The 54,238-nt window shown below is 33.1% G+C and overlaps 3 protein-coding genes across 3 annotated transcripts; 1 reads left to right on the top strand and 2 right to left on the bottom strand.

The window, feature by feature from the left end:
- Positions 1 to 32,369: 32,369 nt before the first annotated feature.
- On the top strand, positions 32,370 to 37,000 carry LOC115970744 (carotenoid cleavage dioxygenase 8 homolog B, chloroplastic). Its single transcript, XM_031090351.1, has 6 exons — positions 32,370 to 32,681; positions 34,137 to 34,880; positions 35,279 to 35,472; positions 36,059 to 36,248; positions 36,376 to 36,478; positions 36,855 to 37,000. The coding sequence occupies exons 1-6, from the start codon at positions 32,370 to 32,372 to the stop codon at positions 36,998 to 37,000; spliced, it is 1,689 nt and encodes a 562-aa protein (XP_030946211.1).
- A 616-nt stretch (positions 37,001 to 37,616) lies between these two features.
- On the bottom strand, positions 37,617 to 42,511 carry LOC115972472 (probable transcriptional regulatory protein At2g25830). The gene is made up of 7 exons (XM_031092774.1): positions 42,244 to 42,511; positions 41,958 to 42,133; positions 41,559 to 41,620; positions 41,125 to 41,281; positions 40,697 to 40,974; positions 38,812 to 38,932; positions 37,617 to 38,115 (listed from the first exon to the last, which is right to left on the bottom strand). Exons 1-7 carry the CDS (start codon positions 42,350 to 42,352, stop codon positions 38,023 to 38,025), a joined length of 996 nt encoding a protein of 331 aa, XP_030948634.1. The 5' UTR covers positions 42,353 to 42,511; the 3' UTR covers positions 37,617 to 38,022.
- Positions 42,512 to 52,877: 10,366 nt separating this feature from the next.
- LOC115970659 (RING-H2 finger protein ATL47-like) lies at positions 52,878 to 53,312 on the bottom strand. The gene has a single exon (XM_031090252.1). The coding sequence runs from the start codon at positions 53,310 to 53,312 to the stop codon at positions 52,878 to 52,880; it is 435 nt and encodes a 144-aa protein (XP_030946112.1).
- Between the last annotated feature and the right edge of the window lie 926 nt (positions 53,313 to 54,238).

The raw sequence follows: 54,238 nt of genomic DNA, 5'->3' as shown, positions 1-54,238 counted from the left end.
TAGCAATTGGTTTTTGGAGTAGAAGAGGTTTCAAATCCAAATCTCTTAAGAAAGGAAAAGAAATTTTACCGGTTTAGCTAATTGTAACTCATTATCCTTGCCTACTTTAAACATGTTATGATGTGAACAAACAAAATGTTATTAGGAGTAATTTTCTGTATTATATGGGATAAGGCACATGTGAAGTGGATCCATTGATATCCATAAAGATTCTTTCAGAAGCCCACCAAACCGGCCCAATAAGTTTGCCTTTGTTTGATATTTATGAACGTTTTGATTCTTTTTAAGGATAGAAATCCTCTTTTTAAGTAATAAAAGAGGTAAAATCTCAATTTGATGAATAAAAAAAAAAAAAACTTGAAATCTCAATTTATATATTAGCAAAATCCTAATTTAATGGAAAAAAACAATGAAGTCATGTGAATTTGTTTTCTTCATCTTTAAATAGTAACCACTGAAAATTTAAAATGGGAATAGATGAAATGAATAAATCCTTCTTTTAATTATACCTCTCATAATAATATTAGACAATTAGCTAGATTGGTGGTAAAATCTAAATTATTTTAGAGAAGTGCTACATCTACAATATTTTTACAACAAATCACAGGTGGTTAGTTGTTATTGATTCAAATTTAAACCTACCACTGAGATTACTTTTTTGCCCCAACAATAACAACCAGTAACAATTTTAACATTTTATTACATTAATGAGTTATATTTAAAGGATCCAAAATTTATTAATAAGATGAAATGAAATATTAGAAAGATTCGTGACACGTAGATGATCTTGTATTTAAGATGCATGATTGGTTGTTCATTATTACCATTGACCCCAATATCCTGTGTCATTATTATGATTATATGATTTTTATGACAAAATAAAGGATCTAAACGTCATTTAATTCAAAAATATAATGTGATTCTATAATTGTTATAACTAGTTTGAGAAAAAAAAAATCCTAAAATCTTATTATGTAACTCCACATCAAAATGATGGAAAGAACATCAAAATATGGCAGCATCATTGGCTACCCATAAAGCATCCTCCATTAGTTTCATCCCCAATCATAGAGTCTATGGAAGATGCCATGGTGGACTGCCTCATTGACAACAACACAAGTAAATGGGATGCTGAAATGCTTAAGGGTGTACTCATTCCAGCTGAAGCGGAACTTGCTCAAAGGATACCATTGCCTCGATGCCAAACTGAGGATGCTTTGTATTGGCCATTCACTGCTGATGGGCAGTACAATTGCAAGACTGGGTATAGTTTCTCAAGGATTTGGAGGAAAATTCAGAGGATGGCACTCACTCAGAGGTGGACAAGAATTTTTGGAAAAGCATTTGGTCCCTAGAAGTTCCAAACAAATATAAGAACTTCTTGTGGCGTGCTTGTAGAAACTCTCTTCCAACAAAGCAAAACCTGGTCCGGAGAACGATTTTACAAAATCCTAGCTGTGACCGTTGCTCCTTACAAGCAGAGGATACTTTGCATGCTTTGTGGAGTTGCACGGGCTTGAATGAAGTGTGGGACGGTGACAGATGGAATTTCCATTCAAGGATTCATTTTGTAGATTTTAAAGAGTTGTGCAGATGGATTTATGAAAATGGGAAGCGTATGGACCTTTTTGCTATTCAGGTGTGGAGCATTTGGAACCAAAGAAACAAGCTCAAGCTGAATCACACTTGTTGCCTTACCAAAGATTTGCAAAAGATGGCAGAAGAGAGCTGGAACGAGATCCGTAGAAGCAACCTCAGGCTTAGCCGAATCAACTCAAGCTCAACGCCTTAGACAACGTGGACAGCACCCTACACCAGACAGTTATAAGATCAACTACGATGGAGCACTTTCAAATGCAGACAACAAATCTAGAATTGGTGTTGTTGTACAGGACTGTCATGGGGAGGTTATTGCTTCACTTGTACAGCAGCTGGACTAGGCTTACCAACCTGTGGAAGTTGAGGCAATGGCAACGTGTAGGGCTATGGAATTTGGCAGTGAGTTAGGACTTCATAGAGCCATTGTTGAGGGTGACTCAGAAGTGGTTGTAAAGGCCCTAAGATGCAAGGAATATGGGTTGGCTCCTTACGCCCATTTGATAAACGACGTGTCGTTATTTTCCGGTTTATATTCAGAATTGTCATACTCTCATGTAAAGAGAGATGGTAATAAAGTTGCTCACAGTTTAGTTAGGCTAACTTTGACATCACAAAGTTGTACTGTATGGGAGGATGTTCCATCTCGCACTTTACCTTTTGTTCAGACTAATTTGGCTGCTCTTTAATTATTTTCAATAAAAGTCTTCCTTCTCAAAAAAAAAAAAAAAAATGATGTTTCCTTTGTCAATAAATATTTGAGGAATACTTAAAATTTAAGTTAGATCATCTTCAAAGCAATCTTATACATTATTTAAATGAATCATTTCATGTTTTAATTAATATAAGTGATTATCAACTTTAATAAATAAATAAATAAATAAGTAATTGTCAAGAGTGGACGCAATAAATTGAAATTATCTATAAAAAAACAAATAGTATAAGTGATTCAATTTGAAAATATTTAAGCAAAGAAACTCTAATACTATGTTGTTGGAAGTGGATTTGCTAATTACGGATGCAATCAAATGTGTTTAAAGAGAAGAAACATTATTTTACCAATGCAAATTGCCAAAATCAAATCAATATGTACATAACTAAACACCATCTATTTTTGCATTAAAAATGTCTTCTTTTTTCAACAATAAACAAGCCATCCACAAAGAAGTACATGACAAGGCAATTTAAATGATAAGGCTGCGAAATCTTCTTTAGAAACCTTCTATTTTAGCTAAACTGCATTGAATGATTATGTTGGGATAGATTTTTTTAATTTAATTAGTATGAAAATTTATGGGCTGATACATGTATGTTTCCTTCAAAATTTGATAAATATGTGAGGGATGAGAGGGACTATATATATCTGAGAGAATAGTTAGATATTTAAAAAGGTCTAAATACCCTCGTCTTTCAAAAAATAAAATTTTTGATAGAAATTGCATACATTTATGTAGAGATAAAAATCAAAACAAAATTGTGATAAAAGTTCCCTCCTTCCATCTATCCCTACAAAAGCAGTCATATTACAAGTGTTGCACATTATTTGTGTCCACTTTTTGATTCCATTAGCTCCTTCTACCATAAATATATCTCCCTCTTCTCCCCATTTTTTTCATAGTATATTGACCATGGCCATGGTGGGTGAGAGAGTTAGAGTAGACCAATCTTTCAAAAACAAAACCTCCATTGTAGATATCCATATTTTGGTGGTAGATGATGATGCTACATCTCTTGCCATTGTCTTTGCAATGCTTAGAACATGTAAATATGAAGGTACTTTGTTAGGTTCTAAAAAATTAGGATTAAATGTTTAGAATTTCAATTTGTATGTATTGGCAAATTGAGAACAAAAACATGTCTAGGATAGGTGTTAAACATTGCTCAAAGTAGTTTAGGTCAAGACTCAAGAATATACAAGCTGCAGGGAAAAAGGGATAACTTTTTGTTAAGCTTAATCGATCGATCGAAAATTGCAGAAAAAGAATTTCTGCAAATTTTTAAACAAGCCCAAGCCCACGAAAACGTTTAGGATTTCAGTCTAACACTCCTATGTATAAAAGAAAAACCCTAACTATGTTTTAATGACTCTTAGAAGACTTTGGAGGTGCTCTTGTGAGATCTAAAAGGTGTTGTGTCTTCCTCTTTTAAAGTCACTATCAGAAATCATTTTCATATAATTAGAATTGGTAGATCTAAAATTGCTGCTACAAGATTAACAACTACTGATGATCTAAACTTTTGAGTGGGATCTCAAAGTCACAAACATTGGTATTTGTGCACAGCAAATCCAAGATAGAAAAGTCCATGGAGTCAGAGCTGCATGTGGTCGTGTTAGTAAGTTCTACAAGTGGTAGCTTTAGATTTAGTGTTTAAATCTTTTGTAATCTTCCATTCTATCATAGTGGATTTGTTTGCCTTGAGGATAGGTCAAGTTAAATCCTCCTTAAGTTTTTTACCTTGAAACTATTGGTTTCATTGGTTTTCCTAGGTAATCATATCGTTGTCTTCTTTTTTTATCATTGTCTTCTTTCTTTTTCCTCATTGCATGATATGATTTATTACTATTTAACCTAAATCTAAATAATAAACCTAAATGTCAATTTAGTTAATTAATTAGGTTAAACAATCTGAATGTTCAGGGGTCTAAACAAACAAACAGACTTTTATTTATATATTTATATATATATATATATATATATGTATATTTGGTTTAAAGAGATTTCAATCCCTTTTGTATTTAGCTTCTTGTTTTACACATAATTGCGTGGGTAGGGTTTTCACAAGCCTTTATATACATGTTTTATAATATTCATTCTATTAGAGCACTTTCATTCCAACCATTTTTATTTCATTTATGTGTTTGGGGGCCAATTAGCTTTCGAATTACATACATAGACAGATTAATATTCTTCTGCCTATAAACTTGTGAATTTCATTAATTTTCAAAAAATATGATTTTTTTTTTCGTTCAATATTTTCCTCTAATATTCTCACACTTGTTTTCTAGTATTCTATTTATGGATCTCATATTGCACTAATTTGGAAAGGCCTTGTGTGCATGTTTCTTTACTTAATCTAAAAGATTTCTTCATTTTCGTAGTGAGCAAGAAATTCTTGGGAGAATTTGAGTTTCCATACTTGGCTTTCTACTAAAACAGGAAAACTTATTTTGATAAATTTCCCTATACAACTAAAGATTGTCGTTTTAATGTTCTTTATTGACACGATTGCTTTCAATCTCTTTTCTTATATTGTTAGTATTATGTTTCATGAATTTTCTTATATTCATTAATTTGATATGTGTTAACGTGTATAATGTTGTGGGCTTTAAGCTCAACTAGATTATTTGTATAGCACACATTCTTGTATTACACTCTTACTTGTACTGCACTCATATGCCTCATATATATAAAGGCACTCGTGTATATTCTTTCACTGAGAAATACAATATACAATCATTCAGTATTTCTAACATGGTATCAGAGCTAGGTTCTAACTTTCTTGTGTCTTGCAGTTTTGTCTTTGTTGGTATTTTTCGCTGCCTCGACTTCTTCGGTCAGTAAACCTTTTTCGTGCCCTCTCCTAACTGCCCCACCACCGTCAGAGGTGCCCAAGGTTGAATCTTCACTGCCAGAAGCTTGAACACTGCCACCAAGATCACTGCCTTCGTCGGATCTTCCACATCGGACCTCCGATTAACACATAAGACATATCACCGTGTAGATTTTCAACCGATCTACACAACTCCGCCGGAATCATCATCATCTAACCCTACACGCGCTGCCATGTGTCGGTCAAAGATTCAACAGTTTTTCCACGCGCTGCCACGCGCCATCAATATTGCTCCGATCATCTCACCGCCACCGTCATCGGAATATTCTTTCTCCGATCTACATCGTCGGAAAAGAATCGGTCTCATCGGACTCTCCACACATCGTCCAAAGATTCGGCGAAGATTGAACCACACGCTCCACGCACCGCTAAGTCACCTGCTGACGTCATCACCGCCACGTCAGCATCCACGTAAGCCCTCGCTTACATCATCAGCTTACATCATCTTGCTAACGTCATCACTGGGAGTTGACCATTGACCCTACCTTTTGGCTTATGGATTCTGCTTGTTGCAATCACATGACACCTCACTCGTTCTTATTTTCTGACCTTAAACCTGCACCGCACCCTCTTAATATTCGCACAGCAAATGGTTCCACAATGTCTGGTCATAATATAGATTCCGTTGCAACCTCCAATCTCTCGGTTCCTAGAGTCTTTAATGTTCCTGACCTTTCTTATAATTTATTTTTTGTTGGACCATTAGCTGAGTTGGGTTATCGCATTATCTTTGATTATTATGGGTGTATTATGCAAGATTCGAGGATGGGATGGGAGCTTGGAACCAGTCCTAGAGTTGGGTGTATGTTTCCCGTGGACAACCTTCGTCTTCCACTTATTGCTCCTGTTTCTATTGCTGCAGCTGCTGCAGTTCCTTCTATTCCTTCTCTTGCACTTTGGCATACTCGACTTAGTCATGCATCTTCTTCTAGTGTACAACAATTGGCTTCTAGAGGTTTGTTAGGTTCAATGTCTACAGAAAATTTTGATTGTATTTCATGTCAGTTAGAAAAACAACCAACTTTGCCTTTCAATACTAGTGAATCAATATCCACTAATATCTTTGACCTTATTCATTCTGATGTTTGGGGGTCTTCCTCTGTCTCTAGTATTGGTGAATCTCGATATTTTGTTGTCTTTGTTGATGATTACTCTTGCTATAGCTGGATTTTTAATATGAAACATCATCCTGAATTGTTGCAAATATATTCTAATTTTGCAAAAATGGTTGAAACTCAATTTTCCAAACGTATCAAAAATTTTCGATCTGATAATACTCTTGAGTACACTCAATATGCTTTCCAAGCTGTTTTGCATTCCTATGGCACTATTCATCGACTAACTTGTCCAGGTACCTCTCAATAAAATGGTAGAACCGAACGAAAACTTCGTCATATTCTTGACACTATTCGTGCTCTCCTTCTCTCTGCTAAAGTTCCTGCTCCTTTTTGGGGCAAAGTTGCTCTTCATGCTGTTCATACTATTAATTGCATTCCAAGTCCTGTCATCCAAAATCAAACTCCATATGAGTGCCTTTTTGGGTCACCTCTAGACTTTCACCACCTTCACTCCTTCGGTTCTGCTTGTTTTGTTCTTTTTTAGCCACATGAGCATAACAAACTTAAGCCTCAGTTAAGGCTTTATTGTTTTCTTGGCTATGGCGAAACTCAAAAGGGGTATCGGTGTTATGATCCTATCTCTCATCATCTTCGTATCTCCCGCAATGTTGTCTTTTGGAAACATCGCCTCTTTATCGAGCTCTCTCATTTCTGTGCCTCCCTATCTTCCTCCTCTGTCTTAAATCTCTTTCCAAATGAGACACATATTCCTTCTATAGCTGCTCTTGATCCTCCTATAGTTGCTCTGATTCTCCTGTAGACTTCTCTGTCCAACCACCAGATATCACTGATTCCTTTCCTAGTTCACCCTTTAATGAATAGGTGGAAGATGAACAGGTCGAAGACGAGCTACCCAACCCTAACCTTGAGCTTGGGTCCCTTGCTCCTGCTCTGCCTGGAGATCTTGCACAAGACATTCCACCTCGTCACTCAACTCAAGTAAGATCTATTCCTGCACATTTACTTGACTATCATTGTTACACTGCCCTTGCTACAATACACGAGCCTCACACCTATCGTGAGGCTTCCACTGACCCTTTATGGTAGATTGCAATGAAATAGGAACTTGATGCATTATCTAAAAACCATACTTGGGATTTGGTGACACTCCCCCCCAAGAAATCTGTGGTTGGTTGTAAGTGAATCTACAAGATTAAGACTCGCTCTAATGGGTCCATTGAGCGCTACAAAGCTTGTCTTGTTGCAAAAGGGTTTACACAGGAGTATGGGATTGCTTATGAAGAGACCTTTACTCCGGTTGCTTGTATCTCATCTGTTCGTACCCTCTTAACTGTTGCTGCTGCCAGTAAATGAGACCTTTTTCAGATAGATGTCAAAAATGCATTCCTTAATAGGGATTTAAGTAAAGAAGTTTATATGCAACCTCCTTCTGGTCTCTCTGTTGATTCAAACAAGGTGTGTCACCTTCGACGTGCACTTTAAGGCCTTAAACAAGCTCCACAAGCTTGATTTGCCAAATTCAGCTGTACCATCTCTCACTTGGGTTACATGGCCAGTCATTATGATTCTACCTTATTTCTTCATCGCACTGACAAAGGCACTATTTTACTTCTCCTGTATGTGGATGATATAATCATAACTGGTGATGACCTTAGTGGCATTCAAGAACTCAATGATTTTCTCAGTCAGTAGTTTGAGATGAAAGATCTTAGACATCTCAGCTACTTCTTGGGTCTTGAAATCACTCATTCTACAGATGGACTTTATATTACTCAAGCCAAGTATGTTCTGAACTCTTGTCTCGAGCTGGACTCACTGATAGCAAGACTGTTGACACTCCAGTTGAGCTTAATGCGCATTTGACTCCCTCAGGAGGGAAACCATTGTCTAATCCCTCTCTTTACAGACGCTTGGTTAGCAGCCTAGTTTATCTCATTGTCACTCGTCCAGACATTTCCTATGCTGTTCACCAGGTGAGCCAATATCTGTTTACTCCACAATCGACTCACTATGCTGTTGTTCTGCGCATTCTTCGATACCTAAAGGGTACTCTATTTCATAGTCTTTTCTACTCTACTTAGTCTCCCCTTATTCTCTGTGCATTTTCTGATGCTAATTGGGCAAGAGATCCCACTGATCGCAGGTCCACCACTAGTTATTGATTTTTTCTTGGTTCTTCTTTGATTTCTTAGCGAAGCAAGAAACAAACTCATGTGGCCCGTTCCAGTACTGAAACAGAATATCGTGCCCTTGTTGATACCACATCTGAACTCCTTTGGCTACGATGACTTCTCAAAGACTTAGGTGTGTCTACATCCTCTGCTACTCCTCTTTATTGTGACAACCAGAGTGCCATTCATATTGCTCACAATGATGTCTTCCATGAACGGAAACACATCGAGATCGATTGTCATTTTATCCGTTATCATCTTGTCCATGGTGCTCTCAAGCTAATCTCAGTCTCCTCTAAAGATCAACTTGCAGATATCTTCACCAAGTCACATCCTAAGGGACGCCTTCGTACTTTGGTTGACAACCTCAAGTTGGTCTCACATCCACCTTGAGTTTGAGGGGGGTTGTTAACGTGTATAATGTTGTGGGCTTTAGGCTCAACTAGATTACTTGTATAGCACACATTCTTGTATTACATTCCTACTTGTACTGCATTCATATGCCTCATATATATAAAGGCACTCGTGTATATTCTTTCACTAAGAAATACAATATACAATCATTCAGTATTTCTAACAATATGCATGCATGTTTTTCACTTGTTTTTAGATATTCCACCCATTTATCTCCATTCTAATATGAGAAAAAGTTTAGTGAAAAAGTTTCATAATTAGTGTCTTCATCTATTGCACATACAATAGATTTAATTCTTCTATTTTTTTTTTTTTCACATATATTACAAATTGAAATTTTATAATCTTATTCTCTCAAACTATTATGTTTTGATCCTGTCTACTTTTTCATTGGCTCAAAGTTATTGCTTGTTTACTACAATTTTTTTTTCCTTAACATAAATGATTGAAAATTATAATATTCTTTTCTTACCAAGAGACTATATATGCCTTTAATCCTTTCCCAAGATTTACTAGATCTAAGTAGGAGGTATTAGCTTGTGCATCGGTATATACTCTATTCGTTTTATATGTAATAAAATATGTTTTTGATAATTTTGTAGAATGATTGTTATTATTGCTTATTAATGATCGAATTTCCTTCGATCAATTAATTTAACACACTTCAACCAAGTATTTAAAATTAAATCTTAGTTGGGAAATGTTATATTTGTGAGAATCACTCTTGTTTAATTTGTACCTTGTAGTGAAAAGGTTTCAATATTTTCTTTCTACAGTGATTCCTTTGTAAACTAATAACTTCACAGGCCCATCTCAATTAAGCTTTTTTTTGGAATTTATGTTTGAAACCTTTTTATTTGGGCCCATAATAACAATATAAGGTCCTCCTGAGAAAAAGTCTTGAGAATGAATTTAAGAAAATTTTAATTAGAGAAATTCAAACTCGAGACCCCTAACCTTTTTTTTATTTTTTTTTTATAGACAAGAAAACATGAATGGATTTTTATTATGTTAAACCGGCTATATCAGCCTGTAGTACCAAAAAAAAAAAAAAGCAGTGGTGGAATGTCCTCAATCCACACTAAAAAGTCCGACACATTAATAGTATGTCCAATCAAACCATGAGCAACTTTGTTATCTTGCCAACGTAAAAAGTTATGAATGATAAAGTAAAAATGGTAAGCTCATGTGAGTTCACAACTCTACCACTCACAACTTACTAGTGAATAAGTTGTGGCAAAGTTGTGATTTTAACATTACTGAAATAAATGCCATGGTGTGATTTTTTTTTCTTTTTGGGGGTGGGGGGGGGGGGGGATGAAAAAATCTATAGTTTCTCTTAATTTACTATTTAACCTGGCTCTATACTGATTAGGACTTAATTCAGTTTTTTTTCATTGTCCTTGTAGTTTCTTTTTTGGATTTCGGATAAACTTGAGTCTCTCACCAGCCTTTAGAATTTAGGGAAAAACTTAACTATAGTATTTTAGGTACCGTATATTAGGTTTCTTAATTAAATTCAAACATATTGTCCCTTAAGAAAATTACTTCTAATGCAATAATATTTTTAAATTTAATTGAGAAACCTAATCTAGTGCACCTAAGAATTAAATTACTGAACCTATTTTACCCAAGAATAATTTAAACCTAATGTTGTGCCTACATCCCATTCCTATATTATAATCAGCCTTTCGCTGCCTAAGCCTTAGTTTACCACCATCAGGGACAAAGGATCTTCGAGTTCAGCCTTAGGATTACCTCATTACCTGGTCACCAGCCCACACTCTACCAGAAAAAAACAGGTCAAACTTAACACCCTAATCATCAGTGCATGCAGACATTTGACACCCGCATGCATTTCGATACGTACATGCACACCAAAAACGTTCATGTTATTAAATTATGTACACGAAATCCTTCGTCATTGAAAATGCCGTGGGCGATTTCACTTCCCAAAAGTCTAAAAATGACAAGACGAAACTTAAAAATAATGAGACAAAGAATATTTCCTTCATTTGATAACTGGAGGCACTGCAAACAAAAAACTAGAATAACTAGCCGTATTGATCATTCTCAAAAAAAAAAAAAAAAAAACTAGCCGTATTAACGTATTTAATTAAGTAGTTTAATATTAATTTTTTGTTGCACCCAAAAATAAAGACAAAGTTTAAAAAAAAATAAATAAATAAAAAAATGAGGTATCTTATGTATGCATCCCCTGGCCTGTAAATTAAAGGACAAAAATAATTGTCCAATATTCTTTTAAGGATACTAAATGTACAAATCTACGATAAAATATAATTTTACTAAAACTTGATAAAGGATGTTTAAAATATAAAAATACATTCAATAAATAGTATGTCTTTCCTGTACTTATTTCATGTCTTTTGGCTGCAGGCCAAGCAATTTGGTTGTTCAGAAAGCAGGAAGCTGAAATTTCTGTCGGGAAAGAGATTATTGGTTGAGAATTGAGATGCCTTAATTGGATTTTAAATTTTTTTTTTTTTTTTTTTTGAGAAAGGATGTTAAATGATGTGATGCTACTCTAACCAAAGGTTTAATATTATATATTAGGACCCAATTATACTTAGATCAACCACTTATTCTTTGTATTCTTGTGATCACCAATACTTAATTGAAAATAAAAATTGATAAAATCATCGTTAAAATTGATATAGTCATAGAAAATTTAAGTGGATTAACTATTATCCATTGAAAAAGGTCTAAATACAAAAAGTTAATTAATAATTTTGTATCTAAAAAAAACAAGAAACATTGTTTCTTAAATAAAAAAAATTATTGTTAGGACATATGTGAATCATGTTAGAAATATGTGTCAATATATAATTGGCTAATCTTTTGACAAAATGCACTTTATTTATAATTAGGTTGATTTAGGATGTGTTTAATACTTTGAAAAACAAGAGTTCAAGTCCAAGTGTTAAAATCATGCAAATCTGTCTAATAATCAAGTGAAAAAGTGCTGGGTTTTAAAGCTCGACAGTTAGCTCGACAAATAGAATCTATCGATGTCTAAAAGGTTGTGTAAGCTCAATGCTTGACAGTTGCTTGATAGATAAACTATCTATCGAAATTTACAGAAATCAGATTTTTAGTTCTAATTTCACTCCAATATATGTATATTTGTTTAGGCTTTCTTTTCTTACAACCCTAAACATATATAAGAGTTATTTTAAGAGCCGTTACAACTAATTCAATTGAATGCAAAAGTTTTTCACAAGCATATTGTGACCGGAGACATATGCCCTAATTCATCTTTCTCTTGAAGAAGCTGCTGCGTTTGTACGTCGTAGGGTTTTGTAACCAAGGAGTTTCATAATCTTCATCGTGTTGATGAACTGAATAGCTTTGCAGCCAACATCCTTCTCAAGTTGGTAGCTAGTCACATACTTGGATCCGTGCATCGATTGGTTAGTCACATACTGTGAGCCGTGCATTGAAATGAGAGATTATCACTACAGAACAAATCCAATTGGATATTAGGGTAAGGATTCAACTATAGGTTGGTATAAGATACAGTAATTTATTTATTTGTAGCCGCTTGTTGTAATAATAATGGATTTTTGAGAGTGATGACTTTAAAACCACCTTGTGGGGTTTTTGCCTTGGGAGGGTTTTTCCCATTCGTAAACAAATCATCATGTCAACTTTATTTTCCGCTGCATATTAACTTAGCTGGTGATTTGTTTGTGCTACTACGCGTATTGCATGTTAATCGAATTAATTAATTAACTTGAATAATTAATTGGTTAATTCATTACAATGGGTCAATACATTCTTGACCTATCAATTATAATATATAAATTTAAATAAATATTATTAATTGATATTTAAATATTAAAAAAACCCCACTTAAATGTACTATCACAAGCGTCAAACTATAATAAGCCAGCCTTGATGCCATTGAATTGTAAAGCTCTTAACATGCCTTGTTAATGAATAATTTAATATCTCCTAAGCAAATTTAACATATTAAAATTAGAACCAATATAAAATCCAAAATAGAGTCTTTTATTTTATCTTGATAAAAAAGAGTATATATAGTGAAAAAACTATATAACACAGCGTATTTAGGGTGAGTTTGGTTCAGTTTTTTGTAAAAGTGCATAATGAAAAAAGTGGAGTTTTCAAAAAGTGCATAATAAAAAAGTGCATTTTCAAAAAACTGAGTATTTGGTAAAAGCTGTTAAAAAATGCTTTTTGAAAAAGCTGAGTGTTTGGCTAGCACTTATAAAAGTGGCAGTTTGAGAGATAAATTACCAAAAAGGACAATGTATATATAAGAGCATCTCCAGCAGGTTAGACAAATTTTTGTACTGTTTGGACAATCAACAGTGACATTTATCTTTTGTCTACCCACTTTTTTAATCTTTATTTTTTAATCAAATTTATTCTTTTTTAATATTTATTTTTTCTTTTTTTATTCATTCTCAACAATTATATTTTTCAACAAAAAGTGTTACATCCACAATATTTTTTGCAATACTTTCACAAGAATCATAACAAAATCTTATATGAAAAGTTGTTACTAGTTCTAATTTGAACCCACCACTGAAATTATATTTTTACTCACCAATATTAGCTAATTACTTAAAATTTATTGTGAAAATATTGTGGTAGTATTTTTTAAATTGTGATTTCTAATTCTTTGCCTTTCTTTCATCCATATGTTTCCTTTTTCTTTTTCTTTTCTTTTTTTTTTTTTTTTTCTCTTGCATTTTGTCCACCACACACGTATACCCATAGGATTCCATCATCTCTTTTTTTCCTTTACATTCCACTTGATTCCAGAGCCTTCCTTTCTCGTTATTTCTCTAGCTCTCTCATTCTCTGCTCTCTTTTTTTTTTTTTTTTTCTTTTTCTACTTGATTCCATAAATTCTCTAGCTCTCTCTATGATACTTGATTCCATAATCTTGCTTGCCTTTTGGTGTCATTATCTTCAAAGTTCAAACACACACAGACACGCATGGAGAGAGGAGAAATCGCCTTTGCTCCACCACATCGCCACCGCTGCTCCTTCTCCTCACTGCGAAGTGCATGCAACCAGGGGTCATATCGGCTTCTTTTTTTTTTTTTTTTTTTTCTTGATCATTTATTGTTGTTCTAAATTTTTTTTTTTCTGTTCATGATCTGCTGTTGTTGTTGTTTTGATTTTAAATTTGTTGTTTAAATTATATCAGTTTTATGAGAGCAAGAATTTTTTTGCTTTTATTGTTGTGGTTTGATTAATTTTAAGATTATGTTTTTGAGTTTGTATTTTGATTATGCTTGAGATGAGAGGCGTGAGAGTGAGCTTCAAAGCAAAGGGAGAGCAGAGAGATGAGATGAGAGGCGTGAGAGTGCTTCAGGCATGAGAACTGAGGACTTTTATCAAGGGTAATTTGGTAATTGAAGGAAGAGCCAACGGATAGTTACAAATGCGCATTGGAATTTTTGTTTTATGGACCTCCTCAGCTCCATAAGGTTTGTGCATTCTCAGCGCATTATCAGCCTTGGCCCAAAATGCAACTTTTTCCAAAAAGTTGTGTTTTGGGCTGAACCAAACACACAAGTTACTCCAGCTTTTTGCAAAACGTGCTTTTTGGGCTCAAAACGCCCAAACAAACAGGCACTTAGTAGGACTAGGTTACTTGTCCAAATAAGTACAAAATTACAATAGGCTAGGGCTATTTACGATAGACTTGGGTCCTATTGGATTTAACATCACTCTTCAAATTGAAGTGACAAGTCTAAGGCTATTTTGAATTGTAAATGAACCAAGTTATTCATAGACAACTTGAGTTTGTCTTAATAAAAAATTATTTGTTCATATTTTTTTGTTTATAAACAAACTAAACTAGTTTATCAAAAAAAAAAAAAAAAAAACTAAACTAGATCAAACTGTTCATATACAACTCAAACTTGTCTCAACAAAAAATTATTTGTTCATATTTGTTTATTTATAAACAAGCCATACTAGATCAAGAAACAACAATTTGCTTTTTTTAATCTGCCAAGAAATCAAAACATCGCTTTGCAAGAAGCAATATCCCATGGTGGGAAGAAGTTTAGTGTCCCAATCATCATCATAATAGGCACATACATAACAGCGCACAAGTGTCATAGTAGAACACGATATGCACATGGTACGCACAACTCTTGAACTCGAGTTTCTTGTTCAAGATCACTTGATTAATTAGGCTAGGAGATGTTGAGACCTTTTTTGCTCTAACTTGGGTGATTAAAATTAATTAAACATAGGTAACCAATCACACCTTAAACTTAAAATCATAATGATTGATGATGACTTCGTAAATCACAAATTTTTCCACTTTTCACCAATTCAACTCTCTGTACAAACACAAAGCATGTGTGAGGGATGAATACATATTTACTATTTCGGATAATCGATCTCCCCTTATAGAAATAGATTATATTGACACATCCTATCCCGAGAGCTTATGTTTTTACAAAATCCTGACAAATATATATCTAATTATATACCATTTTGTATGTCTTGAAGTAATTCACATAACTTAGCAGATAAAAGGTTTTTGATAATATTTTAAGAGCTTTAATTTAGGATTTAAACCTACTTAAGGTTTTAAAGATAGGAGGCAGTTTTGCTTTTTGTTTTCCATCATGCAACTAGTAGATCTGATGGACTTATATGGAGGCATATGATTACAAAGTGCACCCTTACATCGAAATTCAGCAGCCACTACAGTCAAGGACAAGCCTTAATGGTAAATAGTAAAAATAATAATACTGATCAAGGCCGAACCTGTCATTATCGAATCTATAAAATGTCAAGAAGAAAAATACTTGAAAGCATTGAAGAATAAATGGAGAGAAGAAAATAAGGATATTTGTTGCTGCACTTCTAGATTGTAAGAGAGCTAGCATTTGCGGTACTAGACGTCAGAAATTCTTGAAAACCTACTATTAGAATGAGTTGTTTTGCTGACCTGAATTTGCTTGAATAGAACACTACAAATCCAAGTCCTAATCATCGCAGGTAAGTTATATCAAACAATGAGTCAATGACCTCTGGACTACTGGTTAACAAGTTGTGATCAATCAAATAAATAACTCAGTGGGCATCGATCAGCATCGGCCCACATTGCAATCATGGTTTTACTCTCCACTAATTATAGTTTAATTAATTGTCAAATAATTTAAACGAGTTGCTCGTCGTTGTGGGGAAATCCTAATTTTGTCTGCCACAATCTTTAACAGTTTTGTGGGAATCAACAAGGGCATGAAGAGACAAGCAATTACAATGGTCTTGATTTGTATTTGCAATAGAACAAATCCACCATATATAAAAACAAAAGCTGATTAAAATGTTGAATTTTAAATATCCTAGATGCCCTACATTACGTTAATTAGCATATCTGATATTACACAAATCTCATTTCTAGCTAAGATATTGCATAGATCTTCATATTTTACAACTGAAAGGCTTCTATTGGCTCTATACTCCCTCAAATATTTGTCTAATTAAAATTTTGAATTGTTAAAAAAAAAAAAAAAAAAAAGAAGCTATTGCAATGGTGACTTACAAGTTACAATGACAAGATAAAAATGTGAAAAAGTAATTTCTGTTGGGACATACAGGGCTGTACAGTACTAAGCCATCTATGAATTAGATTATTATTATTATTTTGACCGATAAGCATTTAAATAGATACTAGTTAATATATATTGGAAAACGATATAGAGATAGCAAATTAGCAATACAAATAGTCTGATATACATTTATGTTTTCTTGGTGATAGAGATCGACTACTCTATCCAAAGAAAAAACAAAGGGTGCTTTACTAGAGGAGCATTTATATAATAGGTTATTTGTACTAATTATTTAAATAAAATAATATTGTAATCAATTAATAATTTTATGTGGATTTGTAGGTTACGAAGAACCACTTGCCACAAGTCCTACAATTAAAGAAGAGAATTCATAACTAAAAATCTGACCTACAAATCTTAGTCCTACGACTAAACAAAATTATATTGATCATATAGTGATAGCTAGTGGCAGTGCCTCATGTATTTTATTTTCTTTTCGAGAATATATTTGCCCTATTTAAAACTTCTACTGTGTGCCATTAAAACAAACAAACAAAAAATTTATATTTTGGTTGTGATTGTGACTGTAGTGTAGATATCTCTCTCCCGCGATCCTTAACCTACTATCCTCCCACGGAATAGCAGTATGTGGAGGCAATTTTTTGAGTGCTCTTCTTTATCTTTTGGTCAATTTAATGTTTCTTGAAATCATATCTTGGTACAAGTTTGTTCTTTTTGATTTTCTTTCTCCGTCATGATTAAAGATATACAAAAAGAGGACTTGGGTTGTAATTTGTAATGTCGGCAGCTTGGTTAGTCATTCATTTGTTGCTTTGTTGCATAAGGTTGGTAAGCGTCCGCTCCTAATAATTGCTCTTTATCATCAGACCAAAACACTAATTGATGTTTGATATTGATGAGGATCGATCCCATATTTCTACACTCTTAATTGATTTTTAGTGTAAATTGGGATCAAACTTTAAATCTCTTATTCGACAGTTTTTAGTATAGATAGAGATTGAACTTCAAATCTCTTATTTGACATCTCTTATTCGACAACAAAAATTTTTACCAGTTAACCTAACTAGAACTGACATGTACCCAAGCACATAAACTATACAATAAAATGTCACTCATGTGAATATCAAATGATTTTTTTTAATGTTAGAAAAATCACAAAAAATAGTATATCTATTATATTATATTATATCTATTATATTATATTTATTAGCTAAGTTTTTCATATATATATATATATATATATATATTATGAGGGAGGATTTTGTTCCATGCCCTGCAAGCTGTTTGTCCTCTCTGGGGAGGCAAGCCCGCAAGGTTTTGTTCTCAGTACCGAGTATGGGGTTTGAGATTTTTGGTGTGCTTTGACCCTGTGACACCCTAGTCCCACATCGGCAAGAGATGCGCCCCACTCATGGTTTATAAGCCCTTGGAGCGACCATGAGTGTACCACTACTACACAGTGTAGTAGTGGTACACTCATGGTCGCTCCAAGGGCTTATAAACCATGAGTGGGGCGCATCTCTTGCCGATGTGGGACTAGGGTGTCACAGGGTCAAAGCACACCAAAAATCTCAAACCCCACACTCAATACTGAGAACAAAACCTTGCGGACTTGGCTCCCCAGAGAGGACAAACAGCTTGCGGGGCGTGGAACAAAATCCTCCCCCATAATATATATATATATATATATATATAATTTGTGTTGAAAATTTTTCATATTCAAAAAATTTCACTTATGGAGTTATCATTCTCAAATATTAATTTTAGTAATTAGATAAACGTTAAGTTCAGTTTATATGATCAGTTTTGTTAAACTCATAATATGATAAAACTATAACAATTTTAAACTACATTGTAACCATTTGTGTGTCTAAACCTTTAGAATTTAACTTGCAACAATATCAATTTATAAATTTTATTATACAATTATTTCCAAATCTAATTTACATGCACTTATTTATGAAACAATAAGTTACAACATAAGGAATTTAAATTCATCACTATTGAAAGGTGACAATATTATTTGTACTTTTTAATCTTCAATTAAAACTCTTGCTTCTTTGTTTTATTTTTTTTTTTTTTTTAACTTTTGAACCTAAGGAAAAAATTTATATATATATATATTCGATGAAACTTAGATATATAAAAGAGATATTACAAAAAACACAGAAAGAAAACAAAGGATAGATAATTAAAATATTACTATTACAAATCAGAGTGCCTCACATTATTTTATTGATTTAAAATTTCATCGAATAATAGCATATGATTTGCGTATTATGTTTGTTTTTTTTATTAGCGACGTAAGTATAACTTATCTTTTAGTATTTCTAAAAAAGGAATAACTTATCTTTTATTAAAAATCTATTTTACAGAATAATTAGTGGAACGCCATGTACTGTACGTATATCCAAAGATATGGTGTAAAAGATCAGTTATACAACTGATCAAGATGTATGAAAGGTTCAATCCAACAAAAAAAAAAAGTATGGAAGGTTAAAAAACATTTGATCATGGTGAAAATGGCACATTTAGGGTCTGTTTAGATACTGCTTATTACTGAAAATTGAAAACTGAAAATTGAAAACATTATAGCAAAATAATTTTTAAATGTGTGAATAGTGTATGGGACCCATTTTTAATGAAAGTTTGGCTGGAAAAAGAGGTTTATGAGTCCTGTGAATAGTGCATGGGAACCACGCGCAAAACGCTGGATGCGCAAATGTCCAACGTTTGCACCATCCAAACATTCACTTAGAGCATGTTTAGATAGCATGAAAACTGTGTGATATTACTCAGTTTTCATGATCTATCATCCAAACCAAGTGGGTCCCACGGATGACCATTTGTTTGGCTTAGTTTTGGATCATTATTTTCATGACTCAAATACTCAAAATTTTGGATGTGGATGATGAAAAATGAAAACAGGATTTTGGTGTTTTCAATTTTTGAGAATTGAGTTTCAGTGGCATTTTTGTAAAATTAAGCAAAGAATGGAACCCACCCATATGACTTGTCCCATCACATAACGTCTCTCTCCAAAAATCAGTTTGGCATTCTCACTCCAACTCGTTCTTCTCTCTGTCTCTTCTCCTTCTTCATTTTTTTTTTCTTTTACCCAAAGCTCTCTCTTCTCACTAACCCTTCTATGCTCCTCCACAAGCTGCCACCACCACACCAGTCGTCACCATCATGAGCAACCACCAAATCGAGTCTTCATTTTTTCTCTCTCTCTTTCCTCCTTTTGCCAGATTAGTTTCTCTCTCAGGCATTTTTTCTCTCTCTCATCCCTTTTGCTAGATCGTCACCATCATGAGCAACACAAGCCACCGTGAGATCAGTTCAAGCTCAGCCCAGATTAGGCCTTCGTTTTTTCTCTCTCTTTCCTCTTTGCAGATCGGTTTCTCTCTCAGGCATTTTTTCTCTCTCTCATCCCTTTTGCCAGACCAGTTCATCTTTGTGTCTAATTTCGTGATTTAGGTCTCCAATCTAAGGATTATGAGTTTAAGTTTGCTATGCATTTGTGTATTGGTGGGTTTGGATTTTTGGTTGTGGTTGGTGAGGTTTGGGCAATGGTGGAGGTTGTTTGTACATTCGTTTGGATTTTTTGTGGAAGGTTGTGATTGTGGTTGAGGGTTGTTGGTGGGTTTGGATTTTTTGTTGTGGTTGTGGGTTTCCTGTGCATTCTTTTGGATTTTTTGTGTGGCTGTTGGTGGTGTTGATGGTAGTGGAATCTGGGTTTGTCGTTGGTGGTGGTGATGAAACTGGGTTTGGGTGTGGATTTCATGTTCTTCATGTAAAGTCAAGCGGGTAAGGGAAGAAGACAGTTGAAAAAGACTGATCGATGAGCTCCACCATTTTGGCAAAAGGTGGACTTAAAAGTTGAGTGAGATATATGACTAGGTTTTGTTAACAAACAAAAATTTTGGAGTTTTTGAGTGATAGTGGACTTTGAGTTATGGGTTTTGAATTTGAGTTATGAGTTATGAATACTTAGTTATGAAAACTGAGTCATGTCTAAACCAAACAAGCCCTTATAATTCTTAAAACTTTGTTGAAATGGTTACTAGCACCAAGTACACAGAGGACCCTTAGGCTCGTTTTTTCAACATAATTCTATTATTCAGTCCATAATCTCACTCAAGTGAACTGCATTTTACTTGGGCGAACTATCCAATAATAAACCTGTAGAAAAATCTCGAACAAAACTTCGCATCTACTTCAATTGTTATTTTGCTCAATTGATCATTTCGCTCTTGCTTTTGCTCGAGCTAACTTTTTCAGAAACAGTCTTCTTTTTATTTTTTGTGAATTGAGAAATATCTTCTTCATTCTTCATTTTCTCCGCAACTAAAATGGAATTACCAGGAATATTATATATATAATATAAAATAAAACCTTTGATTTTTTGTTGACATCTTCTAATGTTGCTACATGGATAATACAAATTTTATAACATAAAACTTACAAACTGATATGTCACCAATTACCAACAAACAATTCATATATTCATTTATTAGATAGTTGCAGTTCACCAATTACATTAATTATCACATCAATTCATAAGTTTTATATAGTAAAATTTGTCAAAAGTTGAGCATTTTCCTTTTAAAATTCATTAATCACATATATTGTCATGTCAATTTGTAGATGTGATTTTGTAAAACTCATAGCATATTTAGCATTTTCCTTCCTATAAAACATCATATATTTATACATTCCATTAGAATCTTACAACATTTATATATTTATCACAACAAGTGGGAGGAAAATTTGAACCTTTGGTTTTTTTTTTTTTTTTTTTTTTCCTTCTGTTTCTTAGTTTTCCTTACAGAGGAGCCCGAGTATTATATTTTTATTTCCTATCAAATTTGTGAATTTTTAAGCAATTAAATTTTTTATTATAAATATAAAATTTAAATTAAAAATAATATTGACAGAGTATGAGTACGTACAAATCGGCAATTCCACGTTAGCCCTTACGCAACACTTTTGTTTCTACCGAAGCATCTAATGATTAAATTCTATATTTTATGATGACAAAGTATGGTAAGAGGTACACTTTTGTTTCCATATGGACGAAAAATTAAAATCTAGAAATGTTTTATATGAACTCAAAAATTGGTGGCAAACATAAGGACCCCGATAATACGTGTCACCGGTCCTAAAATTACAGTATAAAATCATAAAGTGGCATTATTCTAGGGCATCCACTTTCCGAAAGAGGTATGGACCAGGAAACTGAGTGGGAAAACTAAACTCAGATTCATTAAAAATGGTTGTATTCTTCATGGAAAACATAATTATTTGCTTTGGAATTGAATTTTTCCCAACCAACAAGGCTGCTTTGCTTAATTGGCTCCACTTTGGACGGCCTAATATTCCATTCATGAATGTTCTTTTACATTCTTCTTGTCATTTTTCTAAATTGAGTTTTCCCAGGATTCTTTTTTTGTAGGTTTCCTTAGCCTTGTTCACATTAAAATCGATTGTTGAGTTTTGACACATTAGAACAAACCGATTCGAATTTTTCTATTTTGCTTCTCCCTTCTCAAAATATTGTGGGATTTTGGCTAAAATTTTATACATATGGTATGATAGGACATTTAATTTCATGGATTATATTTGTCTATTGTCCATGTTGTGCTTTGATTAGTAACATTTATTACTCTTGCGCTTAACTCAAGTCAATTTCGTTAATTTGACAGAATATGATAATATACATGACAAATGCCAATATCATCTGTTGAAACAAAAATTAGAAAAAAGACCATCCTATCTCTCTGACACACCATAGATACACCTTCTCAAGCAATATGATGCAGTAATCTTCACATGCCATTACTTACTCATATTTTACACTTTCTTGACAAACGGACAGAATAGAAATGGGGATTCGAATCCCAAAAGGAAGTATTTCCTACAAAATTACTAAATATCAGAGCTAAAAGGCCAACTAAATCTATTAGTCCCAATTGAACTCAACTGTTACTTTTTGTAAATAATGTCAGAGAATTAAGGTTTGGATTCTTCCATATATGTTATTGTAATTGTTGAATTAAAAAAACAAAACTAACAGAAATAGGTAATCGAATTACAAATAACAAATTAAGCCATAAATCAACAAGGCCAAATTGATCAAATCTCTCTCTCTCTCTCTCTCTCTCTGTGTGAGGTGGAGCTATGGCAGTGCAATCCAAACTAAAATCCATCGGGTTGCTCCTCTCTCCGATGTTGTTTCAGCACAATACACCATGGTTGCAACTTATCTCAACAACCAAGTCAAGCTCAGCCAAGTACGCCAAGGCTTCGATATCTAGTTGATTGATAATTTGATTACATTTGCAACCACACCTAGTTGAATTTGAGGCCAACTTTAACATTCTCGTCAACGTAACCCTTAATTATAGACTGTACTAAAAACCGCACGTTGCAAGGGCCGGGGTTGAATGATCACTTAAATCTGATGTTAACAAGTTGAGCTTCTTTTCGCTTGTCAGCTCTGGGAGTGTGCAACAATGGTAATAGGTATCGAGTAAATATATTTTTTATTCATAGGAACTTACATAGTTTGACAATTATTTTTTAACGAGTAACTCTTTTCCTGATTGAGATCAGGTGGTATAGCACATAATGCAATAGCTTTGGGTGGTTAAAATTGAGAGTTCAAAAAAAAAAAAAAAAAAACAACTTTTAATCTCATTTATTAAATAAAAATAATAAGAGAAAGCTAAAAAGTAAGTGTGATATAAAAAATTGTGAGAAAAAATGAGGTTAATTGCACCCGGTGATATTGCACGGATCCAAATCCCTTTTTTTCCAACGAGTTAAATGTCACAAATCAAATCATGAATAACTCCATATTTTAAGGGCAACCACAATAATTTGAATTTTAAAAATGAAAGAAGGTAGTGGGGGAGCCACAATAATGATATTTGTAATTATTATTATTATTATTTTAATTTTAGAGGGAGACAAGATTAAGCCCAGGACAAGGGAGGGAAAGGAAACCATGTGCCAAGGCTTTCACTTGTTGCTCAAGTACCAGTACCTTCTATGGGTCATTATAGGCATAAGTTTGCTTGACTTAATGGTAGCATTTTGCTGAGCATCCATTGATTGAGTTTGAACTATACAAGAAAGGTCAACTAAAGGACACTGTTGTAATGTCAACCATTGGTGTTCCAATTAATACTTAATTAAGTCAGTAATCAAGCTTGTTTCTATTCTATGCCCAAATAGGATTTTTTTTTTTTTTTTTTTTCGTGTGTGCACACCTCGTTCTCCCTTCTCTTACCCTTTTAATATTGCTTTACAATCAATATGGCTAAGGAGAATTTTAGAAGATGTTGGTGAGAAGAAAGAAGAAACTACTCCAATTTTGAGTAACAAATTAAAAATCTACCACTATGACAAAGAATCTTGTGAACAATAGTTGCACAAAGCATATTGTCATCAAACGACACTTCATTAGAGGGGTTGTGGTAGATGATGAGATTCAACTCAAATATTGCAGGACCAAAGATAAAATAGCGGACATCTTCATTAAAGCTCTTCTAAGAAATAAGTTTCAATACCTTAGAGTGTTGGGTTCTAAGACTTTAGGTTTAAATGTATTAGAACTTCAATTTGTGATGTTGGCAAACCATGATCAAAACGTTTTAGTCTTTGTTTTAGACTTGCTCAAAGTGTGTTTATATGTAAAGTTGAAATCGAGTGTTCTGCAGGATTTACTGTGTAAATCTGCCTGGCTCGATCGATCGAAGCTCGTGCAGATTGTTTTTCTACAGAATTTTCCAACTCAACCCAAGTCCATTTGACGTGTAAGGTTGTATGTTTTGTCTTAAATATAAAAGAAAAAACCCTAGCCACGTTTTAGGTTGCTCCTTATGCTGTGTGTGTGAATCTTTTGTAATATTAAGAGGTGGTTGCCTTCACACATACTTAGGATTTCCAAGATTCAAGATTATGTCAATAACTTGGTGATCGATTCAGTTGCATTAAGAGCTTAAAGATACACAAGCGGGGGTGCTTGTACTTGCTGGAAATACAAGAAAGAAGTAATCCGTGGACTTGGAGCTGTCACGTGGTCATGATAGTAAGTTTCCTACTCGAGGTAGCAATAGGATGTTAGTGGTCTAAGTCGCTATTGTGTAAACTTCAATTCTTTCATAGTGGATTCAGTTTTACCTTGAAGATAGTTAGGTTAAATCCTCCCCAGGTTTTTTACCAGTTTGGTTTTTCTAGGTTATCATACCGTTGTGTTCTTTATTTTCCGCACTTGTCAATGATATGATTTGTATATGTTAACCTAAATCTGCATAATTTACCTAAATTAATCACTTGGCTAAATAACTAGATTTATTGGGTTGTGTTTTAAGGGGTCTAAAAACAAACATAGAGAAATTTTGGGTGTCACACAATAAAACATTAATGGATGTTAAAGTTAATACTTTTTGTACTTCCTATTTATGTAGTAATTTCCCCTTGTATTTTAAACTTGTGTCTCTTTTATGGTCATTTTCTTGCATGTATTTAGTTGGGTGCATGATGGACAAATATAAGGGTTGTCATTTATGTTTGAAAAAGATACTCATGTAATTGAAGAAGTTTAGAACATTGTACCCCTCTATTTCAAAGCCAAAAAGATTCATGTACAGAGTGTTATACATTTTTAGATTTTTAATATAAAATTAGTTAGTAACTCATGCATTGCACAGAAATGTTTAACTAAATATGATATTTTTTTCCCTTTTTTATTTTTTTTTTATAAATATGAAATTTGATAATTATGGTATTTATTATTATTGTTTTCTAACTACCTATTCTACAATTTATTGATAATATATCATTTGGCAAGATTCTAATGGAGAGTTTAAATTTAGAATAGAGAATTCAAAAGCAATTAAAGTATATATATTTTTAGAATATTGACATGTAAAATTGTGAGCCTTCAAAATTTTATGTTTCAAAATACAATGAGGTCAATTAAAAGTTAAATATCTTCAGTTTATATATATATATATATATATATTACTAGTCAGCAATTTGTGCAACACACAAAAAAAAATTCTAAATATGATATTTAATAATTATGATAATTATTGATTTTTTTTTATTCTGTTTGCATATGGAAGTATATATTCTACTATTAAAAGAAAATATGATATAGTAAGATTTTAACAAAGAGTTCAAATATTAAACAAAATTTAAAATTAATTAGAAAATATATAATAGAATAATGAAATGTAAAATTATGAGACCCTAAAAGCTTATGTGGATGAATATTATGAGTGCAACTAAAAAGACAAATGTGTTCGGTTTTATATATACTAGTCAACAACCTATGCAATGCAACAAAAAATCTAATAAAATATGATTTTTTTTTTTAAAGAAACATCTTTCTTATATATATATATATATATATATATAATATAATATAATATATACACGAAATTTGATATTATGATAATTATTAATAGAAATTTATTATAATTGTGCTTTTATATGAAATATTATTAAATATTAAATTTGATCATTATGATAGATATTAATGAGTTTATATTATGATTGTTTTTTTTATAAGGAACTATTAAATATATAGTTATGTTAATTGTGAGGACGAGGATCCTGAAACTAATTTAAACAAGCAATCAAGGTTATTCCCAAGGATGCACCTCGGACCTCGAGGACGAGCACTAGTTGTATGAGGTGCATGAAATTAAAAAATTAAAAAGGAAAGAAAGCAGACTTGACATGAAACACGAGAGGGACGAAAAAAGAAGGGTGTAGAAGCCATCCCCTCCGCATTAAATGCAAGACAACCACTCCCCTGGCCGCATTAATGAGGAAATGACCATGAACAGTGGCGGCACATCTAATATTGCAGTGTAAAGCTTATTAGTATGTTCCAGATGAGACAAGAGTCTTTGGAATACCATCTCAGCCCTCTAAGTGTAAGATCAGGGATGGCCCTTCCACTAGGTCAATTAGGCAATTGCCTAAGGCCCCCAAGTGGAAGGGGAGCCCCAAAATTTTAGAAAAGAAAGGGTAGTAGGGGAAAAAAATTGGTTTCAGATGAATCTAAAAAAATCCGACACATCCTTTTGACCAAAAAAACAAAATTTCTGTTATACCCGATTAAACATTGGTAGCACACAAAAAAAAAATTGGTCTAAATAAAATTAATTGTCTCAAAAATAACATCATTATCCTCTAGACAAACCAAAATTCAACAAGATAAACTACAAATCCGGTCTAAGAAATTAACCACAAAACAATCAATAATCAAAACAAATAAAAAACCACAAATCCCTAAAAATTTTACCGTCTCTTTCTCATTCTTGCTTTGCTTTTTTCCCTTGCTCTCTGCCTCTCTCATTCTTTCTCTCCACTGTTACTGCCTTGTTGGTTGCCTGGCTCAAGCTTCCTCAAATCTAAATGCCTAAATCATCCAATTGCATCTGATTTGAAAACTCTGCCAAGCCAACTGCCTTTTTTTTCTCGCTGCTGCGTTTTGTGGCATTCTGTAGAATGGGTTTTGACTTTTGAGTTTTGAGGTATAACTTATAAGGCTTGGCTTTCTACTTTAGATTTGTTAAGATTGTGGCTGGACGTTTCACATTTGGGCCTTCAAGGTTTTTTTTTTTTTTTTTTTTTTTTGGGTTATAGGTGTAAAATGATTTTTTTTTTTTTTTTTTTTTCTATGTGGGTGGGTCTTGGCAAGCATCTTCTTGTTCGAGCTAGGCTTGTTTTTGTTATGGCTGTGCTTAATTTTTTTTTAAAATTTTATCTTGTGTTTATATACATACATACATATATATATATATATATTAGTTATTGGTAATATAATGAATAAATCTTTATTTATACAAGTTGAGATTGCTAAAAACTTGTTATTATTCGGTGAAGCTACAATAATACTTTTTATATAAATCAGGTTCTATTTCTCATTTGCTCTATACTTGAAAGTTATTTTTTATTTTAGTCTTTATAAATATATTGTTTAATTAGAAATGTCTACTAGAAAATATACATCTGGATATGAAAAACTTAAAAAAAGAAGAAGAAAAAAATTAATTGAGTCTCAAAAAGGATCAATGGATAAATTTGTTATTAGTAATAAACAAAATATAACACAAAATTTAGAAAGAAATGTATAATTCATAGAAAGAAACAATTTGATGAAAATGTTCATAATGAGACAACACGTTCTGCTGAAGAATCTTTTAGAATTGATTATTTCTTATATATAGTAGATAAAGCAATTAGTTCAATTGAGAATAGATTTGAAAATTTTCAAATATATGAAGATATTTTTGGTTTTCTATTTAACTTCACAAAATTGAAATCACTGGATGATGATAGTTTACAAATATACTGTCTTAAACTTGAATCTTCTCTCAAACATGAGGTTTATTATGATATTAATGGTTTAGATTTATTTTCAGAGTTAAAGGTTTTAAAAGAAATTTTACAAATAAAAGATTATACTCCAATTGACATACTAAATTATATAAAAAGATTGATTCATTTCCAAATACATGCATTGCTTATAGGATTTTACTAACAATACCAATTATAGTAGCTTCTGCAGAAAGAAGTTTTTCAAAATTAAAATTAATAAAATCATATCTAAGATCGACAATGTCCCAAAAAAGATTAAGTGGATTAACTATATTATCGATTGAAAAAGAAATGTTAGAAGAACTTGAATACAAAAATTTAATTAGTCAATTTGCATCTCAAAATGCAAGAAAAATAGATTTTAAATGAAATATATTATAATATAAAAATATTAAATAAATATTAATTTAATTAATACATAAGCATAAAATATGTCCCATTTTAGTTATCGCCTTAAGTCCCAAAATGTCTAGGACCGGCCCTATGTAAGATTAAGATGATTCGTGGCTGGATATAAAAGGAAAGGGAAGATCCATATCTAAAGGGGGGGGGGGGGGGGGAGAAAAAAGAACTTGGTAACCCAGAACTTGAACATTTGTATAAGTCAGAAAGAAACACATATATATCAAAATATACCTCATCGGGCTTGACCGATGAGTGTTTTTCCTTTCAAACTTGCATGTCTTAATCATTCTATTTGTTCTCTATCCCATTGTGATTGACATTCATCTCATTAAATGTTCGATTTCCAACCCACTCTCTAACAAATCTATTATTGTGGGCTTATTAGGCCATTGTCCAAGTCTCTTTTAGGCTGTGGATCAAGTTATGTCCTTACAATTGGCGACATCTGTGGGAATATTTAACATACTTGAATTAGTTCAACCATGGTGGGTTCAGGGCCAAACCAAGAGGAATCTGTGGGATCGACGTCAAGATCATTTTCTTAATTTTGAGCGAATGAGAGATCGTGAAGCTAGTGTGCAAACAACTCATACCAATAGGAGTCATTCTAGAAGCGGGAGCCATGTGTCTCATGGGGAGGATACCAAAAACTTGCAACTAGAGGTAGATCATTTACGTACGTAGGAAGTCGAAAGCAAAGGAGGGGGTCTCCATCAAGCTCAGGGTCTCCGTCTGATGAGGATGACAGTTATAGACCTAGATCAAAGACCCCTCCCAACGAGTCTTTCTCCTATAATGAAGAGCGTCATCATAGGCAAAGGAATAAAAGCCCGACCTATATGGGCTTAGGAAATGATGCTATGAGCAAGGCTTTATGTCAAATCTCAAAATCACTATTTGCATGGAGGATTGAGAGGGCAAAGCTTCCTCGACAGTTCACGCAGCCAATATTTATGGTGTATAATGGTAGAACGGACTCGGTAGAGCATGTCAGTCATTTTGACCAGAGAATGGCTGTTCATTCTAGGAATGAGGCCCTGATGTGCAAAGTACTATCATCCAGTTTGGGGCCTGTGGCAATGAGATGGTTTGATGGATTGGAGGAGGGCTCCATCAACTCCTTTCGAGAGCTTACTAGGGCCTTTGGGGCTCGATTTGTTACATGAAGCAAAGTTCCTCATCCTTTGGATTCCTTACTGTCAATGACAATGACAAAGAGGAAGAAAAAAGAACTTGGTAACCTAGAACTTAAACATTTGTATAAGTCAGAAAGAAACACACACACACACACACACACATATATATATATATATATATCAAAATATATCTTCCTCGAGCTTGACCGATGAGTGTTTTTCCTTTCAAATTTGCATGTCTTAATCATTTTGTTTGCTCTCTATTCCATTGTGATTAACATTTATCTCATCGAACGTTCAATATCCAACCTACTCTCTAACAAATCTATTGTTGTGGGCTTATTGGGCCATTGTCCAAGTCTCTTTTGGGCCGTGGATCAAGTTGTGTCCTTACAGTAATTATTAATAGCTTTTTATTATGGTTATGTTTGTATATGGAGCTGTATATTTTATTTAAAAGTGTGCATAGGTCATGTTGAAGAGTTTTTTCAACCCAACCCACATGGGCCAAGTTGGGTAGGTAGGTTATGCTTGCATGTTTCATGCCCTATAAAAAAAATAAACTCTCATTAATCATTTAATTACTTTTTTAATAAATTATTAAAATTTACATAATATGCCTAAATTATATTGCAAATTTCCAAATTTATCAAAAATAATTCTTAAAATTAGGGTTATTCACGAGCCGGTCCAAGTTGGGTTTGTGCCTAATCCAAAACTGACCCGACCATGGTTCTCCAAGATCTAAACCTGTCACCGATTGGTAAGAGGAGTCAATTCAGAAGGGTCGGTCCTTAATTGAAGTCGATTAGAGATGGCAAAATCTGACACGACCCACAAACCCAACACGACTGACTCGTTATAAACAGGTCATGGGTTGAAACTAAACAAGTTCGGGTCATATTTAGGTTGACACGACTAACCCGTTTAATAAACAGATCATATTCGTGTTCAATATGAAAACCTGTCTAACCTGTTTGACCTGTTTAGCTTATAAAGTTATTAGTTATTTTTATATTATTGCTTAATTTATGGTTGTAATTGTATTTTAATTTTAGATATATGGGAATTGATGAAAATTATATAGGTTAGGTATGACCTATTAATCAAACAGATTATTAAATGAGTCATTTGTATTGACTTTTACATGACTTGTTAATTAAACAAGTTAAACATGTCTGGTCAGGTCAGGTCAACCTATTTAATAAATAAGTCTTGTTCGGGTTGAGAATTCCTAACACAACAGGTCAAGTTCGGGTCAGCCCATATAGCCAAATACTCATGGCTCCACATGACATGAACTCGACCCACGAACACAAATTGCCACTCCTAAAAGTCAGTCAGTCCTCAGTCAGAGTCAGCGAAGAGGGCTTTAGTTGAAACTCGCCAGATTTGGCCGAAATTTGGTAGGAACTAGCTGAAATATGCCAAATCTAGTCAACATATGGCTGGATCTAGCAAGAACACGACAAGATCTGACCAAATCTAGACAAGATTTCTACGGATCTGTTGAGATCTAGCCAAATCTTAATGATATCTCACTGAATCTCATTGAGGTCTGGGCAAATATAACAACAAATGACTGGAGAACATCTCGTACTAGCGGAAAACAACGAGATTCCAATGTATAGATCAGCTAAGTCAATTGGAATTGAATTTTCATAAGAAGAGCCACCAATCCAGGGACGTAGCTAGCTTTGGACTTGGGGGGGGGGGCGCGGTCCTCGGGGGCCAATGGCCCTCCCTAAATTTTTTTTTTTAAATTATTATTATTATTATATATGAGTGTGTGTACTAATTTTAGCAATTTTGTTCTATAAAATTACTCATTTTTCCCTTAAACAATATCATTAATTTTTTTAAGAGTAATGCTATACTTACATACTTTTTTACAACATTTTTACAAACTGTTTTGGTAGCAAATTTGTATTGGTTCGCACATAAACCCACAACTTACATCATTTTTTATTTACTAGTAACCACTTATTACATCAATAATTTATAATTTAAAAAAAAAATTGTAGCACTAGTATTTTCCTCATTTTAGTGACTATAAAAAAATTTATAAATCTAAAATCTAAAACAAAATATACAAGCCCCAAAAAAATAACTCAACAACAAAAATCACCAATAGTAAAACTTAAAAATAATTAAGTTCAATTAACCAATTTTATTTAAAATAAACAACCCTGTCATTTAAAAATTTCTAAACAAAAATAATTTTGTTCTTACCGACAAAAAAAAAAAAAAAAAAAAAAAAAATCTCAGTAGCTAAATAATAGCAGAGTCAAAAGTTGAAACCGCTGCACACAGCTAACAATAAAACCGCCCCCCCTTAACTCAAAACTTTGGCTCCGTCCCTGCACCAATCGACACACCGATCTCAATTGTTAGAGGCAAAGACCCATCACCAGCGTCAAGTAGGCTGGTTTTCAGGTTGGCCTGGATGGCTGTGTCAAGTGGGTCAAGTTCCAATGGATAGCCATACTTAAAATACTAAAAATAAATTAAAGTAATTAATATATATATATATATATATATATATATCAACGTGAACCCAATCCAAACCAAGACCCAAAATAAAATTCCAACCCAACCCAATTCATGAAAACCAATCGCAGGGTCGATTTCACCGAGCGTGTGAGTTTGATGCACGCATGTAATTCTATTATTCCAATAGTTGAGTTCCTTCCATTTCTTCCTTAATATTTTGCCTTTGACTTAATATTTTATGAAACAATAATGACGTATAGAGCCTGCGTCCGCTAGTAGAAAGGCATTCTACCAATCAAGATTCCAACGTGATCGAGCATAGTTACTAACTCCATAAACTTTTGGCTTCAAGCCATCCTATAAATACACCACTAACTTCACTCTCCTTTAACTTGTCCTAGATATCAACCACAGAACAAAAACCCTTTAAAAATCTTCCACCACTCTTTTAAGTTTTAACTCATGGCTTCCATGAGATATCTGGCAATCGGAAACTCCATTTGTCCAGCCACAGTGGAGGTTTCAGATAAGTCAGGTTGTGTATTAGATGGGTTTTCCTTTAGGAGTAGCAACTTTACTAGGAAGCGCAATGTTCGAGACTTGAGGGTCATGAGTGTTTTAACTCATCGGTTGCCGGAAATAGACGTTGCTCCTCCATCATCAAGGGAAAAACAAAGTGATCATGGCAACTGGAATCATGTTGCATGGACAAGTGTGAGACAGGAAAGATGGGAAGGAGAGCTGGCTGTAGAAGGAGAAATACCACTGTGGTTGGTATGTGTCCACTATAATTTTTTTTTTTGAAAAGTTTCTTTTATAATCATAATAACATTTGCATGTGGTGTATTAAAATAGAAAAGACCTCATATTCTATTATTCTCCTCATGGGTAATTCTTCTTGCTAGCTAAGATACGATCTGAACATTTCTGTCATGTCATGGCCTATTTTGATTTCACAACCGTACCCAATATCAGTGGTGCGTGTTTTCTTTTTTTAAAACCTATTTCCTTCCATATACGACAATTCTACACAGCATGAAACTTGCCATGACATGATGTCAATAGGCTATGCATGGTGTTTCAACTTTCAACTAATTATGTTCATTCTTTTGGTGTCAATAACTATTTTTATGCTGATCTATGTGCAGAACTACAACTTTAATATTACAGTAAGTATTAATGAAAAAAAAAAAAAAAAACTATATTTTTTGGTTCAATCAAGTGGCACTCTAATTGAATGCCAAGTATGCACAATTCGGATTTGTAATAGATTTGTAGTTGCCGAACGGATTTGATTTGTAAAAGTTGTTGATTAAACAACACAACAACACGTATTTTCATAATATTTTTTCACTCATACGAATTTTTACAATATTTAAACAACGTTATTAGAACAATATTACCAAATGAACTCTATGATTTTGAATCAAAAAAAAAAAAAAAGTTAAGGCTGCAATTTATCCTCTTCTTTTTTTCTTTTTTCTTTTTTGGTTATATGCATCGAAACAAGAATCAACAAAAACAAAACTTTTCACGGATTTTACCAAACTTTTAGAATGTGTTTGAATACCATTTATTTTATTGTAATTGAAAAATTATTGCCGAAAGTACTATAAATAAAAGTAAAAGTTAATTGAAATAGTACAGTGATGCCCATAAATAGTGCTAAAAAGTGCAATAGGACCCATAAATAGTAGCAAAAATAAATTGAATGGTGAAATAATTTTAATTTTTAATCCTAACCCAAATGCAAATTTAGTCCTAAAGGTATGATTTAAAATCATCATTTTTAAACAGCTAATCCAAAACAGACAGATGATTACTAAAACAAAACAACGAGCATTAAGTTATAACATTAGATTACAAAAATCAAATCGATGATTGGATTGTACCTTCCTCATCATATAGTAAGCATAAAAAAGAGGAGGAGATATCAAGCATATCCATTATATTTAATAATGCCATATAATATCGACAAAATAGTATTGTGCATCGTGCCCATTGTCCCTTTCTTTTCATACATTAATGGAGATCTCAAGAGGATGACGTATATTATATTAGTCTCATTCCAAATTATTTTTCATAAGAGGGTCTTACTTATATAAATATTATAAATAGGCCAGAAGTGGGAACAAGTAAAAATACCATAATAGTAGACATCCTATGTTTTAGGCTTTTAGCTATTTGGATAAACTAATGAATAACCTCAATTTAATTAATTTCATGCAGAGTGGAACGTACCTAAGAAATGGTCCAGGCTTGTGGCACATAGGGGACTACAACTTCCGCCACCTATTTGATGGCTACGCCACTCTAGTCAAGCTCTACTTTGAAAACGGTCGATTAATCGCCGGCCATCGCCAAATTGAGTCAGAGGCCTATAAGGCTGCAAAGAAGAACAAAAAATTATGTTACCGTGAATTCTCTGAGGTTCCTAAACCTGACAATTTCCTTTCCTATGTTGGTGAGCTTGCAAATTTATTCTCAGGTGCATCACTAACCGATAATGCAAACACTGGGGTTGTCAAACTCGGTGATGGTCGTGTGGTTTGTCTAACGGAGACACAAAAAGGGTCAATAGTCATAGACCCCGACACATTGGACACATTGGGGAAATTTGAGTACAGTGACACATTAGGTGGTCTAATTCACTCAGCACACCCTATTGTGACTGACACAGAATTCTTGACTTTGTTACCTGATTTGGTGATTCCGGGGTACTTGGTGGTGAGGATGGAGCCGGGGACTAATGAGCGGAAGGTGATCGGGCGGGTGGATTGCCGTGGTGGTCCGGCAGCAGGGTGGGTTCACTCTTTCCCGGTGACTGAGCACTATGTTATTGTGCCTGAGATGCCACTAAGGTATTGTGCCCGAAATTTGCTCAAGGCCGAGCCCACTCCACTATACAAGTTTGAATGGCACCCTGATTCTAAAGCGTTTATGCATGTCATGTGTAAAGCTAGTGGCAAAATTGTAAGTTCCCTTCTGTCTTCCATTATAGTAGATTTCCTTTTTTCTTTTCTTTTTTCTTAGTACACCTGCGGATTCGAACTCAAATTTCTTCTATAGAATTAAGAAATAATATAAAAATATTAAATAATCATACATATATATAAGGGGTTTTATGGTTTTAAATCTAATCGTATCCACACTCTTTTACATCATGTAAACAATATTCTTAAAAATTATGGACACTTTCTGTTAAAAATGTGAATATTATTGTCTGGAGTGTATATCTAAAGGGTGAAATAACAATTTTCTTATGATGTTATTTATTATATATGGGCATGTTGTAATCTTTTTTCTTTTTTTTTTTAACTTTACTCATCGGAAAAAATAAAAAAAGTTCTAAATTTCACTAAATTTTGAAGGTTGCTAGTGTGGAAGTGCCATTATATGTAACATTCCACTTCATTAATGCGTATGAAGAGGAGGATGAAGATGGGAGGGTGACTGCGATAATTGCAGATTGTTGTGAACACAATGCTGACGCAGCGATTCTGGAGAAGCTCAGGTTGCAAAATCTCCGATCATTCAATGGGGAAGATGTCTTACCAGATGCTAGGTATATATCATTTTACATATATATATATATATATATATGCAATAAAATCCCTATAACAATGGTATTAGACATCTAGAATATACACTTTTCTATACCCTTTATCTTGCTTAGCCTTTTAGTTAAAGTTCCTCATGGTCATGGAGCATCAATTTGAAAAATAATAATTGAAAATTTTAGAAAGAAAAAAAGAAGCACCCTCACAATCTAAAGGCAGTAGCAGTACTCTTATCCAAGCCCGCCGGTGCCTCATGTAGCAAAGATACGTGTAGGTGGTACCTAAGCATATCTAGTATACGTCAATTTGCATGCATGGCTTTTACAAGACAAAATTGTTGACCTTCACAAAATTTTTATTTGGTTGATTTACTGTTGGCCAATCATGCGAGGCCTTTAAAGGGTGATATCAAGCTAGGTGATATCTGTCATGACAGAGCATTAATCATGACCGTGCAATAGATGAAGTATTATGATCAAATGACATGCATATTCAAAATTTTAAACCCTTCCATGACGTGACCAATAACATCTTGGCTTTTATAAATCCTGAAAGTGAATGTGACTATATTGGTGAATATATATGTGACAGGGTTGGACGGTTCATCATACCCTTTGATGGGAGTTCACATGGGAAATTAGAGGCAGCGTTGGATCCAAATGAACATGGGAGAGGCATGGACATGTGTAGCATCAACCCAAAATATCTAGGCAAAAAATACAGATATGCTTATGCTTGCGGAGCCCATCGCCCATGCAATTTCCCCAACACCATCACCAAGGTAAACTTAATTTACACTTCCATATTAAACACCTACTATAAGTTAATATTTTGTAAGGCTATGCTATGTGTATTTTAGATATGGTCCATATGGGTTAATAATAATACGATTTGAAATTATGTTGCAGCTTGATTTATTTGGAAAGAAGGCTAAGAATTGGTATGAGGAGGGAGCTGTGCCCTCTGAACCATTCTTTGTGCCTAGGCCAGGGGCAACAGAGGAAGACGACGGTAAGTCTATATCGTTTCTTGTTGTTTATTATGTCCTACTCAACAACGTCTTAATCAAGATCAAGTCCTTGATTCCTTTCCATTTTTGTTCCCAATTCCGGGAATTTATTCGTATATTTGGTGTCAGAACTCAAAAAATGTGTAGCTTTTTTTTATAAGTCAAAAAATGTGTAACCTTTTTATGTCCAGAAAATAAAAGGGCATGAGTTTGGCATTGTCTTCTTGCACTTGTAAATGTCACGTGAATTCTAAAGTTTTGTTTGCGAAATTTTCAACCACTTATTTTAAAGAAAATCTTTTTCAATAATCCTAATATCAAATTTGAGGACAATGAAAAAATTAAATCCTAATTAATAACGTTGTAATGTGATTGCAGGTGTTGTAATCTCTATGATTAGTCAGAAAAATGGGGAGGGATATGCATTATTATTGGATGGATCCAGCTTCAAAGAGATTGCCAGAGCAAAGTTCCCATATGGTCTTCCATACGGCTTGCACGGTTGCTGGGTTCCAAAGAAGTGATAATGGTTAATTAATTACAAGTATCATGCAACCCTTACCCTTAGTCGTAATAAAAATGATGCTCCCATTCAAACTGATCCAAATGCATCTCCATGCCCATGGATATGCAATGTACACAGATATTATATTCTTATAGTGGTTTTTTTTTTTTTTAAGGCTGTATGTTTATATAGTGGTTACTAGGTCGGTTGGTGTGCTTACAATAGTATTAAGAAGTGTGCAAGATCAGGGCTTCTATTCCTCATGATATTTGTTTATGTAAATCTTATTTTGTTTGTAGAATGAAATCTTAGCGTTTTAAAATTGTGAAATTACTAAAACTGTTTGCTACCAGCCAAATTCTTAGCAAAGGCCAAATGGTTTCTTAGAACACATACATATAGTTTACTTCATATATGCAATGAACTCACCTAAAATGTACACCAATACTTGTTAATGTGGAGTGTGGACCCATTCTGTCATTTGAAGATCATGAACAGGTTAATTAAATTACCAAATGTGGTTGATGGGAATTCTAAGGTGAGCAAACAGGTTAATTCTAAATTTCACAAAGGCATGGACAACACAATTTGTTGCTTAAGAGGATCCTATCTAAAGCGTTGAACCACTTGGCCAATGGACATCAAGAATTAATCCTTGTACTTTTATTGGAGGAAAAGAATTTTATAATTTATCCTTCAGAAACAAATAAATACTTTACCCACCAAAATAGAAATGGTATTTTTAGTATACACTGTTCTTCCAGAAGTAATAACTAATAACCAAGCTGTCACAGAAACTCTCTCCTTGTAAAAGCATAATATAAGCAGCAAAGCATCAAGCTTGTCTCCCCAAACATCCTCTGTCATCCACAGCAATGCCCCAAAACAAGGACCTGCTCATATGAGCAAGGTATCTTTATCCATCAAGTAAGAAGACCAGCCAATCACCGTGCTTTTATACACGAACCAGATGTACCAACTATTGTCCAACAGCAACAAAATCCCCATGGTTGAGATGGCAACTAGAGATGTAAAATATAATCACAGCTGGTCTGTATAAACGGCATCAACATCATCAAGTTCAAGTAACTTGCTCATAAGTTCCTTGTTCAAGTCCATAGCCTCATCATCTACCTAAAACCCAACAACTTATTGTAGTCATTACTTTAAACATGTGAAATAGGAAAACTATAGGAGATAACTAAAGGAGTCATTACAAACCAAAAAACAAAGAAATTGATTCACCACATTTTAAAGATGGTGTTTGAACCAGGGGGCTTAGCACATAGCAAATGAAGAATGAAATATTGGAAAGAAAGACAAGGGGGGAATCCAAATGACAATTGAGTTTGGAATCTTTGGATTAGTTTTTGACTTAGTGTGCGTTTGGGTTAGGATTAAAAATTGAAATTATTTCATTATTTAGCTTATTTTTGCTACTATTCATGGACCCCACTACACTTTTGGCACTATTCATGAATCTCACTGTACTATTTTAACTAACTTTTATTTTTATTTACAGTACTTTCAGCAATAATTTTTCAATTTCAGTAAAATAAGTAGTATCCAAACACACCCTTATATTTGCTTATTTACAGCTTTTTATAGCTACAACTGCGCTTTTGCCAACTTTCAACAAATAAGCGAATAAAAATTTCAACCAAAAAAATCACCCATCCAAACGCACAACAAAATATTCAGTGGTAGCCTATTCTCTGGAAAAAGGCCAAACTAAGAAATTATGGCTAACTATTTTCCTTTGCTGTTGAGGACAAAGATTTTGTACCATGCAAAGTTTCAACAAAACCATAGGGTACAAGAGAGACATACCTCTATAGCGGTTAATGGAAGCAGCTCAGAACCATTATCAGGCTCAAACTTTATTCCTTCCTCACGTAGTTTTGACAATATTGCTGTATAGTTATCTGATGAACTTACAATTTTATATTGGCTTCAAGAAAAAGCAACAAAGTATTAGAACTTCATAGAGAAAGTAATATAGTATATAATGAGGAAAAAAAATGTATATATTGCCAGTGAGCTCTAATGTGATCAGAATATCCTCCCCTTACAAATCTTAGGTGGAGAGTGAGGTCGTAGGTTCAAAACCCACTAGGTGCATGTGAAACTTACTAATAAAAAATTGAATACAATACTTATATTACCAACGTAAATACTATCACGACAGTCAAAAATCAAGCAAATATGCAAAAGTTGAAAATTGAATAAGAGAATATAGGGTGGTAATACTGCAAAAAAACCTAATACCAACAACTAAGAAAAAGAATATGCAGAAGTTAATTTCACTAGAATCACCACCCCGCAAGCAGACATGCCCCTTCCAACACCAAATACACACTTCCATCAAGCATAGAAAGATTCTGGGCTTCAAACTCAGGGTACAGCTCACAGCACAAGAAATTCAATACTTTCTCCAGCTAACATGATTATTTTTTAAAATTCCCCTTCTCAAAAAACAGAAGGGTTCCCAATGTCTCATTCTTCAGATATTACAGCTGCTTAGATAGCATAGCATGCCAATCGAAAGATCGCAGTTGTGCCAACCCATCCAATAACACTAGCTAGTTATCATTTCCATTGAAAGTAACGAAACATATGTGAGATATAGAAGACATACTTGTGGAAACTGAAAAACTAAGCTTTTAGTTGATTTAGAGAAATGATGAGAGATTTCATTACATTGGTAAATCAAGTTGCGTATTTTTTACAAGAAGGTCCGCTCCAAAATTTTAATTACACTAACCTCCATCAAGGTTTAGGGAAATATTAGGATTTACTTCCTATTTTCAAGGACAGTTTAGACCTGTTTGTAATTTATATAACAAATACATTTTTTTTTCATTGGTAATTACAAATGCACTCAGTGGGTCTTGAACCTACAACCTCATCCGATCCTACTCTAACAAGGGGAGAAAATGTCATTTGAGCTAGAGCTCAGTGGCCATATAACAAATATATCCTAATGAAGACTCATGTGTCATTACAAACAGTGACAAAATATCCTTTTCTAACATTAAATTTCCATCCATAGTAACCTTAAATAATGGTTATTAATCAGGCAGGTTAGATGATAAGGGAAATCAAGGAAATAGAAAGTAAAACTAGTAGGCTCAGTGCTATAGTATCATTTCTAAAAATAGGTCGTGGTCCCTAACATTTCCAAAAATCCCTATGAAGGTTGGCTTAATTCACAAATAATTCTATATCTTCCATTTAAAAAAAAAAAAAAAAATTCACACAAATAATTATTTTATACTAACAATTACAAATTGATTCATTTATACCCTGTTAATCTTTAATACTCCAGGTAAAACCTCAATGGAATAAATCACTTACCTTTTCTTTAATTAAAGATTATCAATGTTGATGTTGTGATACATGCACAAGTATAACAAGTTTCCATGTAACATCTTATTTTTGAAAATCCCTTAGCCTTTAGATTAATAATGCTCATAAGAGGTATTTCTGTCTAATCTAACTTTTTTGCACATGCCAACTCTAATGCTCTACTCTTGTCAGAATCTAATACCCTTCCCTCTACCATTAGAACATTAAAAAAAAGTAATTGAAGAAAAAGACTGTCAGCGCATCTAGCAGAGTTTTATATTGACAACAAGGTCAGAAAAAATAGAGTTTTAGGCATGAAAAATAAGATTGGAAACATAATCTCTACAGAGAAAAGGTAGAATATTACCTTTCCAACCTATCTTCTTCAATTTCATCTTCATACACGGGAGGTTCAATAACATCCTCAGCACCAGCATCTAATGCAATGACAAGAAGCTGATCTTTGTCAACATCTGTGACCCTTACGTTTACGACCCGGACACGTCTGAACTTGAACATTACAGATCCTGAATCTGCCATCTTTCCCCCATAGTCCTTCACTACCTCTCTAATTTTTGCCACAGAGCGATTAATCTTATCAGTTGACACCTCAACTACCATACTAGCTCCACCATAACCATATACCTGAAAATAATAAATTTGATCTTTTTAAGAGCTTAAAAACCTCCCAATGTATCAACATCAGGTAAAATAATAGAGAAAAATCCAAACCAAACTTACCCCAAATAGTCATAGTATCCCCAATATAAAATAATTATATATACACACACCAACCTCATAGATTTTCTCAATGTAAGCCTCTTGTCCCTTCTCAGACGCTCTCTTGATGTTGCGGTCCAGAATTTCCTTTGGTACATCAAGCTCCTTGGCTTTCTCAAGTACAGCAGCCAAAGTCATATTAGATATAGGACTTGGACCCCCTTTCTTAACACTGCTCAATGCATATTATAAGTATGACCCATAAAAAATCAATAAATAATTTAATGTACATCTAAAGTATATAAGGGCAGGTAAAAAATTCCCGGCACTTTCATCCTAATATCACTCAAAACTAGAAATTACTACCAAGCAGAACCCACTCTAAAGAAATTTGTGGTACTGGTAATTGGTAACAGCAGTGCTCTATATACTTTTCTTTTTTTTTTTTCTTTTTAGCAGTTTCAGCATGTCAATCCAAGAAAGAGTCAAAGAAAGAGTAACCAACTCACGCAGATACGACTTCCTTCCCGATCCTCGAATACAGCTTTGCCTTCTTTGCATCTTGTGCCCCCTGCATTTACTGTCACATTTAGAAACCTGAAGTAGAAGGCCACAAAAATGTCTTCCTAACTTTTCCAGACTCGTGATGATTGATACAAGCATTGCATCAAACACATGGTGTTCAAGTAAGAAAATGGTTCCAAAAAATCAGACCCATATTAGGATAGAAGTAAAACACCTAACTTCTATTAGGCATTTCATCAAACACATAAAATTGCAAATCATAGACATAACTTTACCGAACAGGTCATTGAGTCAGTGAGCACAAACAAGCAAAACACCATTATAATCAGTCCCCAAACTAATAATTCACAACCAAAAAAAAAAAACTGAGAGAGAGAGAGAACCTTTCTGCCAGCAATTTTGCTGGAACGCCTGCCCATACAGAGAGGAGAGAAAGTCCATAACTTTCTCAATTGAAGAACATTATTATTATCAATGCACTTGTTTTCATACAAAGACAACGAGGTATACGTTGATATTGCTGATAAAGATGATAACTTTCTGCTTAGCAAACAGTTTCCTGAATCATAAGATAAATAATTATAGATGTATAAGCTGATATGATATGAGTTCCCCACAAAGATTATCAAAACAAAAAAAGTGAGAATGAGTGAACTGAGAAAGTATTACTTTTGACAGCAAAGGAAATGGTAATGGGGCATTTGGAGGAAAACCCATTAGAGAATCTGTGAAGAATTGATCCAAATGCTCTCATTGACGACGAAGACAACGAACCCATTTCTCTTTTGTTGTTTGTTTTTTATTAGTGTGTGCTAAGTAAGTGCCTTCTTCTTCACTAATTGGAGATTTGAAAATCATCACTACATGGAGTCCATGGATGTGTCCCGTAATCTCTCTATGGTACACTTTTTGCTTTTTATTCTTTGTCAATTTAGTCCATCATTTTGTCAGAATGAGTCTTTTCTATTTGGTATCTTGTAGTTTTTGCTAGCAAAAATATAATTTTTAGTAATTTTTATGCTAAATGTGTCCCAAAAAAAGTTACCTTATTTTCTAAAAGAACAAAATTGATGTATAGTACTTTAGGTGTTTCATTAAGTTTTCTTCTTAAAATTTAGTCACGTAGTTACTTAACTAAAAAATATATTTCCATCTTATGAGAAAAAAGTTATATTAATTGTAGAATTTTAAAAGGAGAATCTAAGGAACAAAATTTAAATATTATACTTAAATCTTGCAATTTTCAAAAAAACAAAAACCAATCTGTTAAGAAAAATGTTGGTTAAAAATTTTTTTAATTAAAAACATTTATTGAGATATACTATTTATTATATTAGTTAAACTAACTTATAACCTCATGCACACATATGAGATACATTTACAAATAAGCATATTAAAATTTTACAAAGTTTATAAAGCTAAATTTGAGAGAAAATCTAATTAGATTTTTAATTGAAGTCTAATTTTGTTCCATATGTCCCATTTAATTTTTTTTTTTTATGCCAAGTTAATTCAATGCAAAATATGAGGAGTCCAATATAAATGAACTATAAAAAACTCAATCATGTATATAATTCTACATATAAAATTAGCAAATTCTGCTTTCCAATGCCATTTGTTTGTCTAGCTAAAAATAATTCAAATTTATTAACTTTTTATATAATGCTATGAATAGCTTGTTACTTATTAGTTATAAACTTATATAAGTATATGATAAGTGTGTGTGTGTGTGTGTGTGTGTGTGGTGCTCATGCTCATGCATATACACGAGGTTTTAAACTAGTGAATCTAATGGTAACTGCTCAAAATGAATATCTACATATTGTGAACTTGTTGTTGTTGACTTGTATATATAATGTTCGTATATCTTAAAATATAAAAAAGTTACTTATAAAATAAATGATAAAATATTATTTTGGTCCCTAAATTTTACCAAAAGTTTTTTTTTTCATTTCTAAACTTTAAGAATTTTTTTTTTTCCTTCTTCCTTAAACTATTGAAAATGTTTATTTATATCTTAAACTAAAAAAAAAAAAAAAGAAGATGTTTTTCATCCCGGAACTATTGAAAAAACTATAAGTTTATTCGAAACAAATGAAAAAAAAATATTCATGAAATTCTCAATTTTAGTTTGTCCAACCACTATTTGTATAAGATGTTTTTTTTTTACTCTTTGGCTTCTACACTAATAACTTATTTGGTGCAAAAAATAAAAAATTATATAGAAGATATAGTGCAAAATTAGACTATAATTGAAATCCAAGTTAGAATCTAAATGAATTTCCTTTCAGCTTTGATTTAATAATATTTTCTATTTTTCTAGATGTTTGACAAGTTGCTCTTACTTTCTTGAGATGTTTGACGTTTATCTCTCACTCCTGTGTGTGTATATAACCCTGCTTCCATGCATCCACATTACTACTGGGTTAAACTAGCTAAATAAACCATAGCCTACAGTTGAATTGCATCTTATAATTAATTTGAATAGCGAGGAAACCTCTTCCAAAGTTATGATCCATCATCAGAGAAGATCGATGTCCATTGTAGCCTCTCACGGGTTCAGATTTCATCATTTTAGAGTTGCTTTGCTTACTTTGAATGAGGCATCTCATCACGGATTGAAGGTTCTGTAGTTTCGACAATTGAAAGTTGAAAGCATACAAATTGAAAGAAATTGGAAATATATGCTGACATCATTTATTAACCGTGTGTTTGGGTAAATAATTTTAAGGTGGGATTTGATCACATTATGGGATTTTAAATTACGGTATAAAGAAAATTTCTTGTTTGGGTACAGTGGGGAGAGAGAAATGTTAAAATCCAAAATGGAATTTAGGGATTCCAAATCCCACCTAAAAATCCTACTTGTGCGGGCATTATTTCTGAATTTCTTCCTACCAAAAATAAAATCCCTCATCAGAGATAATTACTATAGAATGTCTTCAATAAAGCACTAAGAGGATAGACTTAGGTCGACCTTTACATACATTTATACTTAAATTATATTGGAGTAGAATTATATGTCAAATAAAAGTAAATGAATAAATAAAGAAGCAACGAACTCTATAATATGAACAAAAATCAAGATATTCAAGAAATCATTGTCAAGCACAAGCATATAAACGAAAAAGAAAAAAACTAATAAAATGAATTATTCTTCAACAAGACTGAAGTTTATGCAGGAAAGTTAAATAAAATAAATTATTATTATTCAACATTCGCTATTTCCAAATGAAAACTTCATCCATTATATTTAACTTGCCTGCATAAACTTAAGTCTAATTAATCCAATTTCAATAAGAACTCTACAGCTTGAAACAAGCTTTCCAGAAACAAACAAAAAATCAGAAAACATTTCTCATAAAGACGTGGAAAAAGAATCGTAAGCTCTTGTGTATTAAATTTTCTTTTATTCTAAGTAGTTACAAGAAACCTACCAAGCCATTAATTTGTTGTAAATTGCTAGCTCCTACAATCATCATTTACAAACAGGTTCACATATACTGATGATATACTGAAAAACCAATTGATCACAATCAAGATAAAGATTAATGTTGGAACAAAGATTCAATCTTGAACCTTTGCAAGGGCGATATAGGATGTGACGGCAAAAAGGACAGGTAGATGAAGATATGGTTGAGAGTTGATATCCCTGTTAATGAACTCATCATATTGGCACAATGCGCACCCTATTTCTTCGAAGGAAACCATGGCAACAGGTTGGTAGATGAAGATAAGGACCAACTCTTCTACCAAATGGTTGCATTTCCAGTCCTTGTACCTGGTCTGCTCTGATCTCATCAGCAAGTAGTTGATTAAGACGATAATGGCAATGCCGACAAAGATAAATATTGATGCCAATGAAAGCCAAAATGGCTACTATAGCCAGTGGTAGGACTACTATTAGTAGAATTGGGGTGTTGTGCTCCTTGGAGTTGGGAGGAAAGAAAGGGGCTATTGAGGAGAGATTCATGGTGTAAGTGTAAGAAACAGAAACAGAAACAGAGGGTTTGGATTTCTCTCTTTTTGCTTTTCTTCTCAGGGGTTTGGATCTCAATGCATTTTATACTTTTTTTTCTCAACTTGTAGCCTTACAAGCTAGGGGTCGAAACTCGAAACTCAGTTTATTCAACTGCCTAACTGCTTTTTCTTATTCACACTTGTATTGTTATTCACTTATTCTTGATAGGAAGTCCACTTCATAGCGCAAGTATAGAATTAAAAAATATTCACAGTAGTCCTCGAATTGCTATGCTAAGAAGTAAGAAACAACAGAACATTATTTTCTTTTAAAAACCAATTTTGTTATCGGCAAAGAAAAAGAGGTAAACACCAATTAGTTTTAAAGGGTATATAAGTAAGAATACAAAACTCATGAGAAAATGATTTTTATTTTCTTCAACCTCACACATATGAAAAAAACTTATTTGAATTACCTTATCTTCTTCACTGATTTTCATTCCTTGTTGCTCTGTATCCTTCTTATTTTACGGAACTTACATGCAATTTTCTATCTATTTTAGTCATGCACGTAAGAATGCGTTTTATAGCCCTCTCATGGTTTTCGTTAATCGTCATCGAGGTTTATTTTTCTTTATTTGACTTGTTATGGATATTTGTAGTTTTATTTTAAATTTGTTATTTTAAATTTTTTCGAGACTCTTTTTTTTTAATAGGATTTGGGAATTAATTTTCAAAAACTATAATATTGCGTCCAATTGTGTAGTATGTAATCATTTATTGAATATTACTTTAATTTTCTTACTAGCCTTGACAAAATGGCCACAACCCAACAAGTTAACCAAAACCAACTCAATCCGTATGGGTTGGGTTTTGGTTGAAGATTTCTCAAATGAAAAATGTTGGATACGATTGAGAAATACCTCATTCCCAATCCAACCAACCAATGCTCACCTTTATGCATGTACGTAGAATTTGGCTATAAAACCTTATTAATGAAATTGCTGAAAATGCTTTTGTTAAGTTCTAAAGAGTTAGGATTTTATGTATTTAGAACTCTAATGTGTATTATTGGCAAACCATGATCAAAACAAGATATTTAGTTGTGTTTAGACTTGCTCAAAGTTAGTTCATTTATGTAAAGTTGGAACAAGTTGATGCAGAAATTAATATTGCTTCTCGGCCTGGTTCGATCAATCGAATTTTAGGCTTGATCAATCGAAAATCGGGTCAGATGCGTTTTTCTGTAAAATTCCAACTCAGCCCTAGTTTATTTAAAACGTTTAGAGTTTTGTGTTTTTGCCCCAGGTATATAAGGCAAACCCTAGCCACGTTTTAGTGTTGCTTATATTACTGTTTGTATAAATCTCTTGTGAGATCTGTGAGGAGCTTTCCTTTACACAAGTTTAGGATTATCAAGAAGGAAATTTCTTCAAGAGTTTGATGATCATTCAGTTGCTGTCATAAGAACTTAAAGAAACACAAGCGGGTGTGCTTGTACTTGCTAGAGAATCCAAGAAAGAAAGAGTCCGTGGTTTCGGAGCTAGCACGTGGTCGTGTCAGTAGGTTTCTACTGGTGGGTAGCAATAGGATGTTAGTGGTCTAAGTTGCTATTGTAAAATTTCGATTCTTTCTAGTGGATTTTCTTTTTACCTTGAGGATAGCTAGGTTAAATCTTTCCTAGGTTTTTTACCGGTATGGTTTTCCTGGATTATCATATCATTGTGTTTTTTATTTTCCGCTGCTATACACTGATATGATATATTTGTGTTAACCTAGATTTGTTAATTTGACTAAGTAATCACTTGGCTAATTACCTAGGTTAATCTAATTATGGTTTTAAGGGATCTAAAAACTATCAAGTGGTATCAAAGCATGTAACTTTTTTGTTTTAGATCTTTTAATCTAAGAGCTGATCCTTGACCCCTGTTGTCATGGATAATTTGAAGTATATTTCTGATCATGTTTCTGCTCATGCTTCTGTTGATTTTATTGATGCTTGTGAAACTCTTCGTAAGGAATTATTGAAATATATGAAAATTGCTAAGAAATTCAAGGAAGAGTTAAAATTGGCTAATCTTGAAAAAGAGGAATTGGTTCTTAGATTAGATGAATCAAATAAAAAGAATGAATTTTTGAGAAATCAAATTTCCTCTCAAGATGAGGAGATGAAAAGCTTGAAATAAGAGTTAGTTGAATCTAAAACTAAAATTGAAAATTTGACTAGTACCAAGCATACTGTTGATAACAGAAGTGTTTCTGTTTCTCTTAAGCCTAAAACTGAGAAAGTTTATATCCCTCATTTCAAGAGGAATAATAAAGAAAATGCTTATTTTTCTAGGTTAGACAAAGGTAAAAGTTCTGATGTAGATGCTGAAGTTTCTAAACCTATGTCTAAACCTACTGTTAGATAGCACAATAAATTTGTTTTTGTTCCTACTTGTCACCTTTGTGGTGTTGTTGGTCATATTAGACCAAATTGTTCTTTGTTGAGACAAGAACCAAAGCCTGTGACCAGAAACCCCACTAAGAATGCTGATGTTCCTAAATTTGTTCCTATCTGCCACTTTTGTGGTGTCCATGGTCACATTCGTCCTAATTGTCATAAACTGAAATTTAAGCATTCTGCGTTTCAGTCTAGGATTTGTGATGATATTTCTCCTGCTATAAGTCCATATAAATTGTTTCATATTATTTTGAAAAATTTAAGCTTGTTGGCTTGTGAAAGAAATTTGCAGGATTTCAGTCTTTCTCAGAAGATTAGTGTAATCCCTCAAATACACTCTGCTTCACATGGATTTTCACCTACAAAGCTGAAAACTCGTACTATATGGGTGAGAAAAGATTCTCTAAGGTGAGTGTTGTTGACTTGTCCCTGATTTAATTCTTTCGATTATTTGTGGACATGTTTTGTTTTTGTTTTTAGTTGTTTTGTTTTTTAGGTTTTTTTTTTTATTAAAAAAAAAATCAAAGACATTGAAATTTTTCAAAAAGACAAAAATATTTTATTTTGTGTCTAGTTTTATTTTTCTTGAGGATTACATGAATTATGATATCTCTCTTGATTTAGAACATATTTAACTTTGTAGAGAAACTTGAATAGTATGTGTTATATAAGTGCTAAGCTTTTTCTGATTTTGTATGAGTATGTACTAGTTTGTACATGTACTCATGGGTTAATTAAGAAATTGATATTTCTTATCTGTGTACCCTCTATAGCTTAGTTAAGCACTGTCATGCATTGCATTTGCATTGTTCATTTAGCATAATGTGTGCTTTTTGTTTTTTGGTCATAAATTTTTTTTTTTAAAAATCAAAAAGATTTTTGTGTTTTGTATTTCACATCTTGGATTTATAATCAAGAATTGGTCATATTATCTTCACATAACAAGTTTATGTACCTTGTTTAGGTTTGATGAACTTACTTATTGCACTTTACTAGTTAAAACTTTGTAGTGCATGTTATGTGGGAAAAAATTTTATGGTTTTGATCACTTTGTCTTGATCTTGAAGTCACTTGTCTTTGACTGTCGGACTTAAATCTTTTGAGAAAGGCATAAATAATCATCTCACCACTGTTCACTAGCCAATCATGAACACCTTAGTGCATATCATACGATTTTGTGCTCGAGAAAGTGTAGCACATACACAAAAAGATCATAAGGTGTAGCATCGGTTTAAATGTTAAAATTGGTGTGTATATTATTGGACTTAATGTTAAATCAATCAAATAAAATTGGTGTGTACATTATCCCAGCTATTTTAATAAGTTTCTGAATAATTAAAATTTGTATGTACAATATGAGGCAAATCAAGAAACTTACATGATTGTAAGCTTATTCTCTAGGAGATGTGAGAGTTATATGATGTAACTCTTTAGGTGATAGTCTCTTTCAAATTCTATGTGATGAATTTTGTAAATTTTATGATTGATTTCTATTTACATATCACCTCACATGTATCTCAAGTTTTTACTAGTTGCACACACTACACAAGTTACGCTTTGCTAAACTTGGTACATTATATTATGTGTGATCTTGTTGTGGCCATCCAAGATTATATGCTCCTTGATTTTAATGCAAAATGTGTTTAAAGTTTGAGATTTGAGGATAAATTAATTGAAAATCTTGATTTTGGAAGATCTAGGTTAAATTCAAAGTTTTTTTTGAAAAACTTTTTATCTCATACTCATGCATTTTATTCATAAAATATTGTGCTTTGAAGAGTTTCTGCATTAAAATGTTCTGTTTTTCAAAATTTTGATTTTTTTCAGTATTTTACCAAATTTTTTTTCATGCATCATTTATGTTTAGGATTCACATACATTGCATTATTTTCTGTATCCATCTTGCAGTTTTGCAGTCATATCTCTCATTGTTTCACACATAACATGCATACACTTTGTTAAATTGGGTACTCAACTTGATTTAAAAATTGATTAATTAATTTTTGAGTTATGTACTTTTTAGTATATGCTATTTTTATGTGTGAACTGCAGAAAATATTCTTCTTAAGAGATATGATGGACAATCAATGTGCAAATATTTTCTCTACTCATGCAACTGTTTATGGGTCACATAGTGTCATGTTTGCATTTATTGAAAGAGATAATATTTTTCTTCATGTGTATCCCCAATTTAGTTTTTAAGTTTGGTATGTGTCTTTTCATTTATCCCCACCTCCTAAATTTTCCCCAAAACTGTTTTTCCCAAAACTTGTTTTGTTTTTCCTATTTTTATAAGGGGGGAAGCTTGTTTTTACTCTTTGTTGTTCTTAGGGGGAGTTGTTGCTCTTCATAGGAGGAGTTGTCTCTATTTTCTATAGAGTTGAATTGTTTTGTATTCCTTTAATTCTCTATTTTTCTCTTGACTTTGTTGCGTATGTTGTCTGTTTACTCTTTGTATGAGTAGTCTTTGTCAATACGTGACAAAAAGGGGGAGATTTATTTGAAATGTGTGGAAAATACAAGAATGTTCTGTTTAGGGGGAGTTAACATTTTTTTTGGTGTATCTAATTTAGGGGGAGAGTTAGTTTGCATATTTGTTGTTTTCCTGTTTTACTGTTTTTCTGTCACACATGCGGTTATGCATTTTTGTTTGAATGTTTCAGGAAATATACAGGTTGATTCAATTGAGCCACTGTCTACACTTGCAACTGATAGATAGTAGTTAGGATTGAATTTGTTTTTATAAGCATTATTTTTATGTAAAGGGCTTTTCTTTGAAAACTTTGAGCTTTTAGTTGTGTTTTGTCACGGATTGCCAAAGGGAGAGTTTGTTAGGTTCTAAAGAATTAGGATTTTATGTATTTAGAACTCTAATATATATTGTTGGCAAACCATGATCAAAACAAGATGTTTAGTTGTATTTAGACTTGCTCAAAGTTGGTTCATTTATGTAAAGTTGGAACAAGTTTATGCAGAAATTAATATTGCTTCTCGGCCTGGTTCGATCGATCGAAGTTTAGGCTCAATGAAAATCGGGTCAGATACGTTTTTCTGCAAAATTCCAACTCAGCCTTAGTTTATTTAAAATTTTTAGGGTTTTGTGTTTTTGTCCCAGGTATATAAGGCAAACCCTAGCCACATTTTAGTGTTGTTCATATTGCTGTTTGTGTAAATCTCTTGTGAGATCTGTGAGGAGCTTTACTTTACACAAGCTTAGGATTATCAAGAAAGAGATTCCTTCAAAAGCTTGATGATCATTCAGTTGCTGCCATAAGAACTTAAAGAAACACAAACGGGTGTACTTGTACCTGCTGGAGAATCCAAGAAAGAAGGAGTCCATGGTTTCGGAGCTTGCACGTGGTCGTGTCAGTAAGTTTCTACTGGTGGGTAGCAATAGGATGTGGTCTAAGTCGCTATTGTAAAACTTCGATTCTTTCTAGTAGATTTGTTTTTTACCTTGAGGATAGTTAGGTTAAATCCTCCCCAGATTTTTTACCGGTTTGATTTTCCTGGGTTATCATATCGTTGTGTTTTTTATTTTCCGCTGCTATACATTGATATGATATATTTTTGTTAACCTAGATTTGTTAATTTGACTAAGTAATCACTTAGTTAATTACCTAGGTTAATCTGATTGTGGTTTTAAGGGGTCTAAAAACTATTAGCTTTGTAGTCTATGGACTTCATTTTGGCCTTTAAAGATCTCATCATATATAATATTACCTTTTTGATAATTTATAGTTGTCACAGTGGAAAATAAAGGATTTAAAATATGTCTCTTCTAATAAAGAAATACAAATTATCTCATTAAGTTAAAACACTCTTGATCACCCTATATGATATTTCAGGACACCACAATAATAAAATTTACAAGTTTCATTATATATATTTTTTTTTCCTTAATTTGATTTGTTTTTAGAGAAGAGACAGAATTAGAAAACTGCCAAAAAGGAAAATCTTTGGCTTTTGGTGGTGTAAGCCCTCCTCTAACTAAAGCCTAAACAGTTAAGAAATCTGCAATGTTGGCAGGCTGCCACAAATTCACGGATGTCCCTCCCATATCTATAAGCAACAACGTTCCACACAATTAATTGGATAGAAATCAAGATATTCAAGAAATCATTGTAAATATACCCATCATTTATGGTGACTAGCTACATTCAACCCAATAATATGGACAGATATGGGGTCTGTTTGGATTGAGCTTATTTTTGCTGAAACTAAAAACTGAAACTGAAAACACTGTAGCAAAATAATTTTTAAATGTGTGAATAGTGCCATGAGACCCATTTTTAATGAAAAATTGGCTGAAAAGTGGAATTTGTGGATCCGTAAACAGTACACGGATGCACTATTCATGGTAGAAAAGTCAACCTTTGTGGCTATTGTTCATGAACAGTGCTTGAACAGTAGCCGCATTACTTCCTGAAACGCGTGAAAAAAAAAAAAACAAAACAAAACAAAACAAAAAAAACGCAGACATGATCAAAGATATTCAAGAAATCATTGTAAAGCACATAAAGGAAAAAGAAAAACTAATGGGATGAACAATTCTTCAACATTGCCATTTCCAAATGAAAACTGCATTCATTATATTTAAATTGCCTACAGAAACTTCAGTCTAATTAATCCAATTTCAGCAAGAACTCAACTGCTTCAAAGACACTTCCAGAAACAGAAACAATTTCTTATAAAGACGTGGAAAAAGAATCCTATACTACAGTGGATTTAAATGTTTTTTTTTTTTTCCAAGTAGCTACAAGAAATCAAGCCATTTATTTGTTGTACCTAGCTAGCTATCCTACAAATTAATCATGATGTACAAACTAGATTCACATACTGAAAAACCCAAATGATGATGACAATCGATCAAGATCAAGAATGATGGAACGAATATTCAATCTTGGACCTCTGGAAGGGCGATAGGCTGACGGCAAACAGGACAGGTATTCCTGCGAAGCATGTACTCACCTATGCAGTCGGAGTGGAACACATGGCCACAAGATGGTAAGGATGAGAGTTGGTCTCCACAAGTGAACTCTTCTTGGCACCATGCACACTTTCTTTCTTCGAAGGGAACCATGCCACTGACGCCAGGATGGTAGATGAAGCTAGGCATGTTGTCACGTAAATGAGGATCAACTCCACAATCAATTTCTTGCTGCTCATCTAGTGGTTGATAGGTATAATATTCTCGGTAGATATAATAAACGATGGCAATGACGACAGCGAAAATGGCTACTAGGAGCAGGACTATTAGTGGAATTGGGATGTTGGGCTCGTTGAAGTCGGGAGGAAAGAAAGGGGTCGGGGGTATTGCGGAGAGATTCATTGTATAAGCGCAGGAGCAAGAAACAGAAACAGAGGGTTTGGATTTCTTTCTCTTTTTGTTTTTCTTCTCAGTGATTTGCATCTCAATGCCTTTTATACTTTGTTTTCTCAACTCGTAGCCTTTCAAGCTATGGGTCCAAACTCGAAACTCAGTTTATTCAACTGCCTAATAATTTCTTTTTCTTATTCACACTTGTATTGTTATTCACTTATTTTTTATAGGAAGACCATGTCATACGCTCATAGCACAAGTATAGAACTAAAAAATATTCACATAAGTCCTCGAATTGCTATGCTAAGAAGCAACAAAATAATCTTTTCTTTTAAAAACCAATTAGTTTGTAATCGGTAAAAAATAAATAAATAAATAAAGTAAATACCAATTAGTTAAAAACGGTATAAAGAAATAATACAAAACTCATGAGAAAATTACTTTTATTTTCTTCATCCTCCCACATATGAAACTGCCTAACTAAAAATGCATTTGAATTATCTTATCTTCCTCACAGATTTTCATTCCTTCTTTTATTTTCTTTTTTAAACAAAATATATTATAACTGCTACAAATTTTATTATGGCCAAAATATTAATTTGTTCTCTATATTTTGGAATTACATTCAATTTAGTCAACGTTGATCCCTCAAAATTGATCAGGTATTTTTTATGATTATGAACAATGTTACGGCTTGTAGTTTCATGATGAGCCAGATTCATATAATGGGGAAGCCTTCACCTTTGGGGGGACCTGGTGGGAAATGTGCTCCTTCATAAACTTCCTTTCTTCAAAAAAGTAAAAAAAAAAAAATATATATATATATATATATATATATATATACACTGGTGGAGCCAGAGGGGGGCGAGAGGGGGCACCCACCCCCTGACTCCTAAAATTTTATAGTATTAGTAGTTTAAAGTAATTACTTATTG

This window comes from Quercus lobata, chromosome 12 (assembly GCF_001633185.2).
Source record: "Quercus lobata isolate SW786 chromosome 12, ValleyOak3.0 Primary Assembly, whole genome shotgun sequence".
In the NCBI taxonomy this organism is placed as follows: domain Eukaryota; kingdom Viridiplantae; phylum Streptophyta; class Magnoliopsida; order Fagales; family Fagaceae; genus Quercus; species Quercus lobata.
Note: the sequence above shows the minus strand (reverse complement) of the source record. Positions and strands in the feature narration are given on the sequence as shown.

Coding starts and splice junctions, on each gene's coding strand:
- LOC115970744 (XM_031090351.1), top strand. CDS start 32,370: ATGGCTTCCATGAGATATCTGGCAATCGGAAACTCCATTTGTCCAGCC. Junction 32,682..34,136: donor GAGAAATACCACTGTGGTTG/GTATGTGTCCAC, acceptor AATTTCATGCAG/AGTGGAACGTACCTAAGAAA. Junction 35,473..36,058: donor GATGTCTTACCAGATGCTAG/GTATATATCATT, acceptor TATATGTGACAG/GGTTGGACGGTTCATCATAC.
- LOC115972472 (XM_031092774.1), bottom strand. CDS start 42,352: ATGGGTTCGTTGTCTTCGTCGTCAATGAGAGCATTTGGATCAATTCTT. Junction 42,134..42,243: donor CATTTCCTTTGCTGTCAAAA/GTAATACTTTCT, acceptor CTTATGATTCAG/GAAACTGTTTGCTAAGCAGA. Junction 38,116..38,811: donor TTCCATTAACCGCTATAGAG/GTATGTCTCTCT, acceptor GTTGGGTTTTAG/GTAGATGATGAGGCTATGGA.
- LOC115970659 (XM_031090252.1), bottom strand. CDS start 53,312: ATGAATCTCTCCGCAATACCCCCGACCCCTTTCTTTCCTCCCGACTTC.